The sequence below is a fragment of the Triticum urartu genome, chromosome 7A (genome assembly GCF_056163025.1).
Source record: "Triticum urartu cultivar PI428250 chromosome 7A, HENAU_Tu73, whole genome shotgun sequence".
Taxonomy (NCBI): domain Eukaryota; kingdom Viridiplantae; phylum Streptophyta; class Magnoliopsida; order Poales; family Poaceae; genus Triticum; species Triticum urartu.
In genome coordinates this window covers 167,606,458-167,678,546 of record NC_141879.1, presented here as the reverse complement: position 1 = coordinate 167,678,546, position 72,089 = coordinate 167,606,458, and the positions used below count along the sequence as shown (strand labels likewise).

Sequence of the window (72,089 nt, the reverse complement as noted above, 5' to 3'; positions counted from 1 at the left end):
GATGAAGATAGAGCATAGCCAGACTATATGATTTTGCAGGGATAACTTTCTTTGGCCATGTTATTTTGAGAAGACATAATTGCTTAGTTAGTATGCTTGAAGTATTATTATTTCTATGTCAATATTAAACTTTTATCTTCAATCTTTCGGATCAGAACATTCATGCCACAATAAAGAAAAATTACATTGAGAAATACGTTAGGAAGCATTCCACATCAAAAATTCTGTTTTTATCATTTACCTACTCGAGGACGAGCATGAATTAAGCTTGGGGATGCTTGATACGTCTCCAACGTATCTATAATTTTTGACTGCTCCATGCTATTATATTATCTATTTTGGATGATAATGGGCTTATTTTTACACTTTTATATTATTTTTGGGACTAACCTATTAACCGGTGGCCCAGCCCAAATAGCTTTTTTTTGCCTATTTCAGTGTTTCGCAGAAAAGGAATATCAAACGGAGTCCAAACAGAATGAAACCTTCGGGAGCGTTATTTTTGGAACAAACGTGATCCAGGAGACTTGGATTGGACGTCAAGAAACAATCGAGGAGGCCACGAGGCGGGGGGGGGCGCCCACCCCCGTGGGCGCGCCCTCCACCCTCGTGGGCCCCTCGTTGCTCCACCGACCTACTTCTTCCTCCTATATATATCCATATACCCCACAAACATCCAGGAGCACCACGAAACCCTATTTCCACCGCCACAACCTTCTGTGCCCAAGAGATCCCATCTTGGGGCCTTTTTCGGAGCTCCGCCGAAGGGGGCATTGATCACAGAGGGCCTCTACATCAACACTGTGGCCCCTCCGATGATGTGTGAGTAGTTTACCTCAGACCTTCGGGTCCATAGCTGCTACCTCTTGAGCACTGCGTTGGTTTTCCCTTGAAGAGGAAAGGGTGATGCAGTAAAGTAGCGTAAGTATTTCCCTCGGTTTTTGAGAACGAAGGTATCAATCCAGTAGGAGATCATGCTCGAGTCCCACACACCTACACAAACAAATAATAACCTCACAACCAACGCGATAAAGGGGTTGTCAATCCCTTCACGGTCACTTACGAGAGTGAGATCTGATAGATATGATAAGATAATATTTTTGGTTTTATGATAAAGAGAAATAAAGATGCAAAGTAAAATAAACAGCAATAGAAATAACTAAGTGTTGGAAGATTAATATGATGGAAGATAGACCCGGGGGCCATAGATTTCACTAGTGGGTTCTCTCAAGAGCATAAGTATTACGGTGGGTAAACGAATTACTGTCGAGCAATTGATAGAATTGAGCATAGTTATGAGAATATCTAGGTATGATCATGTATATAGGCATCACGTCCGTGACAAGTAGACCGAAACGATTCTGCATCCACTACTATTACTCCACACATCGACCGCTATCCAGCACGCATCTAGAGTATTAAGTTCATAAGAACAGAGTAATGCTTTAAGCAAGATGACATGATGTAGAGGGATAAACTCATGCAATATGGTATAAACCCCATCTTTTTATCCTCGATGGCAACAATGCAATATGTGCCTTGCTGCCCCTGCTGTCACTGGGAAAGGACACCGCAAGATTGAACCCAAAGCTAAGCACTTCTCTCATTGCAAGAAAGATTAATCTAGTAGGCCAAACCAAACTGATAATTCGAAGAGACTTGCAAAGATAAACCAATCATACATAAAAGAATTCAGAGGAGATTCAAATATTGTTCATAGATAAACTGGATCATAAACCCACAATTCATCGGATCTTGACAAACACACCGCAAAAGAAGATTACATCGAATAGATCTCCAAGAGAATCGAGGAGAACTTTGTATTGAGATCCAAAGAGAGAGAAGAAGCCATCTAGCTAATAACTATGGACCCGAAGGTCTGAAGTAAACTACTCACACATCACCAGAGAGGCCATGGAGTTGATGTAGAGGCCCTCCATGATCAATGCCCCCTCCGGCGGAGCTTCGGTAAAGGCCCCAAGATGGGATCTCTCGGGTACAGAAGGTTGCGGCGGTGGAATTAGGTTTTCATGGTGCTCCTGGATGTTTGGGGGTACGTGGATATATATAGGAGGAAGAAGTAGGTCGGTGGAGCAACGAGGGGCCCACGAGGGTGGAGGGCGCGCCCAGGGGGGTAGGCGCGCCCCCCTGCCTTGTGGCCTCCTCAATTTTTTCTTGACGCCCGCTCCAAGTCTCTTGGATCACGTTTGTTGAGAAAATCACGTTCCCGAAGGTTTCATTCTGTTTGGACTCTGTTTGATATTCCTTTTCTGCGAAACACTGAAATAGGCAAAAAAACAGCAATTTGGGCTGGGCCTCCGGTTAATAGGTTAGTCCCGAAAATGATATAAAAGTGTAAAATAAAGCCCATTAACATCCAAAACAGATAATATAATAGCATGGAGCAATAAAAAATTATAGATACATTGGAGACATATCAATAGCTAGTAGCTATATGGCTTCTTCTCTCTCTTTGATCTCAATACAAAGTTCTCCTTGATTCTGTCACATCCCTGGTTCTGGTTTGCTCTGGGCTAGCTAGTCATGTGTTGCATCATGTTTAAATTGCTTTTAAACTTGAAATGGGGATTGATCCAAACCCTAGCACAAATGAATCCAACTAGGTTCAAATAAAACTCATTTTCAATGAACCCAAAATGCCTTTGGAAAAGTTCATCATTTTGAATTGGTCTAGAACCTCTGCCAAAAGTGATGAACATATTTCTAGGTCATTTCTGGATTATTGAATTAATCTGTAAATATTTGCACTTGGACATTAAGATACTATAAATATTTTTACATGTCCAAATAATTCTAAAAGTACTTGAGGGCTGTTGGAAATAATTTCACAAGTGCCCACAATTATTTTCAGCATTTTATCAAGTGGTTTAGTATTTTTACTAAATCAAAACATACAAAGAAAATAGAAAACAAAAACAGAAAGAAAAGAGAGGGCACTGTACCTGGCTTACCTGTCCAGCCCAGCTGGCCCAGCCCAACCGCGCACCGTCCTCAACCTCTTGCTAGTAGGCAGGAGGGCGTGTGGTCTCCACGCGCGCCCACGCGCCGGCCACCTCCTCTCTGCCTGCTTGCCCCCGGCCTCCCCTGAGATGCCACGCGACCCCCTGGAGCCGTCTGAACCCCCTCGCTGTCTCCCTCTCCCCCGTTCCCCTCCTCTGTCTCGCTCTCTCACGCCGACCGAGCACGCCCGTCACCACCGTCGCCATCCACCGTGGCTACCAAGACCCCCTCGTCCAACCACCGTATCCCCGAGCTCCACCGTCCCGCTCTTCCTCTCCTTGTCGATGCACGTAACTCCAAGAGCAGCAGAACGCCGCCCCCGTCATCACCGCTTCTGTCCAGTGATCCCTGTGGTCGATTCACCGTCGCAGACGCCTCCCCGAGACCGTTGAGACCGCCGACGAACTCACTGTGAGCACAACATCGTTTCCCCCCTAGAATCGTCGTTGATTTCTTCCTGTAGCGCTTTCCCCATGAGCACCGAGAGCTCACCGTCGTCGGCCGTGTCGCCGACGAGTCTAGAGCTCGAACCAGTAGATCCCGAGGATGCTACCGTCCTCCTGGCGCTCCCAGATGGCCGTAGAAAGCTTCAGTTTGCTCCCCCGTTCTCCGTAGCCTCCTCCCCGATGAGCCCGTGTGTGCGCCGCCGCGCGAGGTCGTCGCCGGCATCGTTTCTGGCCACCCCGCGGCCTTCCATCCGGTCCTTTGGATGCGGACGAGTGAGAGCCCCTTCTTAGTGCAAGCAGCGCGACAAACTGCCGTCCCTAACGCGAGCCCGGCGAGCTCTCGCCGTCGGTTTGGTCATCGCCGGCGTAGATCCGGTGATGATGATGTGGCACTCTTAATTAGGGGCTAATCACCCTACTAACTAAACCATGTGCAACTGACAGTGGGCCCATTCCCTAATTAACCATGGGATTTATTCCCTATTTAGATTAAGTTAAACCAGCCAGTCCCCCTGTCAGTTGACCCTGCCACGTCAACGTTGACCTGGCCCCACTGGCCAGCCTCTGTTCTTGCCCTGTTACACTGACGTGTGGACCCCACATGTCAGGTTTGACCTGGACCGGTTAGCTGACCTACTGATGTCAGTCTGATGTCATGCTGATGCAGTAAGCATTTTTTGGAATATTTCTAATTCAAAAATGATTTGGAAATTTCAGAAAATGTTGCAAACTTTGAAAAATCATAGAAATTCAACCGTAACTCCAAATAAGATAAATTATATGTGAAAAATGATCAGAAAAAATCAATCTATCCATCTGTACCATTTGCATGCATGTTAGAGCAACTTATGCCCCCTGTTTAGGACAATTCAATTAAATGGCATTTAAGAAAGCACATATGGAGTTTGAATTTGAACCTAGTGTTCAAACCAACTCCATTTAAATTGTTGCTAGTTGCATTAGCCCAAATCAACAGCATATTGCCATGTCACATTCATGCATCATATTGTTGCATGGCATTGATTATGTTCTTCTTTGTTTGTCGGTAGTTGTCCCCTCTCGGTAGGCGTATCCCGACGATGAGTTTGATGACACCGATGAAGAGCTATAATATCTTCAGAAGTGCCAGGCAAGCAAAAACCCCTTGTTCATTCCGATACAACCCCACTCTCTCGCTCCTGCTCTGTTTTACTGCATTAGGACAACAACATTTCAACTGTTACATGCTGCGGTAGCTGAACCCCTTTTCCTCTGCATGACCTGTCATTGCCACAGTAAATAGATGAAACCCACTAGCATGAGTAGGAGTTGTTTGAGCCCTGATGTGCCTACTCATTCATGCTTGTTTGTCATGCCTGCTACTGCTTAGAGTTGAGTCAGGTCTAATTCATCGGGGATGAATTGGAATGGTGTTGAACATGTCCTACTGTGTGTGAGCTAAGTGTGTGAACATGATTTGGTAAAAGTAGCGGTGAGAGGCCATGTAGGAGTACATGGTGGGTTGTCTCATTGCAACCATCCTCAGGAACTGAGTTCTGTGTTTGGTGATCCATGAACAGTTACTACCACACATTGGAATGCTTAAGTGCCCCTCTCGACTTATAATCAACCTGATCTCTGTCCAGGAGTTGCAACTAGTTTCTGGTGTTTGTAGGTAGTGTTAGTAGTCTACCAAGTGGCACCCGGTACAGGTGGGCTTGGGACAGACTAGGCACAGTGGCATGGTGTACCAAGTGGCACCCGGATGGTGGGCTTGGGAACCCTGCTCACATCGTTTGGGGCCGTGAGCGACACCCCGACCGGATCTCCTTGTGGATGGAACCCGAATAGGCGATAAACCTGGACTAGAGACTTGTTGGTTAGTCAGGTTGTGGCCGACTCCCTCGCCAGGCTTCCGCTTGAAGGTTGCCAAGATACACGATGTGTACATGGTGGTAAGTGGCGAGAGCGTGTGTGAAGAAGTACACCCCTGCAGGGTTATCATTATCTATTTGAATAGCCGGATTCCTCGGATATGGAAACTTGGACCCCTTGCATAGTTCATAGACAAGTGAAAGTGGATACTCTAAAATGTGCAACATAAGCGTGAGTGCTATGGATGGCGTTCTCGTAGGAAGACAGGAGCGGATCCATATTGGTGTATTGATATGGTGAATTTGTGGACTCGTGTGCGCCACCTCAAAAGAGTTATTTACGGTCGTAGTTCAGGATAGCCACCGAGTCAAAGCTGGCTTGCTACAGTTAAACTCCTCCACCCCTTTGTTGATACCGATGCATATGTAGCTAGTTCTGATGTAAGTCTTGCTGGGTACATTTGTACTCACGTTTGCTTAATTTATGTTTTTGCAGAGAGACTTCAGTCTCACTAGTAGTTCTGCATGGACTTCGGCGTTTAGCTTGTTACCTCAGCTACGATCTTGTACCCTTGGGAGGGTCTTGTAGATAGTCAGGCTTCTGAGCCTTCTTCATTTGTAGTTGTCTGTACTCAGACAAGTTAAGCTTCCGCATGTGCTTGTTTCTTGTATGCTCCGTATGTTGGGTCATGAGACCCATGTTTGTAATACTTGGCTCCTCGGAGCCTAATGAATAAACATTTGAGTCGTAGAGTTATGTTGTGATGCCATGTTGTATTTACACATATCGAGCATATTGTGTGTATGATTGAAATGTTTGGTATGTGTGGGATCCGACAACCTAGTTGTTTATCCTTGGTAGCCTCTCTTATGGGGAAATGTAGTCTTGTGCTTCCATGAGCCATAGTAGTCCGCTACAACCCGGTTCACCGGAGTCCTGCTAGCCCAGCACTACTGCTCCGGAACACTTGACTGGCCGGCATGTGATTCACTTCGTTCATGTGTCTGTCCCTTCAGGGAAATGTCACGCGGTGACATCCGAAGTCCTGCCTAGCCTGCTATAGCCCGGTACACCGGAATCCTGTTAGCCTAGTGCTACAGCCCGGATTCGCACGCTACTGGCCGACATGCTCGATGTTGATTCATGTATGCATGTCCCCGTAAGTTAGTTCCACTTTGGGTTCACGACTAGTCATGTCGGCCCAGGTTCTCTGTCATATGGATGCTAGCGACACTATCATATACGTGAGCCAAAAGGCGCAAACGGTCCCGGGCCATGGTAAGGCGACACCCGTGGGAATACCGTGCATGAGGCCGCAAAGTGATATGAGGTGTTACCGACTAGATCGATGTGACTTGGAATTGGGGTTCTGACAGATTCTCTTGGAGATCTATTCGATGTAACTCTTCTTTTTGCGGTGTGTTTGTCGAGATCCGATGAATTGTGGGTTTATGATCCAGATTATCTATGAACAATATTTGAATCTTCTCTGAATTCTTTTATGTATGATTAGTTTATATTTGCAAGTCTCTTCAAATTATCAGTTTGGTTTGGCCTACTAGATTGATCTTTCTTGCAATGGGAGAAGTGCTTAGCTTTGGGTTCAATCTTGCGGTGCTCGATCCCGGTGACAGAAAGGGAAACGACACATATTGTATTGTTGCCATCGAGGATAAAAAGATGGGGTTTATATCATATTGCATGAGTTTATCCCTCTACATAATGTCATCTTGCTTAAGGCGTTACTCTGTTCTTATGAACTTAATACTCTAGATGCATGCTGGATAGCGGTCGATGTGTGGAGTAATAGTAGTATATGCAGGCAGGAGTCGGTATACTTGTCACGGACGTGATGCCTATATACATGATCATACCTAGATATTCTCATAATTATTCGCTTTTCTATCAATTGCTCGACAGTAATTTGTTCACCCACCGTAATACTTATGCTATCTTGAGAGAAGCCACTAGTGAAACCTATGGCCCCCGGGTCTATTTTCCATCATACAAGTTTCCAATCTATTTTGTTTTGCAATCTTTACTTTCAATCTATATCATAAAAATACCAAAAATACTTATCTTATTATTATCATCTCTATCAGATCTCACTCTTGCAAGTGGCCGTGAAGGGATTGACAACCCCTTTATCGCGTTGATTGCGAGGTTCTTATTTGTTTGTGTAGGTACGAGGTGACTCGCGCGTGGTCTCCTACTGGATTGATACCTTGGTTCTCAAAAACTGAGGGAAATACTTACGCTGCTTTATTGCACCACACTTTCCTCTTCAAGGGAAAACCAACGCAATGCTCAAGGGGTAGCACCATGTAATTGCTTTACTTTATCACTAAGCGGTAGCGATAGTCATGGAGGCAATAGTTGGCGTGACAACAACGATACTTCGATGGAGATCAAGGTGTCAAGCCGGTGACAATGGTGATCATGACGGTGCTTTGGAGATGGAGATCATAGGCACAAGATGATGATGGCAATATCATATCACTTATATTGATTACATGTGATGTTTATCTTTTATGCATCTTATTTTGCTTAGATCGACGGTAGTATTATAAGATGATATCTCACTTAAATTTTAAGGTATAAGTGTTCTCCTGAGTATGCACCGTTGCGAAAGTTCGTCGTGCTGAGACACCACATGGTGATCGGGTGTGATAAGCTCTACGTTCACATACAATGGGTGCAAGCCAGTTTTGCACACGCAGAATACTCGGGTTAAACTTGACGAGCCTAGCATATGCATATATGGCCTCGAAACATTGAGACTGAAAGGTCGAGCGTGAATCATATAGTAGATATGATCAACATAGTGATGTTCACCATTGAAAATTACTCCATCTCACGTGATGATCGGACATGGTTTAGTTGATATGGATCACATGATCACTTAGATGATTAGAGGGATGTCTGTCTAAGTGGAGTTCTTAAGTAATATGATTAATTGAACTTTAATTTATCATGAACTTAGTACCTGATAGTATTTTGCATGTCTATGTTGTTGTAGATAGATGGCATGTGCTGTTGTTCCATTGAATTTTAATGCGTTCCTTGAGAAAGCAAAGTTGAAAGATGATGGTGGCAATTACACGGACTGGGTTCATAACTTGAGGATTATCCTCATTGCTGCATAGAAGAATTATGTCCTGGAAGCACTCCTAGGTGTGCCACCCGCACCAGCAACTGCAGACATTGTGAATGCCTAGCAGTCGTGTGTTGATGACTGATATGTCTCCAACGTATCTACTTTTCCAAACACTTTTGCCCTTGTTTTGGACTCTAACTTGCATGATTCGAATGGAACTAACCTGGACTGACGGTGTTTTCAGCAGAATTACCATGGTGTTATTTATGTGCAGGAGCAAACGTTCTCGGAATGACCTAAAACTTCACGGAGCCACTTTTCAGAAAATAAGAAAAATACCTGCCAAAGATGAAGACCAGGGGGCCCACCGTCTCTCCACGAGGGTGGGGGCGCGCCCCCTACCTCGTGGGCCCCCTGTTGCCTCTCCGACTCCAACTCCACCTCCATATATTGAGTTTTGATGAGAAAAAAATCAGAGAGAAGAAATCATCGCGTTTTATGATACGGAGCCGCCGCCACGCCCTAAAACCTCTCGGGAGGGCTGATCTGGAGTCCGTTCGGGGCTCTGGAGAGGGGAATCCATCGCCATCGTCATCATCAACCATCCTCCATCACCAATTTCGTGATGCTCACCGCCGTGTGTGAGTAATTCCATCGTAGGCTTGCTGGACGGTGATGGGTTGGATGGGATCTATCATGTAATCGAGTTAGTTTTGTTAGGGTTTGATCCCTGGTGTCCACTATGTTCTGAGATTGATGTTGCTATGACTTTGCTATGATTAATGCTTGTCACTAGGGCCTGAGTGCCATGATTCCAGATCTGAACCTATTATGTTTTCATCAATATATGAGTGTTCTTGATCCTATCTTGCAAGTCTATAGTCACCTATTATGTGTTATGATCCGTTAACCCCGAAGTGACAATAATCGGGATACTTACTGGTGATGACCATAGTTTGAGGAGTTCATGTATTCACTATGTGTTAATGCTTTGTTCCAGTTCTCTATTAAAAGGAGGCCTTAATATCCCTTAGTTTCCGTAAGGACCCCGCTGCCACGGGAGGGTAGGACAAAAGATGTCATGCAAGTTCTTTTCCATAAGCACGTATGACTATGTTCGGAATACATGCCTACATTATATCAATGAACTGGAGCTAGTTCTGTGTCACCCTAGGTTATGACTGTTACATGATGAACCGCATCCGGCATAATTCTCCATCACCGATCCATTGCCTACGAGCTTTCCATATATTGTTCTTCGCTTATTTACTTTTCCGTTGCTATTCCTATCATCACTACAAAATACCAAAAATATTACTTTTACTACTGTTACCTTTTGCTACCGTTATCACTACTATCATATTACTTTGCTACTAAACACTTTGTTGCAGATATTAAGTTTCCAGGTGTGGTTGAATTGACAACTCAGCTGCTAATACTTGAGAATATTCTTTGGCTCCCCTTGTGTCGAATCAATAAATTTGGGTTGAATACTCTACCCTCGAAAACTGTTGCGATCCCCTATACTTGTGGGTTATCAAGACTATTTTCTGGCGCCGTTGCCGGGGAGCATAGCTCTATTCTTTGAGTCACTCGGGATATATATCTGCCTATCATTATGATGAACTTGAGAGATCCAAAACCCAAGATCTATCCCTCAACTACGAGGGGAGGTAAGGAACTGCCATCTAGCTCTGCACTTGATTCACCTTCTGTTTTGAGTAAGCTTGCGACACCTACACCTGCTTCTGTTATTCGTTCTGATATGTCGCATGTTATTGATGATGCCAATTCTGCTATGCATGATACTTATGATGAAACTACCTCTATGCCTGATACTACTATGTCACTTAGTGCTTTTCTTGATGAACAACTTGCTAGGGCTAGAGAAATTGAAAATATTGAATCTGATGATACTGATGAAAGTGATGATGAAGAACCACTTGCTATTCCTAAGGGTTATGCATTTGATCAAGATGCTTCTTTAGCCATTTTAGCTTGCAAAAATAGAACTGAACTTAAAAAATTATTAGCTAAATGGAGTAAGCAATCCCTAAATGATAGAATGAAACATGACCCTGCTTTGGCTACTTCACCTATCTTTGTTACTGATAAGGATTATGAATTCTCTGTTGATCCTGATATAATAACTTTGATTGAATCTGATCCTTTTCATGGTTATGAATATGAAACTGTTGTGGCACATCTTACTAAACTGAATGATATAGCTACCCTGTTCACTAAAGATGAGAGAACTCGCTACTTTTATATCCTTAAAATACTTCTGTTCTCATTAAAGGGTGATGCTAAGATATGGTTTAATTCTCTTGATCCTGGTTGTGTGCGTAGTCCCCAGGATATGATTTATTACTTCTCTGCTAAATATTTCCCTGATCATAAGAAACAAGCTGCCTTAAGGGATATATATAATTTTGTGCAAATTGAAGAAGAGAGTCTCTCACAAGCTTGGGGGAGGCTTCTCCAATTACTTAATGCTTTGCCTGATCATCCTCTTAAGAAAAATGAAATACTTGGTATCTTTTATAATGGACTAACCGATGCCTCCAGAGATTACCTAGATAGTTGTGTTGGTTCTGTTTTCAGGGAAAGAACACCGGATGAAGCTGAAATTCTATTGAATAATATGTTGACAAATGAAAATAATTGGACACCTTCGGAGCGAATTCCTGAGCCTATTCCTAAACCAACTTTGAAGAAGAGGGGTATTCTATTTCTCAGTCCTGAAGATATGCAAGAGGCAAAGAAATCTATGAAAGAAAAGGGTATTAAAGCTGAAGATGTTAAGAATTTACCTCCTATTGAAGAAATACATGGTCTTAATTTACCGCCTATTGAAGAAACAAATAATCTTAATCCTTTACCTATTGAAGAAACTCATGGCCTTGATAACCCGACACAGGTAGTAAAGGTAAATTCTCTCTATAGATATGATAAAGCTGTAATCCCATTTACTAAATTTGCTAGCCCATGCTTAGATGAGTTTGATAAATTTATGGCTAAGCAAGAAGATTTTAATGCTTATTTTGGTAGACAATTGAAATACAATTCAAATATGCTTGGACACTTGGGTGATTATATGGCTAATGTTAAAAGTGAACTTAAACTTATTAGTAAACATGCTTCTATGGTTACCACTCAAGTAGAACAAGTACTTAAAGCTCAAAATGATTTGCTCAATGAATTGAATAATAAGAATAATGATAATGCTGTTAGAGTGATGACTAAAGGTGGTAGAATGAATCAGGAACCTTTGTATCCCGAAGGCCATCCTAAGAGAATCGAGCAAGATTCTTAGAGAAATGATATAGATGTACCTAGTTCTTCTAAAAAGAAGAAAAAGAAAAATGATAGGACTTTGCATGCTTCTAATGATCCTATTGTTGAAACACCTGAGAATCCAAATGATATTTCTATTTCTGATGCTGAAACACAACCTGGTAATGAACCTGAAACTAATGATAATGTTAATAATAATGTTCATGATGATGCCCAACCTAGTAATGATAATGATATCGAAATTGAACCTGTTGTTGATCTTGATAACCCACAATCAAAGAATCAACGTTATGATAAGAAAGACTTTGTTGCTAGGAAACATGGTAAAGAAAGAGAACCTTGGGTTCAGAAACCCATGCCATTTCCTCCTAAACCATCCAAGAAAAAGGATGATGAGGATTTTGAGCGCTTTGCTGAAATGATTAGACCTATCTTTTTACGTATGCGATTAACTGATATGCTCAAAACCAATCCTTATGCTAAGTATATGAAAGATATTATTACAAATAAGAGAAAGATACCGGAAGCTGAAATTTCCACCATGCTTGCTAATTATACTTTTAAGGGTGGAGTACCAAAGAAACTTGAAGATCCAGGAGTACCCACTATACCATGCTCTATTAAAAGAAACTATGTTAAAACTGCTTTATGTGATCTTGGAGCCGGTGTTAGTGTTATGCCTCTCTCTTTATATCGTAGACTTGATTTGGATAAGTTGACACCTACTAAAATATCTTTGCAAATGGCTGATAAATCAACTGCTATACCTGTCGGTACTTGTGAGGGTGTCCCTGTTGTAGTTGCAAACATTACTATTTTAACGGACTTTGTTATTCTTGATATTCCCGAGGACGATAGTATGTCTATTATTCTTGGAAGACCTTTTTTGAATACTGCAGGGGCTGTTATTGATTGCACTAAGGGCAATGTCACTTTTCATGTTAATGGTAATAAGCATACGGTACACTTTCCGAGGAAACAACCTCAAGTTCATACTATCAACTCTATTGGAAAAATTCCATCGATTATATTTAGAGGTTTTGAATTTCCTCTTCCTACTGTCAAGAACAAATATGATATTCTTATTATTGAGGATGTGCATATCCCCGTTGAGGTAACATAGTGTTACTCGAAATTCTCCGGTTCCATGTTATTCGGAATGAGTTCGTTAACAAGACTTGATCAACCTTGTTAGTGGATTCCTTTTGATGATCATGAGATGGATGAAACTAGAAGGCACAACTTTCTGTATCCCACTTTTACTTTCTGTTATTTATATTAAATAAAATAGAAATAAATATTTTTCTGTCTGTTATCTGATTATCCGTGCAATACAAAAATACCTCGAAAATAAAAGTTCTCCAAATGCCCTGGAAATCAAATATGATTTTTTCTAGAATATTTGAGGATTTATGGAATAGAGAATACACCAGGGGGGCCAACCACCTTGCCATGAGGGTGGAGGGCGCGCCCACCCCTCTAGGACGCGCCCCCTGCCTCATGGGCCCACGGTGGCCCTCCTCCACTTATTCCTGCACCCACACACTTCATCTTCCTCCCACAAACACGAATATCCAGCTCAAGCACGAGTTCTAGCTCATCTTGCTGCCATTTTCGATCTCCTTGCTCAAAGCACCTCTCACAAAACTGCTTGGGGAGATTGTTCCTTGGTATGTGACTCCTCCATTGGTCCAATTAGTTTTTGTTCTAGTGCTTTATTCATTGCATATTTTTGCTGCTTAGGTGACCTTGTTCTTGAGCTTGCATGTCAAATTTATATGGTCAAAAGTAGTTTTGATGCATGATATAGGCCCTAGGCACTTGTAGGAGTAGTTACTATCAATATTATTGAGTTTGGTTTACTTTTATTTTGAAGTTACTAAAAATTTCATAATTTTTCAAAAAATGATGAGGAGACTTTTGAGGGGCTCATCGAGCCAAAGCTCGAAGGAAAAGGCACCAAATCCTAAGTATAATCTGCCTCGCGCCACGGAGGTTCGGGCGTGAGAATGGCCTTCCGAGGATTTCCTGAGAGCAACCGAGATTTATGAAGTTTTTCATGAATTGGCTTAGACTGCATGCCTTACCGCTTTCCTCCACGACCAATGCGATCAGTATCTCTTGCTCACAAATACCTTTGTGCAAAACTTTCATTTCCATTCTAGGAACTCACCACCTACGGTGGAGTTTCATTTATATGATGAGCATAAGGAGATGTCACTTTATGATTTTTGTCGGATCTATTTAGTCCCTTTTGGGGGGAAGGCAGAAGAACCACATCGTGATGATGTGGAGGGATCTATTGACACTATCACTGTAGGGGAAACAAGGAAGGTTTCCGATGCACAAATCACTAGCATATATTTTCCTGTTTTACGCTACTTTGCATTATTTGCTAGTCGTTGCTTAATTGGTCGCGGAAACTGTGGAAACCTGAGTATCCCTGATATTATTATTTTGCACCACAGTTTATACGGTGATAACTCTTTTAGTATGGGCAGCATTATTGTTAAACGGTTAAGTTTGAACCATACCAAGGGCCCCATTTTTGGAGGCATCTATGCTACACGCCTAGCTGCACATTTTAACATACCTATTAGGCATGCTGAGAAGGAAGAAAAAGTGTTGCCTCGTGTTTATCTAGATTATAAAAGTATGGTAGCACATGATTTTATTGTTAAGAATAGGGAAGGAGAGCTTAAATATCAATTGTTCTTTAATAAACATCATCCTGAGACAATTACCTTGCCTGCTCCTTCTTTGTTTGATTTGACTGTAGGCACGTACCTTGTTCCGTTGACGGCTATCCACGCCTACCGGAACCCTGCACCAGCTGAGGAGCCAGAGCCGGAACCACAATTTGATCCTTCACGACAGTCTAATTACCAGTGGGCGGAGATGATTGCCAGCTAGTGGCAATCTGAGCCTTCTTCTTCCTCATCATAGTACGACCCCAACAACTATTATTATGGATATCCGACAGGCCAGCCGTGACCATAGACCAACTTAGGCCAAAAGCCTAAGCTTGGGGGAATACGTATTTCCCACCGACACTACATTTATGCTCACACACTCATTGCTAGATGTCGGTGCTCATACTTTTTCATTGTATCATCCATGCTAGTTTATTTTCCTTTTTTATGCTTTCTTCTTGTGTGTTTAATAAACCTTAAGAAAAAACAAAAAAATAGTTGTAGCTTTTAATCAGTTTAATTTCCATGCTTGTAGTAGTAATCAAAAAGAAAACCCAAAAATATTTCCCGTTCTTTTTTTGCTTGTTGGGAGCTTTCCCGTGTAAATAGTTTTATTTCTTTTCTTTTCTTTGGGGGACGATAGGAGAAGACCATTATTAGATTGTTGAAGTGGCTCTTATACAAAAGAGCCCATATTGCCTTGTCTTCTCCTATTTATTGAATGCTTGCAGATTCCAGCTTAGTCCAATGCACGTGCACTATTATTATTATTCACACTATTCGGTCGTGCAAGTGAAAGGCAATTATGATGATGTATGATGGACTGGCTGAGATGAGAAAAGCTGGTATGAACTCGACCTCTTTTGTTTTTGTAAATATGATTAGTTCATCGTTCCTGATTCAGCCTATTATGAATAAACATGTTTGCATTGACAACTAGAGATCATAGTTTCTTGTGCCATGATTGATTAGCTATGAGTTATAATGGTTTACCTTGCGTGCCAACATGCTATTAAAATGGTTATGATGTGGTATGATAGGGTGGTATCCTCCTCTGAATGATTTAAGTGACTTGACTTGGCACATGTTCACGCATGTAGTTGAAACAAAATCAACATAGCCTTCACGATATTTATGTTCATGGTGGATTATATCCTACTCATGCTTGCATTCAATGTTGATTAATTTTAATGCATGTTCATGACTGTTGTCGCTCTCTAGCTGGTCGCTTCCCAGTCTTTTGCTAGCCTTCACCTGTACTAAGCGGGAGTACTGCTTGTGCATCCAATCCCTTAAACCCCAAAGTTATTCCACATGAGTCCACTATACCTACCTATATACGGTATCTACCTGCCGTTCCAAGTAAATTTGTATGTGCCAAACTCTAAACCTTCAAATAAATATCCTGTTTTGTATGCTCGAATAGCTCATGTATCAACTAGGGCTGTCTGTATCTTCCATGTTAGGCGGGTTATTCTCAAGAGGAGTGGACTCCGCTCCTCACTCACGAGATAAATGGCTGGTCACTGGGATGCCCAGTCCCATGCTTTATGTAAACTAAATCAAAATAATTGCAAACAAAACTCCCCCTGGGACTCTTGTTAGTTGGAGGCACTCGTTGTTTCGAGCAAGCCATGGATTGATGCTTGTGGTGGAAGGGGGAGTATAAACTTTACCATTCTGTTTGGGAACCGCCTATAATGTGTGTAGCATGGAAGATATCGCCATCTCTTGGTTGTTATGTTGACAATGAAAGTATACCGCTCAAAATATTATTCACCTCTGTTTCGAAACCGAGCTCTGGCACCTCTACAAATCCCTGCTTCCCTCTACGAAGGGCCTATCTATTTACTTTTATGCTGAGTCATCATCCTCTTATTAAAAAGCACCAGTCGGAGAGCACAGCTGTCATTTGCATTCATTATTGTTAGTTTACATTGAGTATGACTTGATTGGATCTCTTTTACCATGAATTACAATGTCTAGTCAGTCCTTGGTCTTTAAAGGTGCTCTGCATTTATGTTTTGCGGTCTCAGAAAGGGCTAGCGAGATACCACCTTATTATATCATATTATGACTGTTTTGAGAAAGTGTTGTCATCCGAGTTTTATTATTATGGCTCGCTAGTTGATTATGCTATTGATACGAGTAACTTGAGATCTATGCTTTATTGCGAATGTGGTTAGTTATAATCTTTACTGAAAACTTGAATGCTGGCTTTACATATTTACAACAACAAGAGCAAACAGAGTTTGTAAAAGTTTTTTTTTATCACTTTCAGTTTGTCAACTGAATTGCTTGAGGACAAGCAAAGGTTTAAGCTTGGGGGAGTTGATACGTCTCCAACGTATCTACTTTTCCAAACACTTTTGCCCTTATTTTGGACTCTAACTTGCATGATTTGAATGGAACTAACCCGGATTGACGCTGTTTTCAGCAGAATTACCATGGTGTTATTTATGTGCAGGAGCGAATGTTCTCGGAATGACCTGAAACTTCATGAAGCCACTTTTCAGAAAATAAGAAAAATACCTGCCAAAGATAAGACCAGGGGGCCCACCGTCTCTCCACGAGGGTGGGGGCGTGCCTGCCCCCCTAGGGTGCGCCCCCTACCTCGTGGGCCCCCTGTTGCCTCTCCGACTCCAACTCCACCTCCATATATTGAGTTTCGATGAGAAAAAAATCAGAGAGAAGAAATCATCATGTTTTACGATACGGAGCCACCGCCAAGCCCTAAAACCTCTCGAGAGGGCTGATCTGGTGTCCGTTCGGGGCTCCGGAGAGGGGAATCCATCGCCATCATCATCATCAACCATCCTCCATCACCAATTTCATGATGCTCACCGCCGTGCGTGAGTAATTCCATCATAGGCTTGCTGGACGGTGATGGGTTGGATGGGATCTATCATGTAATCGAGTTAGTTTTGTTAGGGTTTGATCCCTAGTGTCCACTATGTTCTGAGATTGATGTTGCTATGACTTTGCTATGCTTAATGCTTGTCACTAGGGCCCGAGTGCCATGATTCCAGATCTGAACCTATTATGTTTTCATCAATATATGAGTGTTCTTTATCCTATCTTGCAAGTCTATAGTCACCTATTACGTGTTATGATCCGTTAACCCCGAAGTACAATAATCGGGATACTTACTGGTGATGACCATAGTTTGAGGAGTTCATGTATTCACTATGTGTTAATGCTTTGTTCCGGTTCTCTATTAAAAGGAGGCCTTAATATCCCTTAGTTTCCGTAAGGACCCCGCTGCCACGGGAGGTTAGGACAAAAGATGTCATGCAAGTTCTTTTCCATAAGCACGTATGACTATGTTCGGAATACATGCCTACATTATATCAATGAACTGGAGCTAGTTCTGTGTCACCCTAGGTTATGACTGTTACATGATGAACCGCATCCGGCATAATTCTCCATCACCGATCCATTGCCTACGAGCTTTCCATATATTGTTCTTCGCTTATTTACTTTTCCGTTGCTATTGCTATCATCACTACAAAATACCAAAAATATTACTTTTACTACTGTTACCTTTTGCTACCGTTATCACTACTATCATATTACTTTGCTACTAAACACTTTGCTGCAGATATTAAGTTTCCAGGTGTGGTTGAATTGACAACTCAGTTGCTAATACTTGAGAATATTCTTTGGCTCTCCTTGTGTCGAATCAATAAATTTGGGTTGAATACTCTACCCTCGAAAAGTGTTGCGATCCCTATACTTGTGGGTTATCAATGACTACTCGATAGTTCAGTGTGCCATGCTTTATGGCTTAGAACCGGGACTTCAACGATGTTTTGAACGTCATAGAGCATATGAGATGTTCCAGGAGTTAAAGTTAATATTTCAAGCAAATGCCCGGATTGAGAGATATGAAGTCTCCAATAAGTTCTACAGCTACAAGATGGAGGAGAATAGTTATGTCAGTGAACATATACTCAGAATGTCTGGGTACCACAACCACCTGACTCAACTAGGAGTTAATCTTCCTGATGATAGTATCATTGACAGAGTTCTTCAATCACTGCCACCAAGCTACAAGAGCTTCGTGATGAACTATAATATGCAAGGGATGGATAAGACAATTCCCGAGCTCTTCGCGATGCTAAAAGCTGCGGAGGTAGAAATCAAGAAGGAGAATTAGGTGTTGATGATCAACAAGACCACCAGTTTCAAGAAAAAAGGGTAAAGGGAAGAAGGGGGACTTCAAGAAGAACAGCAAGCCAGTTGCTGCTCAAGTGAAGAAACCCAAGTCTGGACCTAAGCCTGAGACTGAGTGCTTCTACTGCAAAGGGACTATTCATTGGAAGCGGAACTACCCCAAGTATTTGGCGGATAAGAAGGATGGCAAGGTGAACAAAGGTATATGTGATATACATGTTATTGATGTGTACCTTACTAATGCTCGTAGTAGAACCTGGGTATTTGATACTGGTTTTGTTGCTAATATTTGCAACTCGAAACAGGGGCTATGGATTAAGCGAAGATTTGCTAAGGACGAGGTAACGATGCGCGTGGGAAATGGTTCCAAAGTCGGTGTGATCGCGGTCGGCACGCTACCTCTACGTCTACCTTCGGGATTAATTTTAGACCTAAATAATTGTTATTTGGTGCCAACGTTGAGCATGAACATTATATCTGGATCTTGTTTGATGCGAGACAGTTATTCATTTAAATCTGAGAATAATGATTGTTCTATTTATATGAGTAATATCTTTTATGGTCATGCAACCATAAAGAGTGGTCTATTTTTTATGAATCTCAATAGTAGTGATACACATATTCATAATATTGAAGCCAAAAGATGCAGAGTTGATAATGATAGTGCAACTTATTTGTGGCACTGCCGTTTAGGTCATATTGGTGTAAAGCGCATGAAGAAACTCCATTCTGATGGACTTTTGGAATCACTTGGTACTTGCGAACCATGCCTCATGGGCAAGATGACTAAAATGCCATTCTCCGGAATTATGGAGTGATACGTCTCCGTCGTATCTATAATTTTTGATTGTTCCATGCCAATATTATTCAACTTTCATATACTTTTTGGCAACTTTTTATATTATTTTTGGGACTAACATATTGATCCAGTGCCCAGTGCCAGTTCATGTTTGTTGCATGTTTTATGTTTCGCAGAATATCCATACCAAACGGAATCCAAACGGGATAAAAACGGACGGAGCTTATTTTTGGAATATTTGGAAAATTCCGGAAGAAAAATCCACGCGAGACGGTGCCCGAGGTGGTCACGAGGTAGGGGGGCGCGCCTGATCCCCCTGGGCGCGCCCCCTACCCTCGTGAGCCACCCGTAAGGCAGTTGACGCTCTTCTTTTGCCGCAAGAAAGCTAATTTTCGGGAGAAAATCACGGCGAAGGTTTCAGGCCAATCGGAGTTACGGATCTCCATATATACACGAAACGGTGAAACAGAACAGAAGAGAACGCAGAACCAGAGAGAGACAGAGAGATAGATCCAATCTCGGAGGGGCTCTCGCCCCTCCCACGCCATGGAGGCCATGGACCAGAGGGGAAATCCTTCTCCCATCTAGGGAGGAGGTCAAGGAAGAAGAAGAAGGAGGGGGGGCTCTCTCCCCCTCGCTTCCGGTGGCACTGGAGTGCCACCGGGGGCCATCATCATCACCGCGATCTTCACCAACAACTTCACCGCCATCATCACCAACTCTTCCCCCCTCTATGCAGCGGCGTAACCTCTCTCTTACCCGCTGTAATCTCTACTTAAACATGGTGCTCAATGCTATATATTATTTCCCTATGATGTATGGCTATCCTATGATGTTTGAGTAGATCCGTTTTGTCCTATTGGCTATTTGATGATCGTGATTGGTTTGAGTTGTATGTTTTATTATTGGTGCTGTCCTATGGTGCTCTCCGTGTCGCGCAAGCGTGAGGGATTCCCGCTGTAGGGTTTGCAATATGCTTATGATTTGCTTATGGTGGGTGGCGTGAGTGACAGAAGCACAGGCCCGAGTAAGTAGGTTGTTTGCGTATGGGATAAAGGGGACTTGATACTTTAATGCTATGGTTGGGTTTTACCTTAATGAATCTTTAGTAGTTGCGGATGCTTGCTAGAGTTCCAATCATAAGTGCATATGATCCAAGTAGAGAAAGTATGTTAGCTTATGCCTCTCCCTCAAATAAAATTGCAATAATGATTACCGGTCTAGTTATCGATTGCCTAGGGACAAATAACCTTCTTGTTGACAAAAGCTCTTTACTAAAACTAATTTAGTTGTGTCTTCATCTAAACAGCCCCTACTTTATATTTACTTGCTCTTTATTATCTTGCATACCTATCCAACAACACCTACCAAGTACTTCTAGTTTCATACTTGTTTCCGGTAAAGCGAACGTCAAGTGTGCGTAGAGTTGTATCGGTGGTCGATAGAACTTGAGGGAATATTTGTTCTACCTTTAGCTCCTCGTTGGGTTCGACACTCTTACTTATCGAAAGGGGCTACAATTGATCCCCTATACTTGTGGGTTATCAAGACCTTTTTCTGGCGCCGTTGCCGGGGAGCAATAGCGTGGGGTGAATATTCTCGTGTGTGCTTGTTTGCTTTATCACTAAGTAATTTTTATTTGCTGTTCTTAGTTGTTCTTTATCTTTAGTTATGGATATGGAACACGAAATACCAAAAAAATTAGGTCTACTTGCTACTCATGGAGATGGGGAACCTCCTAAAACCCTCGATGCTGATTATGTGAAAGATATTATGTACTACTTTAATAATCCTGAGAAAACCCCATTTAATTATGTAATGGGAGTAACGTTGGATCAACGTGAATACTTTAGGGATTATCGCTTGACACAAAAAGGGAAACTATTATGGGATCAAATTTATATATTGAAGTGGTATGCTAGACAACTATGCTCGGAATATGATTATACTTGTTGCTCTAGGATGAATTCTCCACACCTCCCCTTTTCATGCAGATTTAATGATAATGAAACCTCGGCTTCTTATGCTAGAGGTATATATGATTACTATGATGTGGAACAAATAGAAGAATTTGTTGCTTTTATGGGTGCTTATGAAATTGAATCTATGTTTAAAGAGTTTGATGATATTGATGATGCTTGTTATAGATCTGAAAATTTAGCTATCCTCAAATATTGCTATGAGAATTATGAATACAATTATGAAATTAATGCACTTATTAAGAAAGTCTCCGCTGTCCAAGAAGAGACTAATATTTTGCAGGAGTCTGTGGAAGAAGAAATTGATGAAACTGTGAGCTCATTGGATGAAAAAGATGAGGAGGAGAGCGAAGAAAAAAAGGAGGAAGAGCAGATTGATCACCCGTGCCCACCTTCTAATGAGAGTAACTCTTCAACTCATACATTGTTTAATTCCCCTTCGTGCTTACCGAAGGATGATTGCTATGATGACTGCTATGATCCCATTGATTCTCCTGAAATATCCCTTTTTGATGATGCTTGCTATGCTTGTGGCCAAGATGCCAATATGAATTATGCTTATGGAGATGAACTTGCTATAGTTCCTTATGTTAAACATGAAATTTTTGCTATTGCACCCACACATGATAGTCCTATTATCTTTTTGAATTCTCCCGACTACACTATATCAGAGAAGTTTGCACTTATTAAGGATTATATTGATGGGTTGCCTTTTACCGTTGCACATGATGATTTTGATGAATATAATATGCATGTGCTTGCTGCTCCTACTTGCAATTATTATGAGAGAGGAACTATATCTCCACCTCTCTATGTTTCCAATATGATAAAATTGCAAGAAACTGTTTATACTATGCATTGGCCTTTATTTTGTGTGCATGAATTGTTCTTTTATGACATGCCGATGCATAGGAAGAGAGTTAGACTTCGTTATTGCATGATATATGTTACTTTGTGCTCACTACTAAATTATAAATCATTGTTAATTAAAATTGGCTTTGATATACCTTGGGATCCAGGTGGATTCATTACTTGAGCACTATATGCCTAGCTTAATGGCTTTAAAGAAAGCGCTGCCTGGGAGACAACCCGGAAGTTTTAGGGAGTCATTTATTTCTGTTGAGTGCTTTCATATAGTTTAAAAACAACAAAAATAAAGAGGGGAACCTAAAACTTTTTCAAAAAGGAAAGTGAAAGTGAGAGAGACAAGCATTGTTGAAGTGGGAGCTAGCCTTGAACTTTGTTCATGCTCACGGAAACTTTGTGAATCTTGATTACAGAATTTTTTTAAGAAAAATAATTATCCCCTTGTACAATTCCATTGTATTATAAAAATAATGTGCCAAGGTTTGCCTTTAGGATGTTTACATTTGCTTGATGGTTTGTACGGTGCAGGACAGAAACTTTGGCTGTAGTGCGCGATTTTACATTTTTATCTGGAATGTCAAATGGTTCTGATTCTTTTTGCACTGTCTTCATATACAAATTTTTTATTTTTCCTAATTTTGGTAGAAATTTTTAAGTCTTAGAAGTATGGTGAATGTTCAGGTTGCTACAGACTGTTCTGTTTTAGACAGATTCTGTTTTTGATGCATAGTTTGCTTGTTTTGATGAACCTATCAATTTATATCAGTGGATTAAGCCATGAAAAAGTTATATTACAGTAGACACAATTCAAAAACAAAATATGAATTGGTTTGCAACAGTACTTAGAGTAGTGATTTGCTTTATTGTACTAACGGATCTTACCGAGTTTTCTGTTGAAGTTTTGTGTGGATGAAGTGTTCGATGATTGAAAAGGTTCCGATGTGAGAAGAAGGAAGAGAGGCAAGAGCTCAAGCTTGGGGATGCCCGAGGAACCCCAAGTAAATATTCAAGGAGACACAAGCGTCTAAGCTTGGGGATGCTGGGGAGGCATCCCCTCTTTCTTCAACAAATATCGATATGTTTTTGGATTCGTTTCGTTCATGCGATATGTGCAAGTCTTGGAGCGTCTTTTGCATTCAGGTTTTTTTATGCACCATGCTGGTATGAGATGGTCCTTGGTTGATTTATAGAATGCTCTTTACACTTCACTTATATCTTTTGAGTATGGCTTTATAGAATGCTTCATGTGCTTCACTTATATCATTTGAAGTTTGGATTGCATGTTTCTCTTTACATAGACAACCGCCATTTGTAGAATGCTCTTTTGCTTCACTTATATTTGTTAGAGCACGGGCATATCTTTTGTAGAAAGAATTGAACTCTCTTGCTTCACTTATATCTATTTAGAGAGATGACAGGAACTGGTCATTCACATGGTTAGTCATAAAATCCTACATAAAACTTGTAGATCACTGAATATGATATGTTTGATTCCTTGCAATAGTTTTGCGATATAAAGATGGTGATATTAGAGTAATGCTAGTGGGTAGTTGTGGATTGTAGAAATACTTGTGTTGAGGTTTGTGATTCCCGTAGCATGCACGTATGGTGAACCGTTATGTGATGAAGTCAGAGCATGATTTATTTATTGATTGTCTTCCTTATGAGTGGCAGTCGGGGACGAGCAATGGTCTTTTCCTACCAATCTATCCCCCTAGGAGCATGCGTGTAGTACTTTGTTTCGATGACTAATAGATTTTTGCAATAAGTATGTGAGTTCTTTATGACTAATGTTGAGTCCATGGATTATACGCACTCTCACCCTTCCATCATTGCTAGCCTCTCTAGTACCATGCAACTTTCGCCGGTACCATAAACCCACCATATACCTTCCTCAAAACAGCCACCATACCTACCTATTATGGCATTTCCATAGCCATTCCGAGATATATTGCCATGCAACTTCCATCATCATCATACACATGACTTGAGCATTCATTGCCATATTGCTTTGCATGGTCGTAAGATAGCTAGCATGATGTTTTCATGGCTTGTCCATTTTTTGATATCATTGCTATGCTAGATCATTGCACATCCCGGTACACCGCCGGAGGCATTCATATACAGTCATATCTTTGTTCTAGATATCGAGTTGTAAGTAAATAAAAGTGTGATGATCATCATTATTAGAGCATTGCCCCAGTGAGGAAAGGATGATGGAGACTATGATTCCCCCACAGGTCGGGATGAGACTCCGGAAAAAAAGTAAAAAAAATAAAAAAGAGAAAGGCCAAAAAAAAGAGAAGGCCCAAAAAAAGAGAAAAAAAGAAAACAAAAAAATGATGAGAGAAAAAGAGAGAAGGGGCAATGTTACTATCCTTTTACCACACTTGTGCTTCAAAGTAGCACCATGTTCTTCATATAGAGGGTCTCTTGAGTTATCACTTTCATATACTAGTGGGAATATTCATTATAGAACTTGGCTTGTATATTCCGATGATGGGCTTCCCCAAATGCCCGAGGTCTTCATGAGCAAGCAAGTTGGATGCACACCCACTTAGTTTCAGTTGGAGCTTTCATACACTTATAGCTCTAGTGCATCCGTTGCATGGCAATCCCTACTCACTCACATTGATATCTATTGATGGGCATTTCCATAGCCCGTTGATACGCCGAGTTGATGTGAGACTATCTTCTCCTTTTTGTCTTCTCCACCATCATATTCTATTCCACCTATAGTGCTATGTCCATGGCTCACGCTCATGTATTGCGTGAAAGTTGAAAAGGTTTGAGAACGTCAAAAGTATGAAACAATTGCTTGGCTTGTCATCGGGGTTGTGCATGATGTGAATATTTTGTGTGGTGAAGATGGAGCATAGCCAGACTATATGATTTTGTAGGGATAACTTTCTTTGGCCTTGTTATTTTGAAAAGACATGATTGCTTTATTAGTGGGCTTGAAGTATTATTGTTTTTATGTCAAATGATAGACTATTGCTTTGAATCACTCGTATCTTAATATTCATGCCATGATTAGACATATGATCAAGATTATGCTAGGTAGCATTCCACATCAAAAATTATCTTTTTTATCATTTACCTACTCGAGGACGAGCAGGAATTAAGCTTGGGGATGCTGATACGTCTCCGTCGTAACTATAATTTTTGATTGTTCCACGCCAATATTATTCAACTTTCATATACTTTTTGGCAACTTTTTATATTATTTTTGGGACTAACATATTGATCCAGTGCCCAGTGCCAGTTCCTGTTTGTTGCATGTTTTATGTTTCACAGAATATCCATACCAAACGGAATCCAAACGGGATAAAAACGGACGGAGCTTATTTTTGGAATATTTGGAAAATTCCGGAAGAAAAATCCATGCGAGACGGTGCCCGAGGTGGTCACGAGGTAGGGGGGCGCGCCCCTACCCTCATGAGCCACCCGTAAGGCGGTTGACGCTCTTCTTTTGCCGCAAGAAAGCTAATTTTTGGGAGAAAATCATGGCGAAGGTTTCAGGCCAATCGGAGTTACGGATCTCCATATATACACGAAACGGTGAAACAAAACAGAAGAGAACGCAGAACCAGAGAGAGACAGAGAGATAGATCCAATCTCGGAGGGGCTCTCGCCCCTCCCACGCCATGGAGGCCATGGACCAGAGGGGAAATCCTTCTCCCATCTAGGGAGGAGGTCAAGGAAGAAGAAGAAGGAGGGGGGGCTCTCTCCCCCTCGCTTCCGGTGGCACCGGAGTGCCACCGGGGGCCATCATCATCATCGCGATCTTCACCAACAACTTCACCGCCATCATCACCAACTCTTCCCCCCTCTATGCAGCGGTGTAACCTCTCTCTTACCCGCTGTAATCTCTACTTAAACATGGGTCTCAACGCTATATATTATTTCCCTATGATGTATGGCTATCCTATGATGTTTGAGTAGATCCGTTTTTTCCTAATGGCTATTTGATGATCGTGATTGGTTTGAGTTGTATGTTTTATTATTGGTGCTATCCTATGGTGCTCTCCGTGTCACGCAAGCGTGAGGGATTCCCGCTGTAGGGTTTGCAATATGCTTATGATTTGCTTATGGTGGGTGGCGTGAGTGACAGAAGCACAGACCCGAGTAAGTAGGTTGTTTGCGTATGGGATAAAGGGGACTTGATACTTTAATGCTATGGTTGGGTTTTACCTTAATGAATCTTTAGTAGTTGCGGATGCTTGCTAGAGTTCCAATCATAAGTGCATATGATCCAAGTAGAGAAAGTATGTTAGCTTATGCCTCTCCCTCAAATAAAATTGCAATAATGATTACCGGTCTAGTTATCGATTGCCTAGGGACAAATAACCTTCTTGTTGATAGAAGCTCTTTACTAAAACTAATTTAGTTGTGTCTTCATCTAAACAGCCCCTACTTTATATTTACTTGCTCTTTATTATCTTGCATACCTATCCAACAACACCTACAAAGTACTTCTAGTTTCATACTTGTTTCTGGTAAAGCGAACGTCAAGTGTGTGTAGAGTTGTATTGGTGGTCGATAGAACTTGAGGGAATATTTGTTCTACCTTTAGCTCCTCATTGGGTTCGACACTCTTACTTATCGAAAGAGGCTACAATTGATCCCCTATACTTGTGGGTTATCATGGAGCGAGCAATAGATTTGTTGGAAATCATACATACTGATGTATGTGGTCCGATGAATGTTGAGGCTCGCGGCGGGTATCGTTATTTTCTCACCTTCATAGATGATTTGAGCAGATATGGGTATATCTACTTGATGAAACATAAGTCTGAAACATTTGAAAAGTTCAAAGAATTTCAGAGTGAAGTGGAAAATCATCGTAACAAGAAAATAAAGTTTCTACGATCTGATCGTGGAGGAGAATATTTGAGTTACGAGTTTGGTCTTCATTTGAAACAATGCGGAATAGTTTCGCAACTCACGCCACCCGGAACACCACAGCGTAATGGTGTGTCTGAACGTCGTAATCGTACTTTACTAGATATGGTGCGATCTATGATGTCTCTTACTGATTTACCGCTATTGTTTTGGGGTCATGCTTTAGAGACGGCTGCATTCACGTTAAATAGGGCACCATCTAAATCCGTTGAGACGACACCTTATGAACTGTGGTTTGGCAAGAAACCAAAGTTGTCGTTTCTTAAAGTTTGGGGCTGCGATGCTTATGTGAAATCTAAATCGGAGAAATGTGTCTTCATAGGATACCCAAAGGAGACTGTTGGGTACACCTTCTATCACAGATCCGAAGGCAAGACATTCGTTGCTAAGAATGGATCCTTTCTAGAGAAGGAGTTTCTCTCGAAAGAAGTGAGTGGGAGGAAAGTAGAACTTGATGAGGTAACTACACCTGCTCCATTATTGGAAAGTAGTTCATCACAGAAATCTGTTCCTATGACTCCTACACTAATTAGTGAGGAAGCTAACGATGAAGATCATGTAACTTCAGATCAAGTTACTACCAGACCTCCTAGGTCAACGAGAGTAAGATCTGCACTAGAGTGGTATGGTAATCCTGTTCTGGAAATCATGTTACTTGACCATGACGAACCTATGAACTATGAGGAAGCGATGATGAGCCCAGATTCTGCAAAATGGCTTGAGGGCATGAAATCTGAGATGGGATCCATGTATGAGAACAAAGTGTGGACTTTGGTTGACTTGCCTGATGATCGGCAAGCCATCGAGAATAAATGTATCTTTAAGAAGAAGACTGACGCTGACGGTAATGTTACTGTCTACAAAGCTCGACTTGTTGCGAAAGGTTTTCGAAAAGTTCAAGGAGTCGACTACGATGAGACCTTCTCACCCGTAGCGATGCTTAAGTCCGTTTGAATCATGTTAGCAATTGCCGCATTTTATGATTATGAAATTTGGCAGATGGATGTAAAGACAGCATTCCTGAAAGGATTTCTGGAAGAAGAGTTGTATATGATGCTTAAGAAGAGTTGTGTTCATGTGTGGTAAGCCGGCAAATCATTTGAGCCATGAAACAAATAAGCCATAATACGATAAGCAGGTTATGCTTTGCTAGTTTATAACTATTGGATTTAAGTGAATCATGGCAAGTATATTGAGGTATTTACGAGCCAGCATATCACTAAGCCGGTGCTGGCTATTCAATAATGCTTTGGAATTCTACCAAGTGTTGGGCGGCCTGATGAGTTGAGCTCGCTATAAACAGAGATCCTACGAAGTGACTACACCTATGGATCTAGAAAATGCTCCGAAAAGAAAAATTAAAAACCTAAACGCGGCATAGATGCAAGAGTCGAGTTTGTCAATGGGGATTGACTAAAAGCATCAACGAGATTCTAGATGGGATGAATGGCATCGTCGCAGTAATTGAAGCATTTACCCGAGTCGTTTGAATAAATTTGGATCTAAACCTATGGGGGTGAAAGGCTATGAATGACGATGAACTGCTAGCAAGATACGAAGAACAAAAGAGGACTTACAGATCTGAAGAAGAGGATTTTGGGGCGCCGGAGGACTGCGGGTGTGGCCGGAGCGTTCTTGACAAAGATCCGGCAATGGAGGCGCTCATCCTCGAGGGCGTTACTGGAGGCGGTGAGCTTAGGCGCAGTGACAACAGAAGACAGAGGAAGAAGACGATGGGGAAGTAAGGGTAAAATGGACCTTGGGCCCCCTTGTGTGTATTTATAAGATGGTAAGAATGTGGAATGGTATGTGCGAAAACTGGGGTGGCATAGTAAATTTTGGATGGAAGGGTGCCTCGATTTCCAGGCCTGACAGATCCACTCAAAGATTCGTTGTGATGTCATGCGCAAAAACCAGAAATAAAGGAAGGTGACGTCACGATATTAAATGAAGAAGCGAAAAATGCGAAGTGTGAAGACATCGCGAGCTAGCAAATCGTGCATGATCGGTGACGGTGTCCTGGACTAGGGGGTACTCACCACGTCGTCTCCCGATCTGTTAGATTGGGTCAAGGACCCCCATGGCCATATACTCATGGGCCAGTTCGGACAGCTGTCGCATACATGGAAGATTCCACAAGACTTGGTGATCAAGACAAGGACTCCTCCCCACCGGCGTATTCGGCTAGGACTCTTGTTATCCTAGGCCTCTGGTGCATTATATAAACCGAGGCTAGGCTAGTCGATAGATAATATACAATCATACCATAGGCTAGCTTATAGGGTTTTAGCCTCTACGATCTCGTGGTAGATCAACTCTTGTAATACTCATATCATCAATATCAATCAAGCAGGACGTAGGGTATTACCTCCATCAAGAGGGCCCGAACCTGGATAAACATCGTGTCCCCTGCCTCCTGTTACCATCGATCCTAGACGCACGGTTCAGTACCCCTACCCGAGATCCGCCGTTTTTGACACCGACATTGGTGCTTTCATTGAGAGTTCCGCTGTGTGATCGGCAAAAGGATCAATGGCTCGCCTGCAGGTCAACTGCGACGGCGGCATCTTCGTCGCCGGCTCGATTGGTCACCTTGGCTCGACCAAGGACCGTGCTCCATCTCCAATCATCATGTTCGGACGGGGGCCTTTTTCAACATCAACTCCGATCTCTATCATGATCATAGAGGAGTCACCCATGGAGCTCGAGGGCTCAACGTCAACATTGCCCTCGGGCGGCCGTGCTGTTTTTATGGACATCGAAATTGTATTCGCCGTCACCACCTCCTCGAGCGTCGGTTTAACAATTGCTTCGGTGGAATAGTGCGGAATTACATCTACAACAGTCATGCAAAATTTCGTCGAGTTCAAATGGAGGAATCTCCGACAATCTACGATATACCGGAGCCGTATAAAATCTGGACGGGAATCTGGACGAGTTTAGGGCGTGGTCTCCAGAGCCCATCTCGGAGGTCCTTTGGAAGATCCAACCGTTCATTTACTGTGGAATTCTCATATCTACAACCCCTCCAAATTTCAGCTTGATCCGATAGTTCAAACTCCGGAAACCTTCCGATGAGTGGACCAATTTTTGGATCCGTTTTCTGCGCGAATACGGATCCGACTCGAATTCATGTTTCTTTATGAAGGTGATATTGGACAACCTTTTTAGAGGAATTCTCTTCTAGGGTATTGTGCGTTGTTTTTAAACACGTGCCCGTAAATTTTTAAGCCTCCCCTGAGGTCATCTTCATCATCATGATGGTGTCAAACCAGTCCGGCAATATTGCTCCAAGGCTGCCGACCTGCGCTAGACACGTCGACACTTTGTTGAGCCGAGCTCAACTTCTTCGGATCATCATCTTGGCAAGACGAACAAGAGTCCGGCATCGCGAAGGATAAATCATCACCAACATCGCCGCCCCACAGATTACACGGAGCTGGCATACCGGCATCGCCGCACGGTCACTTCATCAAGCCGGCATCGACCACGTCACGACCTGCATCGGCAGGGCCGCACTATTGCTTCTTCAAGCTGGTGTCCATCACGCCGACCTACTTCGACTCATCGGCTGACATCGAGGCTTCGACATCTCGGCTGGACCGGGGGCTTCGCCATCTCTTCATCAACCTACTTCGGAGACTTCGGCGTCACTAGCCGACCAGCTCCGTCACGTTAGCTGGACCGAGGGCTTTGCCTCGGCGAGCCAACCTTTGCCAGCATCGCCATACCGTCGCTTTATCGCCCATCAGGCAATGGGTGTGCGGATCGAGTCCCAATTTTCGGAATCACCTTTCTTCGGATTGCTACAACAAATAAACCAGGTGCTATTAATCCTAGTATTTTTTGCTTGCTCAGGTTCATTTTTCCCAAGGAATTATTACTCTGATTTGTTCATCATATGTACACAGGTCTATCAAATGATGCCCGCATTAACGATGGTTGCATGGTGGTTCGGTCAGTTTCCGTACATGGTCTGGCGAACGCCGCATCCGGAACTCGGACTGACCTGTGAATTCAGGCTTTGCCACGCCTTTACCGCATCACGCCGACGCCCTGCATCGACATTGACTTCGGCGCCAGGCCATATTTCTTTTATTACTCACTTTTCATAAATTATTTAGTATGCAACATTATTTATTTATTTATTATTATTACTATTATCTCTGGTTTGCACTATTTTTTGTGCACAGGAAAATGATCCGGGTTGGGCAGTATCGTCAACTCGGCGTACTAACATACCACGTCACCTCGGCTGGACGGGGGCTTCGTCAACACTTCATTACCCCATGCCAGGGACTTCGGCATCACTCTGCCGACCCGCATTTACCGTGCTATGTCACCACTTCGGAGTGCCGATCTCTTTGCTCCGCCACCTTGGGACCGGCTTGGGGGATGGAACCTTGTCCCGCATCAAGCTCGGGCCGCATCATCAATACCGAACACATTAACCAGCTAAGTTGCCTTCATGCTCAATGTTTTAAATTTTTAACTTGTGTTCGGTTCGACCAAGCATTATACCTTTTTGAAAAAAAGTTGCTTGTAGAGAATCTCATTGTCAAAAGTTTGTTTGTGACACACAAATTCAAATACCCCATTTACTTGGGGGCTCCCTTGATGGAGCTTTTCCTCTTGCATATGATTATACTTGTATGGCTTCGTTCCTCGTTCGTGTATTACGCCACAATATGCACCATATTGACCTAAGCGATTTGCAAGCTTGGTTGCCTGGCTCATGTGCTTACCCCTATGTTCCCGATTGTTCGGCTAGGGAGTAAAGGGAGCACCTCTGCGATTGTCACGACTGGGTCATCCGAGCTCTGACCTCAGACTGGGTGAAGCCGAAAGCTAGCGCTCTTATTGTTTTCAATCATGGTCGGCACACAATGGAACTCATGAGTACAAAAAATCTATTGCACAAGTCTCATAGTAATAATGAGCACCGAAGAAAGGTATTGGTGGGGGTATTATTTTCTTCGAAGATGCTTCTTACACTTCATTAGTAATATAGCATAAGTTCCTTGAGCGCGCTTTGTCTGTTACAGCCTTATGTCCTGATTGCCTGGTCATCGAAAACACCGTCGATACTCTCGACAGGCGGAGTACATGACACTTTTCGGCCCTTGGCCGAAGAGGGAGAAGCCGACGGTCGGTTAAGACGCATTTAAAGTTCGGGTGAACACAAATATGATATAAGTACTTCGGTACATACAATAATTATACATAAAATTCTTACCCAAGTCACTTGGGGGCTCTTAAAATTTATATATGAGCTATAAATGTGTTTTCTTCTTGGTCGTTGTCAAAACACAACAGAAGCACAATTTTTTCTTTCTCTTCCAATTTTCGGATTGGCACCGAACACTTGATCTTGTTCGGACGTCATGTTTTTACTGATGTTTTTTGGTTTTCCAAGCTTTTTGGGACTTTTAAACTATTTGTGTGTTTCCAGCACAAGTCTCACAGTGCAATGCCGGACACCTTTATAGATTCGGCAAAAACATTCTCGGATCTCACTATATATGCATTGGTTTCAAATTGTGCCTTCGGTCAATAGTTGGGTTGCCTGGCTCCTGCGCTTGCCTCCTACGTTCCGCTTTGTTCGGCTATGTGTGCAAAGGGAGAACCACTGCGATTGTGCTTCCAGCTCACATGGTTAAGCACTTTAGTGGAGAAAGCCGAAAACCGACTGTCACAATAAGCGTAAACTGGTCAGCGATCCGATGACGGTGTTAAATGACGGGCCATTCATAACAATGGCCGAAGTGTTTACGGCTTGACCTCGACTGTCGCCGAACACTACCGGGGGCTATTAACTGGCCTCCCAAACTAAATCCTCGATATTTTGCTCTTACATTAGAGCTGAGGTTTCATGATCATGCTTAGCATGACAACCCAAAGAAAGGAACCGATAGCGGGACTATTTTTTTTGGAAGACATTTCTTATGTTAAACAATAATATAACATATCTCTCTGCTTACCTTTGTTTATAAAACCGCATGGCCAGATTGCCTTGTTTGTCGTAAATCTTTGCCCTCATAAAGGCTTTATAAAGTAGGACAAACACTCCTCGGCTACTAGGCGAGGAGGTGGAAGCCGATGGTCGGTCAACAAAGTTTTGTACAATGCGGATCCGAGCATTAAGGATGTAAAGTACTTGGATACATGGAGTCATTACACATAATTTGTGATTTTACTATGGATATCGATCTTAATTCGGCCACCCGTGCCCGCATTAAGGCTCGGGGGCTACTGGGCTTCAGGCTTATTATTTACAAATATTAAAGGGGCACATCGATCCCCTGATCTGGTGTTGCCACCCGACCAGTGTCTCGGGGGCTACTGCATTGCCTGTCCAATGCAGAAAATTTTAAGTGCAATACAGTTTCTGAGGAGATTATGATCCTCATGTTGGTCGGCCGCACCCAACCTGAGTCTCGAGGACTGAGCACGCCGCTTTTTGTATCCCGAAGTATTCTGCCGAGCTAGGATTTGATCCTCAGGCCGATTTTGCAAATCAACCTGAGTCTCAGCGGCTACTGGGATCAGTGGTCTTACATCATCCTTCAAGTGCATCTCGGGTTTTAAACCGATACACGCGTTGAGGGTTACTGGCTATATATCTCGGCAGAGAATAAATTGCACCAATCAAAAATATTGACAAAAAATTGGCCCACATTCGGGGTGGTGCACCACCTCGGAAGCAGTCTGGCATAAAGCTCGGGCGCTAGTGGCTGGCTCCATAGAGGGCATTTCTAGCATTAAGCTCGGCTAAACTCCTTCAACTTTTTTGGACCTAGATAATCTATGACATCTTGGATATAGTCCGGCGTTGGAGCTTGGACACAGTCCGACGTTGGAGCTCGGATACATTTTGGCGTTGGAGCTCGGAAGCAGTTCGGCATTAGTGCTCGGCTGCAAAAGATACCTCAAATATAGTACGGCGTTAGAGCTCGGACGCAAGAGGACACTGCCTCCCGGGAACAACTTCAAACCCGAGGTGTGGCATAAAAGTAACAAGGCATTGATAAAGGCCAGAAACTTAAAGGGGCTCCTCGGATACCCGACGTGCAAACTCATCAAATGCATTTCGGCGATCCTCAAGATCGAAGATGAGAAGATTTGTTGAACCAGTTTTCAAGACCGACAACCGAAGATGAAGAACAGTTCAGAAGAATCGAGGAGCGTCCCTAACTTGAAGACCGGTTCAGGGGGCTACTGACGATGTCCTGGACTAGGGGGTACTCACCATGTCGTCTCCCGATCTGTTAGATTGGGCCGGGGACCCCCATGGCCGTATACTCATGGGCCAGTTCGGACAGCTGCCGCATACATGGAAGATTCCACAAGACTTGGTGATCAAGACAAGGACTCCTCCCCACCGGCGTATTCGGCTAGGACTCTTGTTATCCTAGGCCTCTGGTGCATTATATAAACCGAGGCCAGGCTATTCGATGGATAATATACAATCATACCATAGGCTAACTTCTAGGGTTTTAGCCTCTATGATCTCGTGGTAGATCAACTCTTGTAATACTCATATCATCAATATCAATCAAGCAGGACATAGGGTATTACCTCCATCAAGAGGGCCCGAACCTGGATAAACATCGTGTCCCCTGCCTCCTGTTACCATCGATCCTAGATGCACAGTTCGGGACCCCTACCCGAGATCTGCCGATTTTGACACCGACAACCGGGTTAGGGTCAAAGCTGAAGGGGCAAGAAGAATTTCGGACTTAACAAAGATGACCCGGAATTTACCTTGGGCCATTTCCTGTTTCATTTGTTGTCTTTTCAGGATGAAGTTTAACATGGATAAATCCAAGTTAAACTGGGGCTAATGTTGGGGATATACCCCACGGTATGACCCGACCAAAGATATGACCCGACTATCATGTGGCGGCTTATAGATGCCCCGTCCATTGGGTTGTGATAAACCACAAGATTCAAGGCCCATGAGGCGGATTAAGGTGAAGACTGGCTCACAGCCCGACATCTGACAGACTGACTCGAGGAAGAAGTCATAAGGAATCCCCCTTGCTTGAAGAACAGGATAACTAGGAATTACACTAAGACATGGGTCATAATACAACCCGGATTCTGTTGTGACCTTAGGGCCTCGACCTGTATATAAAGGAGAGACCCTAAGGCAGAAAGATGAAGTTACAATCACCGAGTGCTATGTTAGCGAATTCACATCCTTGTAATCGAGATCTCAAGCAATACAATCACAACATGACGTAGGCTTTTACCTCGACCTTGAGGGGCCGAACCTAGGTAAATTCGTCTCCTTCGTTCCTAATCAACCCCTCTCAAGCAACCGCCTAGTTGCGATGGCTCTTAGACTTAGTCCTATTTTGAGGACATCTGTCGTGACAAAACCCTGACAAACGAGGTGCCACACGGTAAAAAATAATGTTCCTGCCACCCGGAGCCATCCCAGAAAAGCTTGGCAGAGAATAGTAGTTGTGTGAGGTCGAAATAATCGTCGTAGAGTAGTTTCTCTGTTATGATCCAACACAGGAGCATGGCCCAGGATCAATCCCCTAAACATTGGTCGCTGCCTGGAAATGTGCTCATTGATGATGAAAGTAGCAACCACAACATCATCATCATCTTCGGATGATTCTTCGAACAATGATGAACATATGATGTTCTTGAAAAAAAAACTCATCCGAGCTATCTGCCATGATCCTTCGGAGCGATGAATCCGTACCTCACAAAAACAATGTGTGGCATGGACGAGTCTCGCCCGGGCAAACTGCCTAACACCTTGTGGGTGACGACGGACGTGCGCATGGATGAGTCTCGGCCGGGCAAACGGCCTAACACCTTGTGGGGACGACAGTCACATGCGTGGATGAGTCTTGGTCGGCGAAGGGCTTGGCTCATTCGGGCACCAGGGATGTCGAACCTCGCGTCCTCTGGCGGTGACCGTGGAGGTAGAGGTTGTATCCCAAGGGTTATCGGCGACCTGGGTAGGCGAGACTTGTAGTACTTTGTTGACGGCAAGACGTGGCCACAACGCCGGCAAAATGGGCATCGGTGGATGCGGTGGCGAATAGGTCGGAAGCTGGATGATGGCGGTGAGGGCGAAGCCACGAAGAGGCCAGGGTGTTCATGGGGTGAGGGGGGCGAATGGCATGTGTGCGATCGACAGCCAGGCTAGGGGAGGACTTTTTGTCCCACGAACCCAGATAGACGCAAGGAGACGAAATGGCTCGACGAGTTAGAGTTGCCCTTAGAGCAAGTCCAACAGTTCCCCTAAAATTTCTCCCCTATATCTCAAAACAGGGGACTCCCCTAAAAAGATTCTCCCCTAAAATTGCTCAACTCCAGCAGTTCCCCTAAACATCTCCCTTATTCTATATTTTAAGAATATTTCATAACTACCAACGGCTAGTTTTCCAACGGCTAGTTTCAGCTCTATAAATACATGATCACCCCTCATATCTCTCACAATCTTGATCGTGCCTCATCTTCTACTTCTCTTTCGCCATCTCTCTACCATCTCTCCACAACGAAATGAGTCACCGTCGAAGTTTGGCCTGGCAGTTTTGTGAGATTACTCCTCCGAAGATGAGGAACTCATGATGGCTGCAATTGTAGTAGAGGAAGAAGAAGCCCGGTTGGATGCTCCACGACATGGAGGTTCACAACCGGGACATCAATCTCTTCAGCGCGATTTTGCGGAACACTTTCAAAACCTCCACAAGGACTATTTTGTAGAGAACCCCACCTTCAAGGCAAGGATGTTTCGCAAGAGGTATGAAATTGGTGCATCTGTTTCGTTTTCACCATAGTAGTCGCTCTTCATGTCTCATTTAAGTTTTTCTTCACAGGTATAGAATGCATCGTCCTCTTTTTATGTGCATAGAAAGTGCTATAGAGGCACATGATAGCTATTTTTCCCTGAGAAGAAATAGTGCTGGTGTTCCTGGTTTACATCCTTATCAAAAATTGACCTCAATATTTCGAATCCTAGCTTATGGGATAGCACCTGATCTTACTGATGAGCATTGTCGGCTAGCAAAGTCCACTGCTTTAGAAAATCTTAGAAGATTTGTGCGTGTTGTGATCGAGGTCTTTGGGGGTCAATACCTGAGATCATCAAATGCCGAAGATACTGCTAGATTACTTGCAATTGGAGAGCAAAGGGGGTTTCCAGGTATGCTCGGAAGTATCGACTGCATGCATTGGAAGTGGAAAAATTGCCCTACTGCACACAAAGGTTTTTTTGTTGTCCATAAACGCGTCCCCACGGTCATTCTTGAAGTCGTTGCTTCACAAGACCTTTGGATTTGGCATTCTTTCTTTGGTTTACCAGGATCTCATAATGATATAAATGTTCCCCATCGTTCACCCGTGTTTGCAAATCTAGTTGAAGGGCATGCTTCAGAAGTGAATTATACCATCAATGGTCACAACTACAACACGGGGTATTACCTTGCAGATGGCATATATCCGTAGTGGGCAACATTTGTGAAGACAATTCCAAATCCAAAAGGTGAGAAGAACAAAAATTTCTCCCGGTTTCAAGAAGCATGTCGGAAGGATGTCGAACGAGCCTTTGGTGTTCTGCAAGCTCGTTTTGCTATTGTACGTGGACCAGCAAGGTATTGGGATCTGGAGACACTCAGAGAAGTGATGACCGCTTGTATCATCCTGCATAACATGATAATAGAAGATGAGCGTGGAAATCATGTAGACTACCGCTACGATAACATGGGAGAACTAGTGACACCTTCTCACCAAGAGGCGGCTACATTGACTCAGTTTCTTCAAGCTCAGAGTGATATTCAAGACAAACAAGTTCACTGTCTTCGAAGCGCTTGGTTTCGAGGCGCTTGATTTCTTCCCCTTTGCTTTCAAAGACCTTGCTGTCATAGGAGGGGTAGGTTCTGCAGGCCCTTCGAGATCAGTTTGTTATTCTTCATCCTTTTCGAGATCCATTTGTTCTTCTTCGGTCCAGTGCAAATCATTCAATCCGACATCACTTTGCAAAATTTCAAAATAACTCTGATCGCCCATTACCAAAACCTGAAACAAAAACGAATGAACCATACATCATATAGATGTGCAACAACCAGTAGCAAATAACTATCAGCAATCAGTCGCAAATAGCTATGTAAATGTTATCTCCTAGTAGCAAATAAACTTGCAACAGTCACTAGCAATCAGTAGAAAATACAAATGAAATCAAATAGCAGCAGCGGTCAATGGCAAATTACTAGCAATAGCACCAGCAATTAGTAGCAACCTATCTCTCTGATCTATATCTAAATGTGCAGCAAACACATCATACAACATCATACATCATGAAAGAAGCACCATACATCTATATTAATGTGCAGCAATCACAGCATCTCTCAATCTCTCATATCTCTACTCTCTTTCTCTCTGTTCTCTCTAGTAGAAGCGGGCAGTAGCACCAGCTCCAGCAAGCCACACCATGGATGCATGCCATATCTATAGCAGCAGCGCCCAGCTCCTCCCTTCCAGCGCCTCCCTCCTCGACAAACCCATTGCCCGGCGGCGGCCACGCCCCTCTCGCGTCTGGTCCCCAGCCACGGCGGCGGCCACACCCCTCCCACCGTCTGGTCTTCAGCCACGGCGGGCGCGCACCTCCCCCAGCCGAGCCACGGCTGTCGTCCCCCTTCCCCCCCCAGCCATGGCAGCCACAGCAGCCTAGCACCTCCTCATCTGCAGCCAAATCGGCCGTACCCCCAGTATCCATTGCCCGGCGGCGCCCTCTCTCCTTCCCCTCTCTATTCTGCTCGGAGTTGAGAGAAAAACATGAAAAGAACAAACCTGATGCAGTGACGGCGACGGCGTTGTGGCGGGACGGAGCTTTCCAGAGGCAGCGGTTGCGCCGGCTAGCGAATCGGGGAGGTCGCCGTTTCCCTAGATAGAGGGGAGAGAGGGATCGTTCTCGGGGAGGTACAAAAAAGAGGAGACGTTCGGGGAACTGCTGGAGGCTGTTTTTTTTTTTGCTTTTTCCCCCTATAATGACGATGGGGGTGGGTTTCGGGGCGCTGCTGGACTTGCTCTTAAAACAGATGACATTGGCTCATTGCTCATGCTCTAGGAGATTATTTGGTATGGGAGGGGGGATGGCGCACCATCCAAGGAATCGTACCCCGAGCAAGAATGACCGCCCGTCCTGGCTCCTGCGCTGCATCCTCACTGTTCTCCGGGCCCACCCCCACAACGTCTGGCCACTGACAACCCTGCCCCGCGGAACTGACCCCCGCCCGTCACCGTCCGTCAAGCAGCAACGACGTGACAAATAAACGGCCGCGCCTGCCAGCCGATGACAACCCACCCATCTCCACTGACACCTGTGCCCCAAACCACGGGCCCCACGGACCACCACCACGCGGGCGGTGGGCCCGGGGTCACGAGGCGAAGGGGTGGATGGCAGTTGGGCTCAGCAGGCGCGAGCGCGAGGGGGCGCGAGCCGTCGCGGGCAAGTGGAAACCGCCTCCCCGATAAAACCCTGGCGCCCCTCCCCGCTCTCGCCTCCGCTCCCCTCCGCCCCGCGCACGCGCCACGCATCGCCCTCCAAGAAAGAGTTCCGGCCAACCGCCCCAAGATCCCCATGGACGGAGGCGGCCACGGCGGCGCGCCCGACGACGCCGACGCGGCCTTCTTCTCGCGCCGCCGGTACCGCTGCTGCTGCTTCTCCGCGCCGTGGCAGTCGTCGTCCTCCTCCTCGCACGCCCGCCGCGCGGGGCCGACCACGACGGACGAGGAGTGGTGGCACCAGGTCGGGGAAGGGACGAGGGCGGGCGCGGAGCGGCGGCGGTGGTGGCGGCGCGGGGTGGACGCGCTGATGAAGGTGCGCGAGTGGTCGGAGCTGGTGGCCGGCCCGCGCTGGAAGACCTTCATCCGGCGGTTCCGCCGCGGGCACCACCGGCACGGGGCCGGCGCCGGCGCCGGCGGGGGGCGGAAGCTCAACTACGACGCGCTCAGCTACGCGCTCAACTTCGACGAGGGCCACGGCGCCACCCCGGAGGGCGCCCCGGGCGGCGAGCTCCCGGGGTACCCCGACTTCTCCGCCCGCTTCGCCGCGCCGCCGGGCTCCGCCAGGTCCTCCATGGACCTCGGCGGCCGCGACGCGCCCTCGCTGTTCCACCACCCGCTGCCGCAGCAGCCGCACACTCCCCCCGCCGCCGCCGCCGCGCGGGGCTGACGGCGCCGGCCAACCGATTCTTTTCTGCTGTAGTGGGGCGGCGGAGGCGATAAGGCGGGACGTCCCTTTCCTCCTGTTGGCCGCTGGTGGCGGTGGATGGTGTCCATAGGCTGCTGCTGGTGGTGGTGCTCCGGCAATTCTTTCATTTTCTTGTCTCGTTCGCCATTGTATAAAATCATACCATCACAGTAGACCTCAATTTTGTCGTAATAGTCACAGAATTTGTCCAGAAAACTCATCCTCGCCTGTATCTATGATCACCATCTCCCTTCATCATGTATGAAACATATATTTGTAGATTCCTGTTATCATCATCATCAGTAATGCTGCAGTCGATGATATTACAAATTAAGATTTCCTTTTTTTGTGCATGACACTTCCTACCTTTCATTCATTGCAAAGATATGGTTCGAATTTTAATAAGTGCAAAGATATTGCACAAAGAAATGCCACTAATATAGTAGATAGTCCAGCAACTTAGGTGGCGCCTCTGCTAGCTTTCATCATTCCAAAGATATCACAAACAAGAAATGGCAAGTACTAACTACTAATATTGTCCTGCAACTTAATTAAGACCGCAAATCTGGCAGTGCATTGGATGCTCGGAAGATGCGGGGGAGGTCGCATGCATTGCAACCGCGTGTCCCGTCGGTGTCAATTCACTCGCCACCCGTGAGATGATGAGATCAGATTTTAATGTTGCCCACACGGTTCGTGCAATCACATCTGCATAGATGGTTGCATCAATCTGCACCTCATCATCAAGAATCAAATAGAGTATTGCCGCGGCTCAGCCTTCCGTTTTGTTAAAATCAAGTGCATGCTGGGTCTGGACGGCGACCTCCGCTTGTCGACTGGCGATTGCGAGGCCTGTTCGTTCGGCAGCTGGGTTGCGTGCCGTGTTCCTCTGTCTGGTCCAAAGCTAGTTGACCCTGGGTTTACCCCTCGTCGTAGCTCAACAAGTTACAGAAGAATTCGCCAAAAAGAAAAAAGAACAGTTGACAGACGATTCAGACAACTACGGATCTGAAGAATCAAATTACAGCATAAACGTAATATTCCTGCTGTTGATGTTAACACCCAGCCAATCCAGCCTCCTTACTTAATTCCCCAATGGAGTCTTGACTCTTGAGTGGATTGAGTGACAACATGCACATGTACAATAATCTAGTGAATACATTATCATTCTAAGTTCAGCATGTTAATAGGCCCCTGTCCTGTACGAGACAGTAACAACTTTGGCACCAATATCACAGCAGAAAATATATATCCGTAGGAGTATTTCTTTGCTGACGAAACTCTTATATTTCAAACTGTTTTTTCTTCTTCTGCTAATTAGGTGAAGTCTGTGGGAACACTCAACATGCACCATATTGTTGTAAATTTTAAAGAAGAAGACACAAATACAACTGGCATTTCAACAATTTTCTAAGTCTTTGAACCAGCCAATTGGCTGTCTTTCTCCTCCTCAAGAAAACTCTTCTTCCTCCTCCCGTCGGTGCCACCACAGGTCTGTCCCACCTCCGATGGTCTTTGAGCCGTGGAGGCACTCACGGAGGACCCCAGTGGGCAAGGTCTGGCCGCCGCCATACCTTGAATCACTACAGAATTTGTTTTTATACCTATGCTGCTACACACAAGTCACAAAAATCATTAGCACAGAGACGCGGTTGAGCCATGATACTGGTTGTCGTTCGCCAGACTGGATAATGGGCCACGCACCATGCAGACGCAGTTGGGCCAAGACGGCAAGATCTGATCGAGCCAGCGCCTGTACCAAACGTTGTATGGGCCAGCTCATCTAGAAATTTGCTTTTTTATTTGTTTTAGTTTCGTCTTTTTCTTAGGTTTTGTTTTTTGTTTTTCTCACTAATTACCTTTTTTGCATTGTTTGTTTGGTGGAAATGCACGAACATTTAGTGTATGAACATAAATATAGACATGTATGAACGTATTATTCAAAAAATACAAACGTTTTATTAAGTTGTTGGCCCAGCCATTGCCTGGGTCTTCTAGACGTCATTTAAAGCTTCATTATCGGTATGTATTAGATTGTTGTTCTATTTAAATATGTTTACATTTTCATCGTATTTGGTTATTCTATAGAGGAACACATGAAAAAATTAATGTGCATAGTTAGTATGTATTGCCTATTATGGTTTCGCATAGAAAAACCTTAAGAGTCCGCCTCATCTTAATTTTTTTCCGTCCTCCGCCTCTGTGTGGAGGTGCGGTGGATCTCGACCCACCGCCGGCGGGATGGACCCGTTCTCGTTTTTGTTAGGTTCCATGGCTTGGTTGAGACTGTGTGGCGCGGTAACGATGTCCCTCAGTAGGAATAATGTCTTCCCACGTCCGATCGATGTCCCGATGGTGCGTATAAGGTCGGGGGAGGACGTATGAAGTAAACTTGTGCATGGACAGCCCGACCTGGCAGACAGAGCCCGAAAACCCGCCATTCAGGCCGGGCTCATGCTCAGCTTTTTAGCTTGAAGCCCGGCCCGAAAGCCCGAACTAAGACTGAATCAGTATACCTACTTTTAAATTAGAATAGTTATTTTATTGAAAAAGTGCATTGTTAACAAGGTTCGGACCGGGTCAGCCAGCCTCGGGCTTGGGATTTTGACTTCGGGCTTTGACAAGCCTCGCCCGAAACCCAGCCCGGTCCGGGATTTGAGCAGGTGTAGTGTGAAAGTGTGTTTTCGTCGGTCGGTACTGGTCTTCGGTGCATCTATTTGGATCCAGGTTTTGTCCGTCTTTGTTCGTGCGGTTACAGGTTTGATCTTTTTAATCTACGACTCTCTTCATCGACGATGGTTGCTGCTCTGATGCACTGGCCCTTTGTGGCTTTAGCACGACGACTTCTCGACTGTCTACTAAACAAAGTTTTGTATGGCTCCGGTGAGGGAGACGGCGGTGCGTAGGTGGTCTGTGGACTGGTTGTATATTACCTCTAGTGTTCTCTGTCTTTCATGATTGATTCTGAATAAATCAGAAATTTCTCTCTCTCTCAAAAAAAAAAGAACCAGCCAATTGGCCTAAAGTTGCCTGAATAGATGCTATTCGTGGATGGGCCATGAACGTTCCAACAAAAACTTGAGCTTCCGATCGTTCATTGGATGGCCTAAAGTACTACTACGTACTAGTATGTTTTTTCTTTAACGCCAGCCGAACAGCCAAGCTCTCCAATATAACTATCATTGGATGGATCATATAGCACTTGCTCGTAATATCGTATACTCATCACAAGACTATCATAGTATCATTTCAACTTTTCAAGGAGAAGTTGACCCTCTGACAGCAAGAAGATAAAAGCCAATGAGACAGAAAAGGACCAGAACACCTATCATATCCTCGACACGATCGATCGGTCAATCATATCATAGCGAACCTCCAACCTTTCCTCTTGTCTGTTTCTATATCACGCACGATCTTCCTAGTAGTGGGGGGGGGGGGGGGGGGGGGGGTGGAGAGATCTGAAGAACCAATCTCAAAGCAGCTGCTTCAGGCGTCAGAGCAAACTATACTTACTACGCACTCCTTAAAAGTACTAAAGATCTGGTTATTCACATTAATAATGTTCTGGGTCGGTAATTAACTAATTGCTGAAATAGCAGGTGCATTTGGTGCAGCGGGAATTGGCAATGCATGCACTCACATGTCAGATCTGAATGCAAAACGCTGGATATAGACTGCAGATGCTACCTGCTTGATTTCAGTGGATGTATGTTAGCCTAAAATAAACAAATTAGTGGATGCATGAGAGGCTGGCACTTCCTATTGCTTTTCGGTTAAAAATGACACGAAGATGAAAGAGCACACAGGGAAATGCATTTCGGCTCTTATAAGTTTAAACCCACATGATATGACACTGAACTCCACCTGACGAAGCACCTTTCTGGAACAAACCACTTATCAGGATGCGTGTCATGCCAACTCGTCAGCTGGATAATATTCAGCCGCCCACTACCAACCACAAGGTGCAACAGGCTATCAGAGGATACCTTACAGTCACGTAAAAATTCTTACAGAAATGGTGCCATTGAGCACAACGAAAGCCGGTGAAGACCAAATGGTCGCCCTTAAACAAAGAACGAGCACCATAGCAAAAGATGTTGACACCAACTTGTCAGTTGCATGCCAACAAATTGGTATCTTGATATTAATATATTCTCCTTTTCAAAAAAAAAACAAATTGGTATACCCTACATTTGACAGGCAGGGCAATCGGATGAATTCAATACATTGAAATCTAAGAAAATTAGGGGTCACTTAAGCTGGCATGTCTATTCTGTGGCATCCCAGGAATGAAACAAAGCATGATTGGTTGCTTTCTCTTGTCCCAACCTTTTCCCATTTCATCATGATGAAGAAATTTTCTTTTGTGAGAGTAATGAGATCCTTGAAAGGGGAATGTAAGACCCCCCAAAAAGTGTTCATCGAAGGAGAAGATTTTGAGAAAGGCAGCAGATGACTGATGAACTAAAGGCAAAAGTGTTGAGTACCGTGATTGTATTAGGAAACATAGGTTAGACTAGGAAATATTCTGGTTTGCCTTATACTTCAAGTAGATCATGTACTCTTATATATATACCCACGAGGCTTAAGCAATACAACGATAATTCCACCAAATCCTTCTCTCCCTTCTAATATGGTATCAGTTTCCGGGTTCTAAACCCTAGCCGCCGCCGCTTCCGCACCCGCGCTGCCTCTGGGGCGGTCGGCCTCCATGACCGCTGCCGGGGGCTGCGCCGCCCGTACCTAGGGTTCGTCCGCCCGCCGTGTTGGCCAGCTGCCCTAGAAAGTCTTTGTTCCCGATCCTTTGATCCGGGTTTTCTTTCTCTCGCCGGTCGCTTTGATCGGCGTCTCCTTTTTGGTTTTTCAGTCCATGTGATCCGGTTTGCGTCGCCCACCGTCACCGTCGACCCGGTGCGCCTCTATGCCAACACCGGCGCGATCGGCCGGCTTCTTGACTGACCCGGCGGCCTCGCGCGTCGTCCGCGCGTTTGCCCGTCGGTCGCCCCGACCCGGCAGCCTCGCGCGGCGTTCTTGCGTCGGCCTGCCGGTCGCCCCGACCCGGCGGCCTCGCGTCATGCGGCGGCCCTTCACCGCCGCCGTTCGCGCGACGGCCCGACCGTCGATCTACGCCGGTCGTCACCGCCCTGCTCCGACCGAGACTCCTGCATCACCCCGACCTGGCGGCCTCGCGCCATGCTGCGGCCAATCATAGCCGCCCTGCCGCCCGTCGCCGCCGGCTTCATCTCGGACTCCGCCGTCACCGCACCTCCACCGAGCGGCGTCCCCGACCTCGCGTGCGATCGGATTGATCACCCGCCCGCCGCCGCGATCCGCCTCATCTACGCCGTGCGACCGACCTGGCCCGTTGGGTGCGCGTGCCTCCGCAGGCCCCCTGAAGACCGTCCCGAGTTCAGCGCGCCCCTCTACCGATCGAGCAATGGGCTGCCGTTGCATCGCCCCGTCGGGCCGCAGCGCCGCCGCCCCGTGGTTCTTCTCCTAGCTGCATCGACCCGCGTCACCGTTGCGTCGCCCCTTCGGGCCGTGGTACCGTGCCTGCGGTCCACCGCCGCCCAGAGGCCGTCCGCTCCAGGTCGTCCCCGTGGTAGCACCGACCCTCGCGCCGCCACTGCGTCGCCCCGTCGGGCCGTAGCGAGCGTGGCACGCGGTCCACGCCGCCGTCCAGAGGCCGTCCCCGCGGCTGCACCGACCCGCGCTCCTCCTGTTAGGGAACGTAGCATAAATTTAAAATTTTCCTACGTGTCACCAAGATCTATCTATGGAGTCATCTAGCAACGAGGGAGGAGTGGATCTACATACCCTTGTAGATCGCGCGCGGAAGCGTTCAAGAGAACGGGGTTGATGGAGTCGTACTCGTCGTGATCCAAATCACCAATGATCCTAGCGCCGAACGGACGGCACCTCCGCATTCAACACACGTACGGAGCGGAGACGTCTCCCACGCCTTGATCCAGCAAGGAGGAGGGAGAGGTTGATGGAGATCCAACAGCACGACGGCGTGGTGGAAGTAGCGGGATTCCAACAGGGTTTCGCTAAGCGCTGCGGGAGGAGGAAGATGTGTCACGGGAGGGAGAGGGAGGCGCCAGGCCTTAGGTTAGTTTGCTCCTCCTTTTCCCCACTATATATAGGGCCAAGGGAGAGGGGGAGGCGCATCCCTTGCCCCTTCCTCCAAGGAAGGGTGCGGCCAAGGGTGGGGAGGAGTCCATCCTCCCCAAGGCACCTCGGAGGTGCCTTCCCCCTTTAGGACTCTCCTCTTTTTCTCTTCTCTTGGCGCATGGGCCTCTTGGGGCTGGTGCCCTTGGCCCATATAGGCCAAGGCACACCCCCTACAGCCCATGTGCCCCCCCGGGGCAGGTGGCCCCACCCGGTGGGCCCCCGGGACCCTTCCGGTGGTCCCGGTACAATACCGGTGACCCTGAAACTTGTCCCGATGGCCGAAATAGCACTTCTTATATATAATTCTTTACCTCCGGACCATTCCGGAACTCCTCGTGACGTCCGGGATCTCATCCGGGACTCCGAACAACTTTCGGGTTACCGCATACTAATATCTCTACAACCCTAGCGTCACCGAACCTTAAGTGTGTAGACCCTATGGGTTCGGGAGACATGCAGACATGACCGAGATGACTCTCCGGTCAATAACCAATAGCGGGATCTGGATACCCATGTTGGCTCCCACATGTTCCACGATGATCTCATCGGATGAACCACGATGTCAAGGACTTAATCAATCCCGTATACAATTCCCTTTGTCTATCGGTATGTTACTTGCCCGAGATTCGATCGTCGGAATCCAATACCTAGTTCAATCTCGTTACTGGCAAGTCTCTTTACTCGTTCCGTAACACATCATCCCGTGATCAACTCCTTGGTCACATTGCGCATATGATGATGTCCTACCGAGTGGGCCCAGAGATACCTCTCCGCTTACACGGAGTGACAAATCCTAGTTTCGATTCGTGCCAACCCAACAGACACTTTCAGAGATACCTGTAATGTACCTTTATAGCCACCCAGTTACGTTGTGACGTTTGGTACACCCAAAGCATTCCTATGGTATCCAGGAGTTGCACAATCTCATGGTCTAAGGAAATGATACTTGATATTAGAAAAGCTTTAGCATACGAACTATATGATCTTGTGCTAGGCTTAGGATTGGGTCTTGTCCATCACATCATTCTCCTAATGATGTGATCCCGTTATCAACGACATCCAATGTCCATGGTCAGGAAACCGTGACCATCTATTGATCAACGAGCTAGTCAACTAGAGGCTTACTAGGGACATGGTGTTGTCTATGTATCCACACATGTATCTGAGTTTCCTATCAATACAATTCTAGCATGGATAATAAACGATTATCATGAACAAGGAAATATAATAATAACTAATTTATTATTGCCTCTAGGGCATATTTCCAACAGTCTCCCACTTGCACTAGAGTCAATAATCTAGTTCACATCGCCATGTGATTAACACTCACAGGTCACATCGCCATGTAACCAACATCCAAAGAGTTTACTAGAGTCAATAATCTAGTTCACATCACTATGTGATTAACACTCAATGAGTTCTAGGTTTGATCATGTTGCTTGTGAGAGAGGTTTTAGTCAACGGGTCTGAACCTTTCAGATCCGTGTATGCTTTACAAATCTCTATGTCATCTCCTAGATGTAGCTACCACGTTCTATTTGGAGCTATTCCAAATAACTGTTCTACTATACGAATCCAGTTTACTACTCAGAATAATCTGGATTAGTGTCAAAGTTTGCATCGGCGTAACCCTTTACGACGAACTCTTTTACCACCTCCATAATCGAGAAAATTCCTTAGTCCACTAGTTACTAAGGATAACTTTGACCACTGTCCTGTGATCCGTTCTTGGATCACTCTTGTACCCCTTGACTGACTCATGGCAAGGTACACTTCAGGTGCGGTACACAGCATAGCATACTGTAGAGCCTACGTCTTAAGCATAGGGGACGACTTTCGTCCTTTCTCTCTATTCTGCCATGGTCGAGCTTTAAGTCTTAACTTCATACCTTACAACTCAGGCAAGAACTCCTTCTTTGACTGATCCATCTTGAACACCTTCAAGATCATGTCAAGGTATGTGCTCATTTGAAAGTACCATTAAGCGTTTTGATCTATCCTTATAGATCTTGATGCTCAATGTTCAAGTAGCTTAATCCAGGCTTTCCATTGAAAAACACTTTCCAAATAACCCTATATTCTTTCCAGAAATTCTACGTCATTTCCGATCAACAATATGTTAAAACATATACTCATCAGAAATTCTATAGTGCTCCCACTCACTTCTTTGGAAATACAAGTTTCTCATAAACTTTGTATACACCCAAAATCTTTGATCATCTCATCAAAGCATACATTCCAACTCCGAGATGCTTACTCCAGTCCTTAGAAGGATTGCTGGAGCTTTGCATACTTATTAGCATCTTTCAGGATTGACAAAACCTTCCGGTTGTATCACATACAACCTTTCCTCAGAAAATAGTCGAGGAAACTATGTTTTGACATCCTATCTGCAAGATTTCATAAATAATGCAGTAATCGCTAATATAATTCCAACAGACTCTTAGCATCGCTACGAGTGAGAAAGTCTCATCGTAGTCAACTCCTTGAACTTGTCGGAAAAACATCTTAACGACAAGTCGAGCTTTCTTAATGGTGATACTTACCATCATTGTCCGTCTTCCTTTTAAAATCCATCTGTACTCAACAGCCTTACGACCATCAAGTAGTTCTTGCAAAGTCTATACTTTGTATTTATACATGGATCCTCTCTCGGATTTTATGGCCTCGAGCCATTTATCGGAATCCGGGCCCACCATTGCTTCTCCATAGCTTGTAGGCTCATTGTTGTCTAGCAACATGACTTTCAAGACAGGATTACGTACCACTCTGAAGCAGTACGCATCCTCGTCATCCCACGAGGTTTGGTAGTGACTTGATCTGAAGTTTCATGATCACTATCATAAGCTTCCACTTCAATTGGTGTAGGTGCCACAGGAACAACTTCCTGTGCCCTGCCACACACTAGTTGAAGAGACGGTTCAATAACCTCATCAAGTCTCCACCATCCTCCCACTCAATTCTTTCGAGAGAAACCTTTCCTCGAGAAAGGACCCGATTCTAGAAACAATCCTTTATTGCTTTCGGATCTGAGACAGGAGGTATACCCAACTGTTTTTGGGTTGTCCTATGAAGATGCATTTATCCGCTTTGGGTTCGAGCTTATCGGCCTGAAACTTTTCCACATAAGCGTCGCAGCCCCAAACTTTTAAGAAATGACAGCCTAGGTTTCTCTAAACCATAGTTCATATGGTGTCACCTCATCGGAATTACGTGGTGCCCTATTTAAAGTGAATGTGGTTGTCTTTAATGCCTAACCCATGAACTATCGTGGTAATTCGATAAGAGACATCATGGTATGCATCATATCCAATAGGGTGCAGTTATGATGTTTGGATACACCATCACACTATGGTGTTCCAGGCTGTATTAGTTGTGAAACAATTTCCACAATGTCTTAATTCTGTGCCAAACTCATAATTCAGATATTCATCTCTATGATCATATCATAGACATTTTATCCTCTTGTCACGACGATCTTTCAACTTCACCCTGAAATTACTTGAACCTTTCAATAATTCAGACTCGTGATTCATCAAGTAAATATACTCAATATCTACTCAAACCATCTGTGAAGTAAGAACATAACGATGTCCACTACACGCCTCAGCACTCATTGGACTGCACACATCAAAATGTATTACTTCCAACAAGTTGCTTTCTAGTTCCATTTTACTGAAAAACGAGGCTTTCAGTCATCTTGCCCATGTGGTATGATTTGCATGTCTCAAGTGATTCAAAATCAAGTGAGTCCAAACGGTCCATTTGCATGGAGTTTCTTCATGCATACACACCAATAGACATGGTTCGCATGTCTCAAACTTTTCAAAAATGAGTGAGTCCAAAGATCCATCAACATGGAGCTTCTTCATGCGTTTTATACCGATATGACTTACGTGGCTGTGCCACAAGTAGGTGGTACAATCATTACTATCTTTTGGCATGAACATGTGTATCACTACGATCGAGATTCAATAAACTATTCATTTTAGGTGTAAGACCATTGAAGGTATTATTCAAATAAACAGAGTAACCATTATTCTCCTTAAATGAATAACCGTATTGCGACAGACATAATCCAATCATGTCTATGCTCAATGCAAACACCAATCTCGATGATAGAGGGAGCGCACGATATTTGATCAACCTTGGAAATACTTCCAACACATATCGTCATCTCACCTTTAGCTAGTCTCCGTCTATTCCGTAGCTTTTATTTCGAGTTACTAACACTTAGCAACCGAACCGGTATCTAATACCCTGGTGCTACTAGGAGTACTAGTAAAGTACACAACAACACAATGTATATCCAATATACTTCTATCGACCTTGCCAGCCTTCTCATCTACCAAGTATCTAGGGTAATTCTGCTCCAGTGGCTGTTCCCCTTATTACAGAAGCACTCAGTCTCGGGTTTGGGTTCAACCTTGGGTTTCTTCACTAGAGCAGCAGCTGAATTGCCGTTTCATGAAGTATCCCTTTGTTCCCTTGCCCTTCTTGAAACTAGTGGTTTCACCAACCATCAACAATTTATGCTCCTTCTTGATTTCTACTTTCGCGGTGTCAAACATCGCGAATATCTCAAGGATCATCATATATGTCCCTGATATATCATAGTTCATCACGAAGCTCTAGCAGCTTGGTGGTAATGACTTCGGAGAAACATCACTATCTTATCTGGAAGATCAACTCCCACTTGATTCAAATGATTATTGTACTCAGACAATCCGAGCACAAGCTCAACAATTGAGCTTTTCTCCTTAGTTTGCAGGTTAAGAAAATCGTCGGAGGTCTTATACCTCTTGACGTGGGCACGAGCCTGAAATCCCAATTTCAGCCCTCAAAACATCTCATATGTTTTGCGACGTTTCAAAAACCGTCTTCGGTGCCTCAACTCTAAACCGTTTAACTGAACTATCATGTAGTTATCAAAACGTGTATGTCAGATGTTCGCAACATCCACAGACAACGTTCGAGGTTCAGCACACTGAGCGGTGCATTAAGGACATAAGCCTTCTATGAAGCAATGAGGACAATCCTCGGTTTACGGACCTAGTCCGCATAGTTGCTACTATCAACTTTCAACTAATTTTTCTCTAGGAACATATCTAAACAGTAGAACTATAGCATGAGCTACGACATAATTTGCAAAGATCTTTTGACTATGTTCAGGATAATTAAGTTCATCTTATGAACTCCCACTCAGATAGACATCCCTCTAGTCATCTAAGTGATTACATGATCCGAGTCAACTAGGCCGTGTCCGATCATCACGTGAGACGGACTAGTCAACGTCGGTGAACATCTTTATGTTGATCGTATCTTCTATACGACTCATGCTCGACCTTTCGGTCTTCTGTGTTCCGAGGCCATGTCTGTACATGCTAGGCTCGTCAAGTTAACCCTAAGTGTTTTGCATGTGTTCCGAGGCCATGTCTGTACATGCTAGGCTCGTCAACACCCGTTGTATGTGAACGTAAGGATCCATCACACCCGATCATCACGGCGTGCTTAGAAACGACGAACTGTAGCAACGGTGCACAGTTAGGGGAGAACACTTCTTGAAATTTTAATGAGGGATCATCTTATTTACTACCGTCGTTCTAAGCAAATAAGATGTATTAACATGATAAACATCACATGCAATCAAATAGTAGTGACATGATATGGCCAATATCATATAGCTCCTTTGATCTCCATCTTGGGGCTCCATGATCATCTTGTCACCGGCATGACACCATGATCTCCATCATCATGATCTCCATCATCGTGTCTCCATGAAGTTGTCACGTCATCTATTACTTCTACTACTACAGCTAACGTTTAGCAATAAAGTAAAGTAATTACATGATGTTTTATGTTGACACGCAGGTCATAAATAAATTAAGACAACTCCTATGGCTCCTGCCGGTTGTCATACTCATCGACATGCAAGTCGTGATTCCTATTACAAGAACATGATCAATCTCATACATCTCATATATCATTCATCACATCCTTTGGCCATATCACATCACATAGCATACCCTGCAAAAACAAGTTAGACGTCCTCTAATTGTTGTTTGCATGTTTTACGTGGCTGCTATGGGTTTCTAGCAAGAATGTTTCTTACCTACGCAAAGACCACAACGTGATATGCCAATTGCTATTTACCCTTCATAAGGACCCTGTTCATCGAATCCGATCCGACTAAAGTGGGAGAGACAGACACCCGCCAGCCACCTTATGCAACTAGTGCATGTTTGTCAGTGGAACCGGTCTCACGTAAGAGTACGTGTAAGGTTGGTCCGGGCCGCTTCATCCCACGATGCCGCCGAATCAAGATAAGACTAGTAACGGCAAGCATATTGAACAAAATCAACGCCCACAACTACTTTGTTTTCTACTCGTGCATAGAAACTACGCATAGACCTAGCTCATGATGCCACTGTTGGGGAACGTAGCATAAATTCAAAATTTTCCTACGTGTCACCAAGATCTATCTATGGAGTCATCTAGCAACGAGGGAGGAGTGGATCTACATACCCTTGTAGATCGCGCGCGGAAGCGTTCAAGAGAACGGGGTTGATGGAGTCATACTCGTCGTGATCCAAATCACCGATGATCCTAGCGCCGAACGGACGGCACCTCCGCGTTCAACACACGTACGGAGCGGAGACGTCTCCCACGCCTTGATCCATCAAGGAGGAGGGAGAGGTTGATGGAGATCCAACAGCACGACGGCGTGGTGGAAGTAGCGGGATTCCAACAGGGCTTCGCTAAGCGCTGCGGGAGGAGGAAGATGTGTCACGGGAGGGAGAGGGAGGCGCCAGGCCTTAGGTTAGTTTGCTCCTCCTTTTCCCCACTATATATAGGGCCAAGGGAGAGGGGGAGGCGCAGCCCTTGCCCCTTCCTCCAAGGAAGGGTGCGGCCAAGGGTGGGGAGGAGTCCATCCTCCCCAAGGCACCTCGGAGGTGCCTTCCCCCTTTAGGACTCTCCTCTTTTTCTCTTCTCTTGGCGCATGGGCCTCTTGGGGCTGGTGCCCTTGGCCCATATAGGCCAAGGCACACCCCCTACAGCCCATGTGCCCCCCCAGGGCAGGTGGCCCCACCCGGTGGGCCCCCGGGACCCTTCCGGTGGTCTCGGTACAATACCGGTGACCCCGAAACTTGTCCCGATGGCCGAAATAGCACTTCCTATATATAATTCTTTACCTCCGGACCATTCCGGAACTCCTCGTGACGTCCGGGATCTCATCCGGGACTCCGAACAACTTTCGGGTTACCGCATACTAATATCTCTACAACCCTAGCGTCACCGAACCTTAAGTGTGTAGACCCTACGGGTTCGGGAGACATGCAGACATGACCGAGATGACTCTCCGGTCAATAACCAACAGCGGGATCTGGATACCCATGTTGGCTCCCACATGTTCCACGATGATCTCATCGGATGAACCACGATGTCAAGGACTTAATCAATCCCGTATACAATTCCCTTTGTCTATCGGTATGTTACTTGCCCGAGATTCGATCGTCGGAATCCAATACCTAGTTCAATCTCGTTACTGGCAAGTCTCTTTACTCGTTCCGTAACACATCATCCCGTGATCAACTCCTTGGTCACATTGCGCATATGATGATGTCCTACCGAGTGGGCCCAGAGATACCTCTCCGCTTACACGGAGTGACAAATCCTAGTCTCGATTCGTGCCAACCCAACAGACACTTTCAGAGATACCTGTAATGTACCTTTATAGCCACCCAGTTACGTTGTGACGTTTGGTACACCCAAAGCATTCCTATGGTATCCAGGAGTTGCACAATCTCATGGTCTAAGGAAATGATACTTGATATTAGAAAAGCTTTAGCATACGAACTATATGATCTTGTGCTAGGCTTAGGATTGGGTCTTGTCCATCACATCATTCTCCTAATGATGTGATCCCGTTATCAACGACATCCAATGTCCATGGTCAGGAAACCGTGACCATCTATTGATCAACGAGCTAGTCAACTAGAGGCTTACTAGGGACATGGTGTTGTCTATGTATCCACACATGTATCTGAGTTTCCTATCAATACAATTCTAGCATGGATAATAAACGATTATCATGAACAAGGAAATATAATAATAACTAATTTATTATTGCCTCTAGGGCATATTTCCAACACCTCCGTCGCGCTGCCCCTTCGGGCTGTCGCGCCGCGGCCCGCAGTCCCTGCCGCCGCCCCGAGGTCTTCCGATGTCGCCCTGACCTGCCCGCCGCTGTTGCGTCGCCCCTTCGGGCCGTAGCGCCGTGGCCCGTGGTCCACTCCGCCGTCACCGCGCATCGACCTCCGGTGGTATGCGCCGCGCCGTCTTCCTTGGAGCAGGAACGCCACCGTCCGAGCCGGTCTTCGTCAAGCTGTCAGGGCTCTTCGCCTACTTCGAGCATCGTCGCCGTGCTTCTAACCTAGCCGCCGTCGCCGCTACCCCCGTAGCTGCCGCAGCCACCCGTCCACCCCCTTCGTCTTCGTCCAGCACCAGCCCGTCGCTAGTGTCGCCGTCATCTACCCTAACCGCTTCATCTACTCCGACAACCATAGGCGACATTGGCCTCACGCCGATTGGCGCCGCAACCGTCGTCGAGTCCTTCTCTGCCGGCCTCTCCGACTTCTTCGACATGGCGTACAGCTCGTGCAGGTCCCAGTCTACGCATGCCCGGTGCTGGCAACACCGATGCGTGCCTTCGTCCACGACGTGTCCCCGGGCCTGGCAAGCTTGGTGCGGTGCTTCGTCAACTTCGTCTTCGTCCGTCTACACATGCCCGGTGGTGGCAACACCGGTGCGTGCCTTCGCCCATGATGTGTCCCCGGGCTTGGCAAACCCGCCGCGACGCGTCGTCAACCACATCTTCTTCCCGGCGCACCACTACTTCGACACCACTGCGCCCATGCTAACTCGGCGCCCCCTTGCGCCTGCGGCTCCAGAGCGACTTCCTCGACACCGGCCACCCCGACTCGACATCGACCACGGCATTCTTCGCACGGCTACCTCGACCACGGCTCCACCACCCATGCTCTCGGCTACATCGAAAAATGGCACAAAGGGCTACTGCCTGCTTGAGCAACCTCGTTGGTTTCCACTCCAGCCACGACTCCGTGATGCGTTGACCGTTACGACTGTGGGGGGTGTCCGTCGGCTTGCCTTCGGATTCTTCTCCAGTCTCACCGTCTACGTCGCTACCGTTGTGACTGCGGGGGGGGGGGGGTGTTGAGTAACGTGATTGTATTAGGAAACATAGGTTAGACTAGGAAATATTCTGGCTTGCCTTGTACTTCAAGTAGATCATGTACTCCTATATATATGCCCACGAGGCTCAAGCAATACAACGATAATTCCACCAAATCCTTCTCTCCCTTCTTACAAAAAGAAATATGCTTAGTTGAATTTATATAATTAAAGCCTCTGTACAAGTTCACATGCTCCATAAGAAGTTTGTATAGTTTGTAGATAGACTGGTTGGGGGAATACTAGGAATCTATTACCCATTGTCATGAGTCTAGATTTTAGGAACCAATTCACCATAGACCTCAGGTTACAAAGCAACAAGACACATACACTTCTTGCCTGTGTGAGAGAACGTCGTACCCTAGCTCTGGGCGACGGCTTCATGTTAAATAGCCAGGGGCGCAACTCCCTGGGTTAGCGTACAGATGGGATCGAGTACATCTTGGAGAACAAGGGATAAAATAGAGAGATATCTAGTTACAATGATAACAGAATATTTGAACAAACTATCTCTATCTATCTAGGTTCGGTTGACATCATGAGTGCCGAAGGTTATCATGTAGGATCTCCATATGTGTCGTTTAACACCCTCCCTTAATCACAACTTTGTCAAGTTGAGATTACACTTGAACTTCTAAAGATTCCTCATGGGCAACGCCTTTGTAAATCCATCTGCAACCTAATCACGTGAATGCACAAAACGAATTTCCAATTGCCTGTTAGCAACTCTTTCTCTGACAAAATGAAAATCTATCTCAATATGTTTTGTCCTGGCATGAAACACTGGATTAGCAGATAAATAGGTAGCACCAAGGTTATCACACCATAAGCATGGAGCTTAAGTGCACTTCACACCAAGCTCCCTCAACATGGACTGAACCCAAATAATCTCAGCTGTAGCATTTGCCAGCGCCTTGTACTCAGCTTCTGTATTGGACCTTGATACAGTGGCTTGTTTCTTTGCACCCCATGATATCAAGTTTGGACCAAAGAACACTGCAAAACCACCAGTGGAGCGTCTGTCATCTAGACATCTAGCCCAATCAGAGTCAGAAAAAGCACTAACAAGAGTAGATGAAGACTTGCTGAAAGTAAGACCAAGATTCATAGTATCTTTCACATATCTCACTATGCGCTTTGCAGCAGTCCAATGAGTTTTGGTGGGAGCATGAAGAAACTGACATACTTTGTTCACAGCAAAGGAAATATCAGGTCTTGTCAACGTTAAATATTGAAGTGCTCCCAGTAAACTCCTGTATCTGGTACTATCCCCTTGACTCAAAGGTTATCCTTCTGCAAGGGATAATTTCTCTGTACTAGACAATGGAGTTGGTGAGGACTTACACCCTTGCAACCCAACTCTTCTTACCAGATCATTGGCATACTTTTCCTGAGAGAGATGAAGACCGTTTCCATGTTTCTTGACTTCAATCCCTAGAAAGAAATGCAAGTCTCCCACATCTTTAAGAGCAAACTCAACACTCAGATCCTTCAACAGTCCTATCACTGCCTCATCAGACGAACTTGTGACAATAATATCATCAACATAAATAAAAACAAATATGGATGTATTTGACTTATTATAGATAAACAAAGATGTGTCAGATTTAGAAGGAATGAATCCAAGTGTCTGCAACTTCTGACTGAGTCGTGAGTACCATGCTCGAGGAGCCTACTTCAGTCCATATAAAGCTTTGTCAAGTTTACACACATGAAATGGCTCGCCTTTACTTACAAATTCAGGAGGTTGTTTCATGTAGACTTCCTCTTCCAGAACACCATGAAGGAACGCGTTCTGTACATCTAGCTGTCGAAGACTCCATCCTCTGGAAACAGTAATGGACAGTACAAGACGAATGGTTGCAGCTTTCACAACAGGACTGAATGTGTCCTCGTAATCTATGTCATATCGTTTCTTAAACCCTTTTTGCAACCAGTCTGGCCTTGTAGCGATCTATAGTTCCATCAGACTTTCTCTTGATTATGAAAACCCACTTGCAATCAATTAAATTTTTACCTTGTTGTGGGGGAACTAGATGCCATATTTTATTTTTTCGAAGTGCCATGCATTCTTCTTCCATGGCCTTTTTCCACCGTGCATCACTAAGTGCCTCCTCAAGAGTACTTGGTTCACCTGTTGAACATGCTAGGCCAAACTTTGTTATTTGCTTCTAATTGACAGGTTTTGTTACCCCTTTCTGTAGACGTGTACACGGAGAAACAGGTGCTGCTGTAGTATTGCTGGGCGCAGAAGATCCAGCTGTTGCACCGGTTGATCCCGAGGCAGATCCTTCCAGCGCCCCTGTCGCACCAGGGAAGGAATCCACGGGATTTTCTATGGCGGTAGTCTGCGGCAACTGCGATACAGCCGGTGCAGAAGATCCAGCGCCTGGCTGTGGGTCCACTGGCGACCCATCATGGCGCAATGATGGCGTGGGCCTGGGTGAATCCGCGCCGGATCACGCGCCGCCAGACGGATCAGCGCAGGGCTCCGTGCCTGCCTCCTGTCTGCTGGGTGCGGCACCGGTTGGCTGCCGTCGGATGTAGTGGCGGGGCCCATCTGCGGGCTAGCGACCCCGCGTGTCGGCACCTGATTGATGGGCGCGGAAGACGCGCCCGAGCCAGTGGAGGGGCGCCGCGTGCCAGGCGCTGGGTCGCTGGAGGCGCGCCTGGCAGGCGGCACGGGTTCCTGTGGGCTGCTGTCCTACTGCTGCATCGATCCCGATGCAGATTCGCTGCTGGGCTGTTGCAGCTTCAATCCCGATGAGGATCTGCACCCCAGCCCCGGACACATAAAATGTGGGCTGATTTCATCACCGTTTTGGGTGATTTCTGCACCGTTTTCTCCATGGTTTTCATCTGCATCATCACAAAGCTCAAGTGCATGGTTATGAGAGTTAGTCAGTGATTGATCAACACAATTATCTCCCCCTTGATCAAGACCGGTAAGGCTAGATGGGAGGAGAATAATTTCTTGAAGAAGTAGTGCACCGGCGTTGGGATGAAGATCGGAAAACAGGAACTTTGTTTCATCAAAGACTATGTCACGAGAGATATATACTCGTCCCATAGGAACATCAAGGCACTTAACACCTTTTATGCTTGGCACTATAGCCAAGGAAAACGCATTGCTTAGAGCGGAACATGAGTTTGTGATTGTTGTATGGACGAAGATTGGGCCAGCAAGCACACCCAAACACACAAAGAGAGGTGTAGTCGGGTTTGGTGTGAAGGAGTCTTTCCATAGGAGTTTCATTCTTAATGACACGACTAGGGAGCATGTTGATGATATGAACGGCAGTGAGAAACACTTCATCCCAGAACTCGAGGGGCATGGAGGTGCCAGCTAAAAGAGCTAGGCCAACCTCTACAGTGTGTCTATGCTTGCGTTCGGCAGACCCGTTTTGTTGGTAAGCATGCGGACAAGACACATGATGAGAGATTCCAAGTTTTTGGAAGAAAGAGTTTAGTTTCTTGTATTCCCCTCCCCAATCAGATTGGAGAGCAAGAATTTTACTATCAAACTGGCATTCAACTAAATCTTGAAATTGAGAAAAACTTGGGACACATCGGATCTTTTCTTAAGAAGATAGATCCAAGAGAACTTGCTATAATCATCAATGAAACTCACATAGTATGTATGTCTACCAATAGAGGAGGGGGCAGGACCCCAAACATCAGAAAAGATAAGTTGCAATGGTTTGATAGAAATACTTGTAGAAACTGGATAGGGTAACCGATGAATTTTGGCCTTTTGGCATGAGTCACAAATTGTTTCAACATCACACTCTCCAACATATGGGAGCTTATTTTTCCTAAGAAATCGCTCAACTAAAGAAAAAGATGCATGTCCTAAACGATCATGCCACCATGTTCAAGACACTTTGGTGGCACTAAACACTTGTTTATTCAATCTTCTAATCTCTGGAATCAAGGGATAGAGTCCACGAACGCATCTACCTCGATATAGCACTTTCTTCGTTGCCTGATCCTTGATCAAAAAGAAGAAAGGGTGAAATTCAAGAAAGACATGATTGTCAATGGTAATGCGGTGAACAGAAAGAAGATTTTTTGAAGCACTAGGGACATGCAAAATTCTTTTAAGGTGAATTTTCCTGTGAGGGGTTTTGATAATTGAGTGGCCAATATGGCTAATTCTCATACCTTCTCCACTAGCAGTGTGGATGTGGTCCTTGCCACGGTACTTTTCACGCATGGTCACTTTCCCCAGCTCGCCGGTGATGTGGTTTGTGGCGCCGCTGTCGATATACCAGTTGGTGTCGATGCCATAGGAGGCATCAGCTGCTCCGGCCACCTTCTCATCTTGAGATGAGTCATCTTCATCTTCCTCATAGCGGTACCGGCAATCCTTTGCTGAGTGGACCGACTTGCCGTAGATTTGGCACCTGACCGTGTCAGGACGTGACTTGTTGTTGGAGCTGTTGTTGCGCCGGCCTCTAGTATTGGTGTAGGAAGGCCGGCCGCCGCCTCGTGAGTTGTTGGAGCCGCTGATGTTGCCGCCACCGGTGCCATTTCCCTTGCTGTTCCGGGGCAGCCCACGGTGACGTGAGCTCCCGCCACGGCCGCGAGTGGTGGCGTTAGCAGAAGACTTGAAGCCGCCTCCTGCAGCTCCTTGGAAGAGGGCCACCCACTGATCGAAGTTGCTCATCTGAGCGAACAACTCGTCGAGGGTGACTGGTATGGTGCATGCATCAAGAGCAGACACCAACGGCTGATACTCCATGTCAAGCGCATTGAGGATGTAAGAGATCAACTCATCATCCTGCAATGGCTTGCCAACAGCAGCAAGCTCGTCGGCGAGGCCACGCATATGCGCGAAGAAGGAGGCCACTGATTGCGTCCCTTTCTGCGCGTTGGTGAGGGCTGCACGAATGTTGTTGACGCGGGACAGCGAGGTTGACAAGAACATGCTCGCCAATGTCGTCCAGAGCTCGTGTGCATGAGTGATCGAGGTCACCTGCACCAAGACTTCTTTGGAGAGATTGTTCAGAAGATATCCTAGTACCTGCTGATCCTCTCGAACCCAGATGGGATGGAGTGGATTCGGGATGGTCTCCTCCTTCCCATCCTTGTCCTTACTGACGACGATCTTGGCCGGCTCCGCTATGCTTCCATCGACATAGCCGAAGAAGCCTGCCCCTCTCAGTTGCGGCGTAATCTGGGTACGCCATAGGATGTAGTTTGTGCGGGTCAGCCGCTCGGTGATCTGACCAGTGAGAGCAGAGGAGGTGGTGCTGGAGGAGGCCATGGCAAGGGTTGCGGGAGGAGGAGGGAAAACTAGATGGGAAGTGTTAGGCTCTGTATACCATGCGAGAGAACGTCGTGCCCTAGCTGTGGGCGACGGCTTCGTGCTAAATAGCCAGGGGCGCAACTCCCTGGGTTAGCGTACAGATGGGATCGAGTACATCTTGGAGAACAAGGGATAGAATAGAGAGATATCTAGTTATAGTGATAACAGAATATTTGAACAAACTATCTCTATCTATCTAGGTTCGGTTGACATCATGAGGGCCGAAGGTTATCATGTAGGATCTCCATATGTGTCATTTAACAGCCTGTTGTTCTGCTTGTGAGTTATATAATACAATCTTCAATACTCAGTATATTTGACAAGACCATAAATGTACATCAGCAATTTCAGTGTAGTGCCTATGGCGCAAAAATAGTAGAAAACACAGAAGACAGAACATGTGCGACATCTGAAACTTGGTTGACTACAACTATCACAATAAAATGAAATATGCCAAATTAAATCACAAGTAGCTGTAGCTCGTCGGGAAGATGATTAGTTAGATGTAATTAATTTAAACCTATGCACGAGTGGGCTCTTGTAAATTACAGCCATGTGCAACTTCTGAAACTTACAAGTGTTTTGTCTTAACCTTCCAGTTATGCATTGACAGTTTATTCTACCAAGTACAGTTGCTCATAATAGTAACATGGGTTGTTTCTGTAGAAGACTCAGAAAGTGTCTCGCCTATGCATCACAATACGGCACGATCTTACTACATTCACAACAGCCACCAAACTGAAACAAGAACCTAGATCAAAGAGCTATTTCATTGCTAACTAAGTAGTAACCACTGGTATGATAGCAGCATCTTTGAGTTGTTGGTTTCATTTAGCCCTAAGCACTATCCCTACATAACAAAGACTCCCCAGGCTACCCTTCTATCCGATAACATATAAAATCAAGAACTGTTTCGGAAGGTCTAACTAGTGCTGAAGCAAAACTCAAGTAATATCTATCCTTTCATCTGCTGATCGACATAGAAGAATGACAAGATTGGAATTAAGAAGTCAATGCTAGCTAACTGTATTTTGATCAATCTTGTAAGGAAAGTTTCAGGAAAATGAAGGTGGCTTCAAACCGATACAAGAACACAAACAAAGCAGCATGCACCAGAATCACATGATCCTAAGCTATCACAAATTAGCGCAATACAGTAAAGTGGCATGACTACTAGAAACTTGTCTATCCATGAGATTAACCAATTCCGATTAACATCCGAATATGAAAATTAGATTAGAATAATTATAGGTAAGAAATTAATGGAGTGGCACTATATAAGCTAAATTTGACATAATAGACTAAGTTAGTTCCCTCAACTCCCTCAAAGACTCATTTTGCCCCTGCTTAATTCTTGCTGAAGATCTGCCACTGATCACATCACATTCTCGATTTATCCACAGTGCCACCTCTCTTCATCCATGGAAAGCTCCTCTGAACAATCATCTAAGCCGGCAGGTAACTTGACCTTCAGATCAGACCACTGCCAAATCTTCGGCATGGAGAAACTCCCCCCTTTGTTCCATTCACACATTTTCTTTCCCACCGTAATGCCGGCATTCACGCAAGCACCATTTCTCATAGCACCACCAGCCACCTGAAGCTCAGAAGTCCCAAGAACACACTGAGATGTGCCGACAGAGAAGCATGGAGCAATATCTGGCCAGCTGTTTTCATGGGTCCTGGCTCGTTTCTTCTCTGTTTCGGTTTCAGAATCACTAGCGGTGAAGTAGTCTTCTAAAACACGAGACCGGGCAGGCGCTTGCTGCTTTCGCTGTCTCTGCGTCTGCGTGTCTAGTATTTTGGCCGCGAGTTTCATGTTCTCAGTGATGATGGAGTTCTTGAATATGCTAGCATGCAGGATGCACCTAGCATTGTGGAACTTCAAATGGTCTACCAATTCAGAATCGATCACGTCCGGGTATCTCTCCTTCAAAAACTCGCAGAAGTCGTTTGCATTGTAGGGGTGGAGGATCGGTGGGACTTGATTTGTTACTTGGACGTGAGGGGGTTTGGGTGCACCCTGACCTGGCCTCAAAACATGGGATGAGCTTGGTTGCCCTGGATCCGTAGTCATGGAGCATGACTCTTCTCGGCGGCGAGGCTGGTGAAAAAATGCAGGTGCACTTAACATGAGACAAAAGGAGTACAAAAATTACAATTCTAAGGTACTTACGCCACATGCTTTGAAGGATGGCTCCCCTTGCGCTGAAATCTTGGGTGGCTTATCGGCACCGATCATCTTGTTGACGAGTGTCTCGCTGTCGTAGTATTTGACACGAGGGGACACCAAGTGTGGCTTGCTCAGGGGCCCAAGGTACAAGTCGTACAACTGTATGTGTTAATAAAACACAACAAATTATGTGAACTCATGTAGAGAGAGAGAGAGAGAGAGAGAGAGAGAGAGAGAGAGAGAGCATTTTGGCTACTGTAAAAAGAAGGTCTGAAATTACCTGTAGGAGAAGCGGGCAACCAGTGATCAGCATTGTAGTCGTGGCCCTCTTGTTCCTGATGTCTGACTGAACCCTTGCTGCAGCATCCATGATGTGTGAGAGGAAATACGCGCTCCAGTTGTATTCTCTGATCTCATCCGCGTTGTAGAGCGAGCCCCAGAAGTCCGAGCACCCATGATCACCACGCTTCGCGGACGGAGCAAGAAAACGCCCGACGATCCAGACGACGAACGCCACTTTGAACTCATCCACCCTCTCGGCGGTGACCGACCCGTCCCAGTCCCGCCGGACGACGAGCTCGGCGGCCTTCAGCCCGTCGTCGCAGAACCGCTGCGAGCCCATGGCGAGCCTCACGAAGTCCGTCCTCTCTTCCGGGGTGTCCGGGTCCAGTCCACAGACTCGCCGGCCTCTCGAGGGCGTGCCTATCAGCCTCTCTATGTGCTCTGGGCTCATTTGGACCCTGACATCTTTCCCGATGGGCAGGGACCTGGAATTCAGATCAACTCTGCTGAGAAGTGACACGGTGTGCCTGAGGTTGGCATTGCCGTTCATCGGCATGCGTAGAACTCCGCCGAATCCGATCTCGGTGACGGCCTTCCTCTTTCCATCGCAGAATTCGGACATGGGATGTGACTCTGCTGCGGCAGATTCGTTGGCATCGATGGGCCGGGGACGTTTCCTGTTCCGAACACTCCGTTGCCTGTAGGTTGCCCAAGAACAAGACACTGCTCGTGCTCTCTGTTCCTGAAAAAGATTATCAACATTAGTACGTACAGTAAATATAATACGTGCTAGTACAAGAACTCTGCTATACTGTTGTCTAATCTAGGCGGTTGGATCACAAAAATGAAGAGCCTAAACTGACTTCATGTACTGTAAAAAGAACTCCAGAAAAACTGAGAATGAACATACCATGGATCGTCCTCTCCGCGTTCCAGAATGCAGGGGGAGCTAGCTCCCGTCGACACCTCTTGGCACCCGGAAAATGAACAATTCATCCTGTACTGTATAGCTAGGCCAACATGAGGACGCGCCAGAGTTGTCCATATGTGGCAAAAGTTAAAAAGAGTAGCCGAAAGTACGCCCCTGGTTTTACCAGGGTTGTCCATGCTCAGAGCGAGCGTGCTAGAGAAAATGATAACGTCTGACAAGTGAGAAGACGAGCATGGGCTGCAGCTGGAGTTATGGCTAGGAAAAAAGCCTACGGTTTGTGTTTGCATCGGCTCGGTACAGCATCTCCAACGGCAACCCCTCAACAAGAAAAAAACATCTCCAACGGTAAGGCATCTCCAACGGGAAATATCCCTCAAACAAAATCTCCAACGGAAAATCAATTACTCAGGTGGCGTATCTTGTTTGCGAATACGCAGGATGCGTTCTTTGCATTGATAGAAGGGGAGAAAATATAGGATGCGATCCTCAGGACGTACACAGTTAGGCGTGGACGCAGATTTTTAGAGCACTTGCACCCAGGCCTTGCTATTCTGACTCTTCAATATTGCTTTAAGATCTGTGCGAGACAACTAACTTTGTATATGAAATTTTCTATTTTTTGTTTCTCTCATATCAGGGGCGGGCCCACCTCAATTCAACAACTGAATACCCATTATTCTTGGCAAAAAACTAGGTATATATATAGTGTATATATTGTGTCTGTATATGAAAAAATGAAACTGATACACATACGCCCACAAACAGAGCTAGCCCAGCAGTCCACACTCTTTTTCCTGCAAGGCCTCAACAGCCACGGCCCAAATGGTTGGAGCACACCGCAAATACACGTCCATCATCGTAAAAAAAATCCCATCGATCGATCCGAGTTCAGACGTAGGGACGAACCGGCATCCCTTCCACCTTCGCAGCATCGATCGTTCTGTTCGCATCGCAGTTCGCACCCGAGCCTCCACACCGCCAGGCGGCCGGTTAGGGTTGTTGCCGTCGCCTCGCCTGATCGACGATTGCGCATGCGCACGGCGCGCCGTCACCGAAGTGGCAGTGGGCAGCAGGCTGTATCGATTCAATCTCAAAGACAACCACAGATTGAAGTATTGAAGGTATAATTGTTAATTAAATGTATTAATCGTTTGGCTTCTGAAATCAGGGCCTCTTCTCTATGCCGATTCTTGCTTGAACTGAACTCATGGACATGCACGGTTTTCTTTTCACTGTAATATGCAAGTTAAGGATGAGGACATCCACTCATTTTCAAAGCATCAAGGATAGTAAAGTTATCTTGTACTTCCTCTGTAAAGAAATATAAGAGTGTTTAGATCACTAGTTTAATGACCTAAACGCTCTTATATTTATTTACAGAGTAATTTGTAAGCTTTCTTATCATTTGTTATTTTCTATCCTCTATATATTTTTGATTTTCCCACAATATGTCAAACAATTTTTACTTCTATATTTTGAACAAAACCATGTTATTATCAGTTTTCATTAATATAATATATTATGCGATATATTTTATATAGTTTAAAAATAGTACAATATGCTGCTATAATCGATTATACTCGCAAAAAGAAAGGCTATAGGCTTCCAAAAAACGTTTTAAAATTTTGAATACACAGTCCTCAAATCCTGGGCCCGCCCCTTTCTCATATAGAACACGTCTTGAACTTCAAACTTTGCAGCGCGGCAAAACTTACTAACTAAAATGTGGGATGAAACTTTCAGAATTTTTTGTCCGATGTAAATATTAAAAATAAGATTTTTTTTAATCAAATAAAACTTATTTTGTATATTTATGTTGGACGAAAAAATCTATTTTTTATCCTAGATTGTAGTTAGAAAACTTTACTGTTCTGCAAAGGTTTGAATTTGAAGACATGTTTTATGTGAGAGAAACAAAAAAGAGAAATGTATTTACACAGATTTTGAATGGATGGCTAGATAAGAGGGGTCTGGGTGTAGGTGCTCTAAAATATATTTTCGAGTTAGGCGTCTCCGAGGATGCTATGTACCAGTGAGAGGATTTGCTCAGACCCAGATCAACAAAGTGTCGGTTTACATACAGCGTCCTGTCTAGCCCTTTTGCGCCGGTGGCAGCCCAATGTCTTGCCTCATCCTTGATGACTTTGACGAGTACGGTAGTAGATGGTCATGCGCCATGGAAGATGACAGTATTCCGGTGCTTCCAAGTCTCTCAAGGCGTGAGAATGATGACGGATGCCAAACCCTTGCGCAAGGTTGACAGAGATTGTTGTATGGCCTCCGACCACCATTGGAAGAAGTCGATCATGCCATCGGCGCAACAGAAGTGCAACTGCTCGAGGAAAGGATTTCAAGCCATGTTAAACCTAGTGAAGACGCAACCCACAAGGTGTTGTAAGGTTTCCTCCTCCTCATAGCGAAGGACGCATGGGGGTTCATGCTGCAAACCACGAGAGGCAAGACGATCTGCAGTCCAACATCTGTTCTGGGAGGCTAACCAGATGAATAATTTGATATTGAGCCGGGCCCATTTACGCCAGATCAAGCGTCTGAACGGGGCATCCGTCGATCCCATGAACAAATCCTTGTAGCAAGATTTCACCGAGTACTCGCCACTGCAAGTCAATTGCTAGGAGATATTGTCTGGTGTCGAGATCAGGGCGACTTGTTCAATGCGCCTCAACAAGTCAACATATTCCACTGTCGTGACGAGCCCATCATGCATGTCATCAGATTACCAAAATATGACATTCTCTACTAAATCAATATATGTCATCGGACTACCAAAAATTGGCATGTTCTTATACTAAAGCTATTGAGAAAGAACGCCCACAGTTGCGCTTGCCCTTGCTATGACCTTGTCGTCTTTATTGAGGAAGTTGCGGTCGAAAAAAAAAGAAGACGCAAAATGGAACGAGCCGAATTTGATCATCGTCGGAGCTGTCTAACCCATCATTGTCCTCCTTCTGTTCTCTCGGGGGGGGGGGGGGGGGAATCTAGCCATGGCACGTACTGCATGGTTTTGCTCTTGGGAAAGGGCGCATGTCCTCCCCCTTTACCGCTTCTTGGGGATGCGGTCATGAATGGCTTGTTCGTCCAAGGCGGTGTGCGACTCCGCCTTCGTTGCCTCGGCCTCCCGTGCCCTTTGCTTTTCACGGTGGGCACGTTGCACTATTATATCGGATGACCCATGATGCATACTTGCGTTGGCCTTCGACTTAGAGCCCGTCGCCGCAGGGATGAGGCGCTACTGAAGGTGTTGCCTCGCCACCCTAGAGGTGGGGCACCAAAGAGTGGTCACCGCATCCGATGAGTTTATGGTCACACACCTCAAGCCACCAGCCTCGACGGATTCGAGCGCCATTTGCGCCGACGCAATGGAATCCCGCCAAATCGACTCCTGCCGCGGTCGGGCGCACACCTCCCGAGAGTGGCGGAGATCCATGCGGAGACGACCATCTCCTACCCGTCCCTGCATGGGACGAGGTCCTAGTCGACGGGTCGGAAGATGTCTGAGTCGGATCCGCTATCTGTCATGCCTGAGGAGGCTGAAACAAAGCTTGGGAGCGGAATGGAGTGGAGTCACTAGGGTTTTGTCCAGGATGCAAATAGGTACGAATATATGTGGGGTCGGGTGGACTAGCATGGGCCAGATCCAACGTGCGGACGCGCCCGGGTGCATCCGGGCCTCGCCATACCTGCCCCAAATATGAGCTGGATGTGGGGGGTGTCGGTCAGCTTGGATGTATAGGGCTGGTATGAGGGATCCGGCTTGCCCGCTCCCTCCCCATGCTCCCATCCGTGCTCCTACTCCATCCTACGGCTGTCTTTTTCTCTTTTTTCATTCTAATCTAATCATCTCCCCCCTGATTTTAAGGGGTGGGGTCGTGCCTTATTTTGTTTCAATCAAATCATGCCACGTATGCGAGAGCATGGATGGGAGCACGCTGAGGGAGTAGGCAAGTCTCATCCTGACATGAGGGGTACGACTGGGTTGAGATTTTGTGACCTGTCACTGACCGGGCCATTCGCTCGGACGTATAGGGAGCTTTGACGAGTTCGCTTGGGTATGCTCTAAGAGCATCGAATGTGGCCCCCTATACCCGCAGACACATTTGAACACTCGCGTGGACCTGGTCACCCCTCTCATCTCGGCTATTGCAACCACACTCCTCATTCCCAAATCCTTTTTTCATACTACTTTATGCAATAACCATTTCATCTACGTACATCAAACTAACTAACTACAAATAAGCAAACTAGATACTCATAATCGGATATGTCGATGACCTCCTTGTCGAAGCCGCCGACCTCATGATCATTTGCGGCAGGAGAATCTGCAGCGCCTACTCCTCGTCATCTTTGTATGTGAACAGTTGCTCACGCTTCACGTTGGCCTTGTGGATAAAGTGGTAATGCGCCGCCACCTCCGACTTGGATTGGATGGATGATGAGTGTTATTTTTATACTCATCACACAGTTGTTTAAACCAAATTATCTTAAAAATCTAAGAAAACCACTCTGATATTGCCAATGACTAACAAACGCAATGGATCGTGAAATTCTTTCTTTATTTTGTTTCTACGGTAAAAAAGGCTATATATGGATAAAATCACCATTTACAAGAAAAGACGCAAAATGGAGAAACAAGTAATTAAATTGAAGGCCAAAAGAGAAGACGACATCTTATACGAGTGCACGCGCTCGTACCATGTGCCAAGAGCTCCATTGTGTCCAACCCAACCACTTTTGTAAAGGGGCCAGCACCAAAATCCCAAGGGAGCATCGTCGAAAACCACCATCCATGAACCAGAAGCCATTCTTCAGCCCTGGCCGTTGTCATATTTCACATCTCATCTCCATAGCCACCATCGTCGCCATCATCGCATCAATCCACATCCAAGTTAGCCATACTTGTAAGTGTGTATCGCATTCGGCAACCATTGTAAGACATATTATCAATAAAATATTTGTTTTTATGTCTTCTCCAATGATTTCTTCTTGCAATCGGATCATCGTGTGTGAGTAATTTGGTAAGGCGATGGGTTGAGGCATAGCCTTACAATCCGATGTATGTGTATGAGAGATCGATGGAAAGACTTGAATTAACATCATGTATATGTGTGAGAATTGCAGCGTAGTTGTCTCTTGTCTGTTCCTCATTATTCGACCCTGCGGGTGCGGGTACCTAGGATCATGGAGTTCGATCAAGGAGGAGGTTAGGAACAGGTAGGACGCGAAACACTATTCTGAACACCAGTGATATAGTACGGTAGTGGAAAGTCAATCTCTAGGGCTGAACGAGGTTTAGTCATTAAACTCCTAATGATTTTTTAAATTATATTCTTAATAACCGAGGTAACCCCGCGTGATGGTAAGGGCATGCGGTTGGACAACTGACTCTTGATGAAGGTCGCAGACCTGTCAAGACGTAATATGAACACATCCCTCCCTCCATCTTGTTTGTAATCACATCTTAAAAGGTGTTTTCCAGAGCATAAATTAAGATCATGATGATCCAGATCACAAAATATGCTCGGAAGAAACAAGTCCTCATATTTATATGTGTTTCAGTTCTAAGGTATTAACTATCCGGTCTAAAAATTGAAATTTAATTCTCTTTCAAAAACATGCTACAAGCCCTTGTCAAAGTGTACATTCTCTCGTGGGTTCAATTACTCAGGGTCACGGCTTGGGAAAAGAGGAAGGGAATTTTTCTGCTACCCATTACCAGATCACTAAAAGAGACCCATCAATGGACTCGAGAACGGCCAGCTAGTTCGCCGCCTTGGGCGATCTCGAACTGCGCCAATGTGTCCTCCATGCCAAATCCGCCATGCTTCATCACCTTCACCTCCCTTCCCCGTTTGGCACCTCCACCACTTCCATCTTCTCATCCGACGCCTCCTCCTCTTCCATCTCCTCCGGCACCCACTCTTGCTCCCTCTCCTCCTCCTCTAAAGAGTTTGGAGGCAGACCAACGGCAATGCGAGCAGTGCGATGTGCCTGGACGGCGCGCATCTCCGCCTGGATCTTCGTCGGCCGCTTCGGGGTCGCATTTTTGTAGTAGATAATCATGGCGGTCCGTGAACGACGAGGTCGGAGCGGATTGGTGCGCTGTGATGCGTCTCCAACGTATCTATGATTTTTTTTATTGTTCCATACTATTATATTATCTGCTTTGGATGTTTAATGGGCCTTAATATGCTTTTTATATTATTTTTGGGACTAACCTATTAACCGAAGGCCCAATGCCAGTTTCTGTTTTTTGCCTATTTTAGAGTTCCACAGAAAAGGAATACCAAATGGAGTCCAAACAGAATGAAACCTTTGCGATGATCTTTCTTGGACCGAAAGCAAACCGGAAGACTTGGAGTTGAAGTCTGGAATGCCATGAGGCGGGCACGAGGCAGGAGGGCGCCCCCACCCTCGTGGGCCCCTCGTAGCTCCATCGACATACTTCTTTCGCCTATATATACTCTTATACCCTAGATCGATCGTAGAGAGCCACGAAACCACTTTTCCACCGCCGCAACCTTTTGTACCCGTGAGATCCCTTCTTGGGGCCTTTTTCGGCGATCTGTCGAAGGGGGAATCGATCACGGAGGGCTTCTACATCAACACCATTGCCGCTCCGATGAAGCGTGAGTAGTTTACCACAGACCTTCGGGTCCATAGTTATTAGCTAGATGGCTTCTTCACTCTCTTTGATTCTCAATACAAAGTTCTCCTCGATGTTCTTGGAGATCTATTCGATGTAATACTCTTTTGTGGTGTGTTTGCCGAGATCCGATGAATTGTGGGTTTATGAACAAGATTATCTATGAATATTACATGGTTCTTCTCTGAATTCTTATATGCATGATTTGATATCTTTGCAAGTCTCTTCGAATTATCGGTTTAGTTTGGCCTACTAGATTGATCTTTCTTGCAATGGGAGAAGTGCTTAGCTTTGGGTTCAATCTTGCGGTGTCCTTTCCTAGTGACAGTAGGGGCAGCAAGGCACGTATTGTATTGCCATCGAGGATAAAAATATGGTGTTTATATCATATGCTTGAGTTTATCCATCTACGTCATGTCATCTTGCTTAATGCGTTACTCTGTTCTTATGAACTTAATACTCTAGATGCATGTTGGATAGCGGTCGATGTGTGGAGTAATAATAGTAGATGGAGAATCGTTTCAAACTACTTGACACAGACGTGATGCCTATATTCATGATCATTGCCTTAGATATCTTCATAACTATGCGCTTTTCTATCAATTGCTCGGCAGTAATTTGTTCACCCACCGTAATACATGCTATCTTGAGAGAAGCCACTTGTGAAACATATGGCCCCCGGGTCTCTTTCTTATTATATTGCATCTCTTTTATTTACATCGCATCTCGTTTACTATTTTGCAATCTTTACTTTCCAATCTATATAAAAAATACCAAAAATATTTACTTTACTATCTTTATTAGATCTCACTTTTGCGAGTGACCGTGAAGGGATTGACAATCCCTTTATCGCGTTGGTCGCAAGGTTCTTGATTGTTTGTGCAGGTACTAGGTGACTTGTGCATTGTATCCTACTGGATTCATACCTTGGTTCTCAAAACTGAGGGAAATACTT

The 72,089-nt window shown here is 45.3% G+C and overlaps 3 protein-coding genes and 2 pseudogenes across 3 annotated transcripts; 2 read left to right on the top strand and 3 right to left on the bottom strand.

Moving 5' to 3' along the window:
* The first annotated feature begins 36,984 nt into the window (after window positions 1–36,984).
* On the top strand, window positions 36,985–37,798 carry LOC147958795 (uncharacterized). The gene has a single exon (XM_087535811.1). The coding sequence runs from the start codon at window positions 36,987–36,989 to the stop codon at window positions 37,605–37,607; it is 621 nt and encodes a 206-aa protein (XP_087391937.1). The 5' UTR covers window positions 36,985–36,986; the 3' UTR covers window positions 37,608–37,798.
* A 1,168-nt stretch (window positions 37,799–38,966) lies between these two features.
* LOC147958794 (uncharacterized) lies at window positions 38,967–40,649 on the top strand. Its single transcript, XM_087535810.1, has one exon. It carries the CDS (start codon window positions 39,451–39,453, stop codon window positions 40,330–40,332), a length of 882 nt encoding a protein of 293 aa, XP_087391936.1. The 5' UTR covers window positions 38,967–39,450; the 3' UTR covers window positions 40,333–40,649.
* Window positions 40,650–59,994: 19,345 nt separating this feature from the next.
* On the bottom strand, window positions 59,995–60,706 carry LOC147958793 (uncharacterized; annotated as a pseudogene).
* Window positions 60,430–60,569, bottom strand: LOC125526159 (small nucleolar RNA Z247; annotated as a pseudogene).
* A 1,458-nt stretch (window positions 60,707–62,164) lies between the features above and the next one.
* Window positions 62,165–64,586, bottom strand: LOC147958792 (uncharacterized). The gene is made up of 4 exons (XM_087537037.1): window positions 64,453–64,586; window positions 63,541–64,284; window positions 63,264–63,419; window positions 62,165–63,191 (listed from the first exon to the last, which is right to left on the bottom strand). The coding sequence occupies exons 1-4, from the start codon at window positions 64,453–64,455 to the stop codon at window positions 62,481–62,483; spliced, it is 1,614 nt and encodes a 537-aa protein (XP_087393163.1). The 5' UTR covers window positions 64,456–64,586; the 3' UTR covers window positions 62,165–62,480.
* Between the last annotated feature and the right edge of the window lie 7,503 nt (window positions 64,587–72,089).

Coding starts and splice junctions, on each gene's coding strand:
- LOC147958794 (XM_087535810.1), top strand. CDS start 39,451: ATGACAACCCACCCATCTCCACTGACACCTGTGCCCCAAACCACGGGC.
- LOC147958795 (XM_087535811.1), top strand. CDS start 36,987: ATGCATCGTCCTCTTTTTATGTGCATAGAAAGTGCTATAGAGGCACAT.
- LOC147958792 (XM_087537037.1), bottom strand. Junction 63,420..63,540: donor GTTGCCCGCTTCTCCTACAG/GTAATTTCAGAC, acceptor TAACACATACAG/TTGTACGACTTGTACCTTGG. Junction 63,192..63,263: donor CATCCTTCAAAGCATGTGGC/GTAAGTACCTTA, acceptor TTTTTTCACCAG/CCTCGCCGCCGAGAAGAGTC.